This window comes from Dermochelys coriacea, chromosome 1, assembly GCF_009764565.3.
Source record: "Dermochelys coriacea isolate rDerCor1 chromosome 1, rDerCor1.pri.v4, whole genome shotgun sequence".
NCBI lineage: Eukaryota > Metazoa > Chordata > Testudines > Dermochelyidae > Dermochelys > Dermochelys coriacea.
The window spans coordinates 348683476-348754186 of NC_050068.2; the positions used below are offsets into that span (position 1 = coordinate 348683476).

General features: G+C 48.1%; 2 protein-coding genes across 5 annotated transcripts in view; one reads left to right on the top strand and one right to left on the bottom strand.

Moving 5' to 3' along the window:
* The first annotated feature begins 348 nt into the window (after window positions 1-348).
* LOC119855620 (putative cation exchanger C521.04c) lies at window positions 349-40218 on the top strand. 2 transcript variants are annotated; one of them, XM_043499424.1, is made up of 21 exons: window positions 381-435; window positions 481-544; window positions 3391-3546; window positions 5880-6007; window positions 12171-12279; window positions 18084-18200; window positions 19869-19930; window positions 20463-20621; window positions 21259-21444; window positions 22160-22262; window positions 22830-22971; window positions 24086-24269; window positions 24549-24648; window positions 25710-25828; window positions 33453-33490; window positions 34580-34692; window positions 35273-35421; window positions 36615-36709; window positions 37620-37698; window positions 38442-38550; window positions 39198-40218. In XM_043499424.1, the coding sequence occupies exons 2-21, from the start codon at window positions 487-489 to the stop codon at window positions 39269-39271; spliced, it is 2280 nt and encodes a 759-aa protein (XP_043355359.1). In that variant the 5' UTR covers window positions 381-435; window positions 481-486; the 3' UTR covers window positions 39272-40218. The 2 variants fall into 2 exon arrangements, with proteins under 2 accessions (XP_038257932.1, XP_043355359.1); XM_038402004.2 differs by having other exon boundaries at window positions 349-544.
* A 3844-nt stretch (window positions 40219-44062) lies between these two features.
* Window positions 44063-70711, bottom strand: part of KLHDC10 (kelch domain containing 10) — a 38166-nt gene continuing 11517 nt past the window's right edge. The window contains exons 2-10 of one of the 3 annotated variants that reach the window (XM_038402014.1): window positions 64190-64279; window positions 61167-61388; window positions 60386-60540; window positions 57318-57466; window positions 56543-56627; window positions 54624-54690; window positions 53898-53945; window positions 52051-52190; window positions 44063-50028 (exon numbers count right to left, since the gene is read on the bottom strand). In XM_038402014.1, coding sequence (XP_038257942.1) covers window positions 49819-50028; window positions 52051-52190; window positions 53898-53945; window positions 54624-54690; window positions 56543-56627; window positions 57318-57466; window positions 60386-60540; window positions 61167-61388; window positions 64190-64279 — 1166 coding nt within the window. In that variant the 3' untranslated portion in view covers window positions 44063-49818. The remainder of the gene's footprint in view (window positions 50029-52050; window positions 52191-53897; window positions 53946-54623; window positions 54691-56542; window positions 56628-57317; window positions 57467-60385; window positions 60541-61166; window positions 61389-64189; window positions 64280-70711) is intronic. The other 2 variants (XM_038402023.1, XM_043499436.1) reach the window with 2 other exon arrangements.

Sequence of the window (70711 nt, forward strand, 5' to 3'; positions counted from 1 at the left end):
CTCATGATTTTCCAAGGCCCCAGGATTGGCAACGGCCCTGGGTTCTTCAAGGAACGCGCTCCTGGGGGAGGTGCGAGATGCATGCACAACTGGGCGCCGTGAATGCACCCTGGGGGAGGGGCAGGGTGCAGGCACCCCTAGCAGCTCCGCGCACCCGGCGCGGGGTGCAGAGTACATGGACCCCTAGCAGCTCCGCGCACCCGGCGCGGGGTGCAGAGTACATGGACCCCTTGCAGCTCCGCGCACCCGGCGCGGGGTGCAGGGTCCACACATCCCTAGGACACCCCAGCGGGCCGTGCTGGGTGCATACCTTCCCCGCTCTCGCCGGAGGCGGGGGGGGGTGGTGCCAGGCGCATGCTCCGCGCCGTCCTTTAAATCCCCCCCCCCCCCCCGTTGCAGGCCCGGCTGCTGCAGCACGTGCTGATCCCCGGGGGACCTGCCGCTGCCGCCGCCGCCGTCGCTGCTGCCGCTGCCGCCGGCGCTGCCATGTCCCACGAGTCGGACCCCGGCCGCCGCCGCCGGCGCTACACGCACGACACCTTCGGTGAGCGGCCGGGGGGCGTGCGCTGCTGCCGGGCTGGGGGCTGGTTTGCAAGCCGCGGGGTGCTCCCGTCGCCGCTGCACCGGCGGCTCGCTGGGCCCCTAGCGGCTGCCCCGTGCGGGGCTCCCCAGAGGGCCCGTGGCGGCCGCTGTCTGGTGCCGCGAGTGAGGCCGCCCTGGAGGGGGAAGAGTCCGGCTCCCGCTGGCCGCAGCTGCTTCCTTGGCCCCTGCCTCGTGCCGAAAGCCCGGGCAGCAGCCGCCTGTTCCCGGCACCACCCCTCGCCTGGGTGCGCGAAAACCGGGGGCTGCTGCCGCCCCGGCCCAAGGGGCTCTGGGGCCAAGCCAGACTAAGGCTTGGCTCCCGCGATGCCGCCCAGAACCTCTCCTGGGCAGAGCAAGGCGGAAACCTGCTGGCTCCAGCGCCCAAAATAATTCTCCAGCTGGCTTCTGTTGGCGGGCCAGCCTCTGTAATGTACAAATGAAGCCCTGCGCCACAGAAAAGTTAGGGATGTTGGATTAACTCGGGTCCCCAATTTACTGAGCAGCTGAGGCTTTAGAAACTTTGGCGCCGAATAACAACTTCTGAAACCCAGTGACACTCTCTCTGAGGTGCGGGTGCCCCTGCGGATGCTAGTGCAGCGTCCTGCTCGTGTGGGAGACCGTGAACTGAGGCCGTGTTTGTGCATGGGGTGTATAAGCCTTCCTGGGATGTCAAACGTGGGCTAACAGAGAGCGTATCTTGCTGTGTGTTTCGGCGAAACCTGTTCGCTTCTGGTAGCACCCGACCGTGTGCTAGGTGCAAGGGCTGGGCCTAGTCCAGGGAAGCTCAGTCTGTGGGCAGTCTGCAGAGTGTCACGCTTGGGGAACAACAAACAATTTGGGTGTGCTGCTTGCTGTGAATCTAGTGTAAGCAGAACGGAGTCTGTAAGACAAATTTAAATCTCCTCCAGGTAGGAGACGTGAGGATGAGCGCGGAAGTATTGTCAACCCCAAGCAGCCAACGATCATGGCATTGGCTTAAGAATCGTGAAATTTTAAAAATATTTTGTAGTTATTCAATTACCTTCTGGTTCTTTTCTTCCCCTCCCCTTCCCCTTCCAGTCTCTAGGGTGCACAAGCTCCAAATTTACAAGCTTTTCTCTGCAACCATAAGGACTAGAAACTTGAATGAAAACTGATATTTTCATGCAATAGCATGATTCTAGTAGCTGGGTCTTTAAGGAAAAAAATCTAAAACTGGTGAGACTGGCAATAACGTGGTGAGAGTTGGCAACACTGGTGAAAAATAAACTAGACTCCTAAAATTCTTTCAGTTCCATTATCTAACCCATTCACAAGTAACCTTTAAATGTATGGCTTTATCTTGGAAGTGCCCCTTCTTTGTCTGTCTAAGCTGCCCTATTGTATTAGTGCCTGAAAGAATTGGTTATAAAGCATGAATAGCTGTGACTCAGAAGACCAGATGTGTAGTCAGATTTTATTATGCTGGTGCCTCTGCCTTCAGCCTGTCTTAGTAGGATGGGTCAGCGTTGTACAATATAGTGCTAGGCACTGCAAAGGGCAGTCAAACAATATTTCTGTGTGTAGGGGTATTCTGGGGACCCATGGCAGGTTTAGACAATGCCAACTTTGAGGTCCCATTTTTTGTACCTAAAGGTAGGTAGATGGGGTACATGCTGGAAACTAGTTTGAATATCTGCCCTTTGACACCCCTGGAAACTGACCTTACCTAGCATCTCTTGCCAACAAATAGGGTGGGGGAAGGGGAGGAGGATTGATCCCCTAAACATAAAGGGGAAACTGAAATGATTTGAAAGCCATACGCTGTTGGAGGTGATCAATGGGTTAAACCAGCTCCAGGCTCTGTCTCTGAAGCCCCAGGGACCTTATCTGTCAGTCAAACTGGTGCAACCTTGACAATATAATTGATTAGTTTGGTGACTATCATGTGAAGCCACCTCCAAACCAGCCCTGTGAGCTGTGTTTTGTTATCCTAGCTGTCATCTGATTCACAGTGGGACTCTGTTGGGTGAGTGTGTAACTTTGACTGGAATTTTTGGGTTGCTTGATCTGTCCTCTGCTCTGGTGGTAGCAAGAGTAGAATTTTTCCATCCCGCCCTGAAACAGATCTATCTAGGCCAAATCTGCCAACGTCAGAAGGAAAACAAGGGGGCTTTATAACGTCTGCAGGGAGGGGTGGAATCTGGGCCCCCTTTCCTTGCCCAAAGGTAACCTTCAGATTACCCCGTCTAGAGACGCCAACCCACCATTGCCTCTAACCCAGCAGGAGGTAGACCTTCCATGTAACAAAAATACTGCCTCTCACTTGTTTCCCTCCTTGATGCATCTACTGGCTGCTGTGTAAGTCTACAGAGCTATAAAAATGGGGTGCCTTCCCCAAGCATGACCTAAGCAAGAAGGTGGGGAGGGATAGCTCAGTGGTTTGAGCACTGGCCTGCTAAACCCAGGGTTGTGAGTTCAATCCTTGAGGGGGCCATTTCTGGGGCAAAAATGAGGGATGGGTCCTGCTTTGAGCAGGAGGTTTGGACTAGATGACCTCCTGAGGTCCCTTCCAACCCTGAAAGTTTATGAGCCGGACAGAATGCAGCAGGTGACGCTCATTGGAAAAAGTCCTCCAGTGTTTGTTGCCTGAGTTTCCTCTGTTGTCTCTTCTGATTTGGCCTTTCTTCCCCTCGATCCATGCTTTCTCACCTTCAGCATTTCTCTCCCCCACCCTGCCTGTTCCTAATAATGACAGTCTGGCATCCATAATGGCTCCCGCTTAGAAGCACTGCACCCCGATGGCGACTGGCTCCTTCGCTCACTCTCCCTTTACCGTATCCTTTTCAGATTTCCCCAAGGAATTTGAGCACCGGGTCGACCCCCATCGGCGAGGGTCGCTGTGTGACCGGCACTGTGCTGCCATTAACAACACCCATGGAGACCTTGGGGACGTGCATTCGGGATCCCATCAGCACAGCATAATGACGCCCAGGATACTGCCAGGTAAGCAGAGCTGAAAGGGTCTCCTGGAGTGGTGCTGGGGTTACTGCACAGAGTTGGCCCCTGGGGCAATGGGAAAGGGTTCTAGATGGCACCTTTCTCATTCAGTCCTTCTTGAGAGGATGAGGTGGCTGATGCTATGTATCTAAGAAATGCACTGCAACAGAAACTGTGCAGATAGCCCAGGGATTGCAAGGGGGACTCCAAGCGCAAAGGGGTCTGTGTTTGACCACCTTCTCCAGCTCGGGGGTGTCACACCAGGACCCTGTGGCGCTCACCTAGCACCTTTGGTTGAAGGATCTAAATGCTTGGCAAATACAAGTGATGTCTGCCTCTCATGGTGTGAGGAGAGGCAGACATCACTTGTATTTGCCAAGCATTTAGATCCTTCAACCAAAGGTGCTAGGTGAGCGCCACAGGGTCCTGGTGTGACACCCCCGAGCTGGAGAAGGTGGTCAATCTGCCTTCTCTTAGAGGAGCAGACCTGGGACTTCCAAGTGGATGGGAGAGCTGGGAACAGAGCCCAGGACCTCCTGGGTTCTAACTAATAAATGCTTGTTATATGGATGGATCCCCTGAAATCCTATTGTGGTAGATGGGTTATATTAGCATGGCGAGTATAGCTTATTTGTAATAGCAAGCACTTCAGGTTTTCTAGCATCAAAGATCTTGAAATAAAATTTCTTGTAATGTATTCCTCTACTGGCAGGCTAACCTAGCACCTACCCAGGGGAGGAGACTGATCTCTGGTTGCAAAAAAACCCCAATGCTTAAATAGTGATTTTGAAGAGAGCGAGGAAGTGATGCTGGGCCAGAGCAGACTTCAAACAAGGAGTGCTCTCATGACCTACATCTAGCTAGATAGGAGGAATAATGCTCTTGCCAAGGGACTGCTTGCGAATGCTGTAGGTAGAACACGGTGGCGTTCCCTTGACTTCAGTGAACAACAACAGGGGGAGCAGCAATGAAAGGGTTAAACAGTTCTACGTCAAAAGCAGCTATTAGAGGCACGGTCTGTGCCAAGAACGCTGGGCTGCTTTACCTCTCTTCTGCCATTCTTGTGCCCATACAGTGGGAATGCTGACCTCGTGGGGTGGGGAGGGTGTTTAGGGTATGCAATTAGCTTATCATACACCTTGGGTGCAACCCCTGCAGTTCTCTCTTGGTAACTTCCCCTGTGTGGCTTATTGAATTTGACAAATGCGTAATCAGCTCTTTGTTATTTCTCATGTCTGCTTGGTTTAGTCCTTTTCCTCTCTCTGGTCACAGCAACATCCTCACAAAATCCACAGAGAACGACTAGGCTGTCTTGTCCCTTCTCGTGTGCTCCTGAGGCTGGATGGAAGGACTGGTTATGAATCATTTCTATTGTGTGTTTTCCAAAGCACTTGTGCCTTTGGGAACATGGCTGTGTTGAACTGTTTGCCATGGGGGTCCTCAAACGTCACCATAGCAGGGAACTGCCTGCCCAATGAGAGATGGGGCTCAGGGACCTCCTCTCCTGTTAGTTGCCGTGGCAAATCTAGCAATTCATAGGAAAAATAATGCAGGGAAAGTGCTTTATGGGACCAAATTGGGGGGGTGGGGGGGCCTGGAAAATCTCCATCCAAGAATATTAAAGGAACTGGCACATTAAATTGCAAGGTTATGGGCCTACCACAGGAGAGGGTGTGTGAGTTTCTGTGGCCTGTACTGAGCAGGTGAGACTAGATGATCATGATGCTCCTTTCTGGCCTTAAAATCTATGAGGGATGGATCTTTTAGCATCTCTTATCCAATTTAGCTCCTGGAGCCAGCACCTTGTGAGCAGCCAGCTCTCCATGCACACCCAGCAAGCGCTTCGGATTTTGTGATGTGCAGCAGGCCCCAGCTTGGAGAACCACTGGTTTGGAAGAACAGTGGTGGGTGGCTTGAGTGTCTCCCGTTCATGGGGTCTGGCTGGTCATATGGCACTGCTTCTACTCCCTGATTGAGACGTGTGGGTTAGAATCACCCACCCAAATACCTATCAGCTGTCTGCTCAGGGTGAATAACTAATAATTTGACCTTACAAATAGCAGCAAACTGATGCTGGCACATGCTTCTTGCTGAGACTTGCAAATGTATTTTTGTCTCAGTGTTTTGTGTTTGTACAGCATCTAGTAGAATGGGGTCCTGGCCATGGCTCCAAAGGGGCTATGGTAATACAAATAAATAATATTGTACCAGCTCTGAGCAGCCCTACAGGCCAGACATGCAGGATCCTTACAGGGCAGCCCTATAGCTGGCCGTGGGGTTCTGGCTGGGGGTGCTGTGTGTCTAAATCTTGGGTTTCTCCTCGCTGGTCTCTTGCGCAGTGATCTCAACACCTGCCTGCTGCCAGCACCTCTCCGACGAGGTGCAAATTTGTGACGGCTGCCTGGTGAAAACCACCATCACTGCAGAAAACGAGGTGGAAGCCAACAAACTCTCCAACAACTACAAGGTTTGTTCTGTGTTCTTCCCCCACCTTTCTCTCTTTGGGGTCATGCATCGGTGGCTGAAAGCCCAGAATCTCTGAGTGCTGCAACCTGTCTGCTGGCACATATGCTCTCAAGCTAGGGTGCTTCAGAAAGTGCCTCTCTGTTCTCCGCTGTGGCTACTGGGCTCTTTCCTTCGCACAGGGCAGTTGTTCGGATTCTCTACAGAAGTGTGGGCACTGCACAGTCCGGGACACGGTGTCAGTTGCTTCTGTGAGGAGCCTAGTCTGTAAAAACCCACTCCTGCAACGGGGGTCTAGCACTGGGGTGATGGGGTCGGTTATCTTACTCTAGTGTCTGAGAGGAAGGGTGGCTCAGTGGTTAGAGTACTAACCTAGGTCTTGAGACTGGTATCCATTCCCTGCTCTGCTACAGACTTCTTGTGACATTGGGAAGTCACTTAACCTTTGTGCCTTAGTTTCCCATCTGCTGGAATTATTATTTGAAATTAATATGGGAAATCACCAAGCACAATTTAACCATAAATTCCTTTATTAAATCCAAAGGTCAGATGGTTGTTTTAAACCTGCTACCTATTAATTTCATTTTGGTGGCCCCTTGTCCTTGTATTATGAGAAGGAGTAAATAACACGTCCTTATTTACTTTCTTTATACCACTCGTGATTTTATAGACCTCGATCATATCCCACCTTAGTCGCCTCTTTCCAAGATGAAAAGTCCCACTCTTCTTAATCTCTCCTCATATGGAAGCCGTTCTTTGCCCTTTTCTGAACCTTTTCCAATTCCAATGTATATCTTTTGAGAAAGGGCAACCACATCTGCACGCAGTATTCAAGATGTGGGTGTACCATGGATTTATATAGAGGCAATACGTTTTCTGTCGTCTTATCTATCCCTTTCTTGATTCCCAGCATTCTGTTTGCTTTTTTGACTGCCGCTGCACGTTGAGTGACGTTGGGCAAGTCACCCTAACTATTATTAAAAGCCTAATTATTAAGCAGCTTACTACATCCAGATAGTAACAAAACATATTTATAAGCACTTGATCATGATATTTACAAACGGGCTAAACCCAGGGATGTTCCGCCCCATATTGGTTGGCTCCAGCGTGGTCAGGCAGGTATTAGCAATGAACCCTTTGAGTTTACTTTTTGTATATCCTTTAACAAACAAGTGATGTCATTGCCAATGACTGACTTCAGCTAAAAACCAACCTGAGACGTTCACCCTGGTTTCCAGTCTTAATCCAGATAAGATTTACAACCTCCTCTTTCCTCCCCTCCTTCTTGCTGTCCACCAGTTTTCCCATTGCACCTGGATTCACATCGGCTTCACCACTGGTGTGTGGGTTGGGGGAGGGCCAAGTTGGTTCATTTTAAGACTGATCCTCTTGATTTGATTTAAAATCGTTTGCAGTTAACCCTGTTGCTCAGAGGCCTTCTTTGTAGAAACATCCCCTTATCTTATTAGTTATTCTTTGAACCAGACATCCACCCTACCTCATTCCTTCTGGCTTTATAACGATTTCCAAAGCCTTCCTGCTACTTGCTAGTCAGGGCCTTTCTTTACAACATGCACGTTTCCTTAACCAAACTCAAGTTAACTTTAATTCTCTAATCTTAAACTTTTCATACACATCTGTAAAATGAGGGTTAACAGCACTATTTGATCAGGGTGTTCTGATGGTTCTAAAATTCCACTCCTCTTACACTCATGCTGCTGATCTGAGCGTAACTCCTAGAGGCCCCGTCTGGCCAATCTGAGGCTGAAAACTGGCCTCCTGCCTAAATCTCTCTTCTAAATGTTTCTTATACTGTTAGCGGCAGTGACCTGCATGTTGGGCTACTGCTTTGCTAAATACCTTTTCTGACTCGCATCAGCTGCGCCTCTCCCGTAGATCATGTGTTGCTATTATTATTTATGCAGGGTATCACGGCAACACAGATTTAACCATATTTTCTCTGTTTAAATCCAAAGGCCGAAAGGTACAATTGTTCTAAACGTGCCTAACTAATAAGCAATTCACTACATCCAAACAGCAACAGAAGTATTTGCCCAAGATACTTACAAATGGGCTAAACCCAGGGGTGCTTAGACACCTTTGACTCCCACTTGGTCAGGCAGATATTAGCAATGAACCCTTTTTAAGAGTTTACTTTTCTGTACCTGTTAACGAACAAGTGATATCATTGCCAAGTAGTGGGCCTTAGCTAAAGCAAGATGAAGGCATTTCTCATTTAGCCAATTGACTGAACCAGGTACCCAATTAACCATGTCTTAGTTCTGTTACCTTAGCCTGAACCTTAAATAAGAGAACTGGTTTTTCTAAGGGTCACTACAAGTGTAACGCATCTCTTCTGTCTCATGACCTCATCCATTTTGGTCACGTTTTGGGCCTGTTGCTTATGCCAATATTCCACCTCAATTTAAAACCATAGTTCACCCACATCTAACATGGGCCTATATTCCTACATTGTGGCTGGCACATAGGGCCTATCAAAAGCCACATGCGGCACAAGTCACCTTGTACGTGGAAACTGAAGTTGGACGCATGTTCTCCTCTTCAGCCATGGGTTGGACAAGTCAGTCAGCCCAGGTGCTGCACACGACAGTAGCTTCTCCAGATAGTCGGTAACTAAATTCACTTGTCTAGATCAAGGTTTTAGCTGCCCCAGGCTAATGGACAGGAGGAGTGTGCTACCTGAGAGAAGACCTTGGGGAGCAAAGATGCGCCCAGCTCCACAAAGGGCTTGCTTCCGAGGGAGCACTCATCTAACCAGGCTGGTGCCTGGCGGTGAAGGGGAAACCCTCATACCCTGTGGGAAGCCAAAGGGGTGAGGCAGAGGACAACCGGCCAAAGGAAGAGTTTATTGTCCTGCTCTGACCTCCACCCCATAGTCATCTTTGCTTATAGACTAAGAGCAAAGAAGGCCACAAGGTGAGCAAGAATCAAGGTGAGCAAAAGCAAGGACCTTCGATGCAGGGATGTGTATGACCAGTCACCACTCTGTCTGAGCATCCTGGAGAGTGTGGACTCTGGGAGGAACTCTGGGGTCTTGAGGATGCAAAGGTGATCTCCTTCACAGTGGTGGGTTTGGGGACCACTCTCTTCCTTCCCAGGCTCGACAGCAATGGTGCTTTGCCTTCCTGGGTGCAGAGAAAAAGCCGCCCCATTGACCAATAAAATACAAAAACCACCCTGTATCTGAATCTGGGAATGGCTCAACTCCTCCCAGCCCTGCACTGATCACACAGTTCTCCCCCTGGGAGAGAGAACAAACCACACGGGACACACTAGTCCTGTTCAGTGCCATGATGGTAGCTGCTTGGATGTTGTGTGGGGTTGTACGAACCAATGTAGAATAGAACAGAAAGGTAGATGCCCTAGGTGTGGCTAAAGTGGGGACTGTCCTTTCCCCTTCCATCCCCCACATCATTGATGAATGAAGTAGCTCTGATCAGAGCCTTAACTTTGTGCAAATTGCCCTTCCATTGGGGGAAGCCGTGATCTCGTAATAGCACCTTCTGACTTGCGTTAAATTGCAGAACTGGCGAGTCATGCACCTGAAAACCAACCATTGTTTGTTCTGTAAAACTGTAATTTTCTCACTCCCTTTCGCTCGTTATTCTGGATTAATTTCAGTTGAACATAATCTGGAAGACCTCAGCAAAGTACCCCTAACCTCTGAGCCCTGCATGGGTCTGGGGCTGCTTCCGCACTGAATGGGTATGGTTCATCTGGGGTGGTAGCTAGCTGGGAATGACAAATAGGCTTTTCATCAAAATCACTCTGCGGCATGCTCCACAGCAGCCAGTCACCAGCTCCAGACGGGATGAGAACAGATCAACACAAGGGCACTCTGAGGGTTTGTTCTGGCAGTCTGAACTTCGGATAGGTGACGAGGTGCTCTCCTCAGTCCTCTGATGCTGGTGGTGCCAAAGTGTTACAGAAATGAGCTGGCTTCTGAGACGCCGTCCCCTCACACGGTTCTGTCTCGCTTCGTACAGAAGCTTTGTTCATAAAACAATAAATGGGGCATGCTTAGGGCAGGTCTGCAATTGCTACAAGGCAGCATTTTATATCCGTGAAGACGCTACTACACCAATGGGAGAACCTCTCCCGTTGACGTAGGTCCTCCACCCCTTCTTTTTCCCCCCTGCCCCTGAGAGCTGGTAGCTATGTCAATGGGAGACGCTCTCCCAGCGCCACAACGCGGGCTACACCAAGTGTTACGCTGGTATAACTCTGTCGCTCCAGGGTGTGGATTTTTCACACCCCTGAATGATGGAGTTATGCTTATGTATGTTGGTCATGTAGACCCAGCCTTACACCATCCATTACTTCCCCCATTAGCATATGTTGGCTACAAGCACATTATTAGATGGCCGTAAGCAATGCAATGCAATGCCCAGTTTCCGTTGGGTTTATAAAGTCTGACCCAAAGCTAAGGACCTGGAGGCAACTGCATGTCACTTGTAGTCAGTTGGTTACTGGGGAGCAAAAACTACTGAAGATCCCGGGTGTTCTAACTTGCCTTCGTCCCCCTTTTAGCTGAGGGGGTCAAGGTCTTGTGTCCTGATTACTTCCACGGTCTTGCGTCTAGTTACTTCCACATCTACAGCTGGAAGGGGGTTGGGGTGCATGAAGTTTAGGAGTGGGAAATGCATGTAACCTGTGTCTAATACCAGAGGCTGGGAGAGAGCACCAGTGTTACTTGTGTGAGGTTCTTTTCTGACCCCATTACCTTAGTGCTTGAGCACCTCACTGCATAGCTTATCCTCACAGTGCCGCAGGAGGTAGGGCAGGACTCTTGTCCCCACCACTCAGATGAGAACTGAGGTATAGAGTAAAGGTCGTGCCCAAGGTCACGCAGGGCCTCTGTGGCGAAGCAGGGAATTAAACCCAGGTCTCAAGTCCTAGGCTTGAGCTCTAGCCACTAGGCCATCCTTCTGCTGTGCTGTGGGAAACTTCAGAATTCCCTCCAATTCTCGCTGCCTTCACTTACCAAAACACAGTACAGGTAACTCGGGCCATGGAGTTCAAATTGGAACTGATCAAACGTTCTGTAGGGGAAAATCCTTCACACCTACCATGCCCTTCTCCAGGGAATTCTGGGATTTGGGGATGGATTTTTACCACCCCCCCCCCTCTTGTCACAGGAAGGCAAAATGCCTTTTGGTACATCTACACTCCAAAGAAAACCCCGGCACCAAGTCTGAGCCTGACTCAATTGACTTGGGCTCTGAGACCCTCTCCCCTCACCTGGAACGTCTGCACTGTTTGCTGTCCCACAGCCCCACAAGTCTGAGTCAGTTGACCCAGGCTCTTGAGACTTGGTGCCGCTGGCTTGTCTTTGCAGCGTAGGCCTACCCTGTCTGTCCTCGTTAGCGAGGACTAACTGGGTCAGGTATTCACTGTTGATGATGATGTGTGTTAACCACACACAGGATCTTTCATTGCCTTTCTCATCTGGGCTGGGCAGTGAAGAAGTTGACTGAGATTTCTGGGGTGCTATCGGGTGTGGGCAGAGGGGAGTTGTCTCTACTATGTTGGTGGCTAGTCTCTCAGTCTGCTAGTCCCAGACAACTGTATCCTGATGTTTGGTTGCCCTTGTGGAAATGAGACCCCAGTCAGAAGTCCCTCACCAGCTCTGTCTCCTGGTCTCTGGAGTTAGCCTGGCATACCGGCTCCCTGCTCAGTCCGAGTAGCGCCAGCTTTGCCTTCTCCCCCTCCCCCCGCATGCTCCTGTACGATCGAACTACTGTCTCCGGTTTCTCTAAACCTCCTGTGAATTAGGAACCGCAATCCTAGTGTGCGGAAGCCACTGCCTCCTGCCCTCCGCCCCCCTCAGTGTATCTGCCCATAGCCCGTTTGTTCTGGTTGCTGTGTAATAGGGAGTTTCACTGTCATGTGACTGTACACATCCGGTGTGTACTGGGCTTGGCCGGGGGCTGATCATACACAATAACATGGTCTCGGGGGGGGGGGGGAATGACCTCCTCCCAACCAATGAGCATCTTCTAAAATTCCCTATTGGTAGCTTTCTTGTGAAACAACCTGCAGCACTTCTGACTAGCTGGAAGGAGTGGAACATGCTCTCTGGACAGCAGCACCGGACAGGTGCAGTCGCCTGGGGTCCGACTTGTTTGTCTCTCTCTGCTTCCCAGTTTGGCTTTAAGAAATGGAAGAGCCACGTGACAGCCAGGCCCTGGGAAGACCGGTCGGAAATCGTGAAAGAGCTCTACTCAGATCTGAACGTTGTGAAAAGCCCCACAGGTAGGAAATGATGCCCTGCCCGAACTCCCCCTTTCCGGTAAGGGCAGCTCTCAATTCCCCTCTCCCCCCGGCAGCTAGCTGTCCTGAGAGTTCTGTTTTGATCATATTTATCTGCAAGGCCAGTGAGGGGCGTCTGAAATCCATCAACCCTCCAACTTGTCAGCACGTCTGGAAGGTGATTGTCGCAAACTCCTACGGACTGACCCAGCCCTCATGTTTAAAGTGCCACCGAGTGGGGGCCGCCGCTTCCAAATCCAGGCCTCTGTGCGTACCTTCCTTAAGACCACCTCCCGCCAAAGGGAAGCACTCGATTGCCTTCTGCTGAGGGCAGTGGTGGCCATGCTGTCGGCATTCATAATGTAACATACACCAGGCCTGCCCACAAGACCAGCAGCAGGGTGACGGGCAGCCCTGCAAATACAGACTAACAGGGCTGCTACTCTGAAACCTGCCCTGTAACTGACCAACTCTCCCTCTCTGTTGAAGGAGGATGGTGTCCTGGGCCCCCAAAGGAAATGGTTCATGTCTGTGGCTCTTGTAGCAAGCAGAAATGGCACCTCTAAGGACCTATGGACATCAGCAGAATGTTTGTACTCAACATGGTGGGATTTCTTCCCCCCACATTCTTCTCTGCGTTGTATGAGCCATTAGTTGGCTGATTAATGTGCCGTATTCCCATTACTTACGTGACTGCTTCCCTGAATGGACAATGTAACTTTAGGGGAATGTTTGCCCACATCTTGGAAATAGAGGGCATGCTGCCCACTGGGCTTGGAGCATCCCTTTAAAGGCTGGGAGCTAGGGCTTGAGCTGTCTGCATCTGGCTCTGAGCTGAGCAGTGTAGGTCAGATCCTGGGTCATATGTATCCCATATGTAGCTTGGAGTAACAAAGCAAGAGCTTTTTCACTTCAGTTAACAGTGGGGAGTGTGTGAGCGAGCGATCGATCATCGGCTCACGTCCGTGACCTAAGTCCCTGCTGGTGGTTAAGAACATAACATAAGAATGGCCACACTGGGTCAGACCAATGGTGCATCGAGCCCAGCATCCTGTTATCTGACAGTGGCCAGTGCCAGATGCTTCAGAGGGAATAAACAGAATTGATCAAGTGATCTATCCCTTGTCATCCAGTCCCAGAATCTGGCAGAGAGAGGTTTGGGGACACCCAGAGCAAGGGGTTGCATCCTGACCATCTTGCTAAAAGCCATTGATGAACCTGTCCTCCAGGAACTTATCTTGTTCGTGTTTTTGTTTTTAACCCAGTTATACTTTTGGCCTTCACAACGTCCTCTGGCAACAAGTTCCACAGGTTAACTGTGCATTTTGTGGAGAAGTACTTCCTTGTGTTTGGTTTTTAAAGCTGCTGCCTATTAATTTCATTGGGTGATCCCTGGTTCTTGTGTTAAACAAAGGGGTAAATAACACTTCCTTATTTGCTTTCTCCACCTCATTCATGATTTTATAGACCTCCCTCATCTCCAGCTTGAAAGAGAGAGGACTAAGGAAACAGTCCCAGGCTCTTTAATCTCTCTCCTCATATGGAAGCTGTTCCACACCCCTGGTCATTTTTTGTTGCCCTTCTCTGTACCTTTTCCATTTCTAATACAGCTTTTTTTGAGATGTGGTGACCGGAACTGCACACAATCTTCAAGGTGTGGGCAAAGCATGGATTTATATAGAGGCATTCTGATATTTTCTGTCTTATCTATCCCTTTCCTAGTGGTTCCTAACATGGTTAGCTTTTTTTTTTTTTTTTTTTTTTTTTTTGACTGCCACTGCACATTGAGTGGGTGTTTTCAGAGAACTATCCACAAGGACTCTAAAATTTTTCTTGAGTAGTCACAGCTAATTTAGACCCCTTTTCATCTGTATAGTTGGGATTGTTTTCCAATGTTCATTACTTTGCATTTATCAACAGTGAATTTCATCTGCCATTTTGTCGCCCAGGTTTGTGAGATCCCTTTGTAACTCTTTGCAGTCTGCTTTGGACATTACTATCCTGAGTAACTTTGTATCCTCTGCAAACTTTGCCACCTCACTGTTTTATCCCTTTTTCTAGACCACTTATGGATGTCGAACGACACTGGTCCCAGTAGATCCCTGGGGGACCCTATTATTTACACCTCTCCATTCCTTTAGTTATAAGTTGGGGACGCATCAATTAGAAGTAACGGAAGAGAAGGACCTTGGAGTATTGGTTGATCATAGGATGACTATGAGCTGCCAATGTGATATGGCTGTGAAAAAAGCTAATGCGGTTTTGGGATGCATCAGGAGAGCCATTTCCAGTAGGGATAAGGAGGCTTTAGTACCGTTATACAAGGCACTGGTGAGACCTCACCTAGAATACTGTGTGCAGTTCTGGTCTCCCATGTTTAAAAAGGATGAATTCAAACTGGAGCAAGTACAGAGAAGGGCTACTAGGATGATCCGAGGAATGGAAAACTTGTCTTATGAAAGGAGACTTAAGGAGCTTGGCTTGTTTAGCCTAACTAAAAGAAGGTTGAGGGGAGATCTGATTGCTCTCTATAAATATATCAGAGGGATAAATATAGGAGAGGGAGAGGAATTATTTAAGCTCAGCACCAATGTGGACACAAGAACAAATGGGTATAAACTGGCCACCAGGAAGTTTAGACTTGAAATCAGACGAAGGTTTTTAACCATCAGAGGAGTGAAGTTTTGGAATAACCTTCCAAGGGAAGCGGGGGCAAAAGATCTATCTGGTTTTAAGATTCTACTCGATAAGTTTATGGAGGAGATGGTATGATGGGATAATGGGATTTTGGTAAGTAATTGATCTTTAAATATTCAGGGTAAATAGGCCAAATCCCCTGAGATGGGATATTAGATGGATGGGATCTGATTTACTATAGAAAATTCTTTCCTGGGTATCTGGCTGGTGAATCTTGCCCATGTGCTCAGGGTTTGGCTGATTGCCATGTTTGGGGTCGGGAGGGAGTTTTCCTCCAGGGCAGATTGGAGAGGCCCTGGAGGTTTTTTTTTTTGCCTTCCTCTGTAGCATGGGGCATGGTTGACTGGAGGGAGGCTTCTCTGCTCCTTGAAGTTTTGAACCATGATTTGAGGACTTCAATAGCTCAGACATGGGTGAGGTTTTTCATAGGAGTGGTGGGTGACATTCTGTGGCCTGCGCTGTGCAGGAGGTCGGACTAGATGATCAGAGTGGTCCCTTCTGACCTTAGTATCTATGAAAACTGACTATTTATTCCTACCCTTTGTTTCCTGTCTTTTTAACCAGTTATTGATCCATGAGAGGACCTTCCCTCTTATCCCATGACAGCTTACTTTGCTTAAGAGCTTTCTGCTGAGGGAACTTGTGAAAGGCTTTCAAAAAGTCCAAGTACACTATATCCATTGGATCACACTTGTGCACATGTTTGGACCCGCCACCCCGCCCAAGAATTCTAATAGATTGGTGAGGCATGATTTCCCTTTACGAAAGCCATGTTGACTCTTCCACAATAAATTGTGTTCATCGATATGTCTGATTAATTCTGTTCTTTACAATAGTTTCAGCCAGTTTGCCTGGTACCGAAGTTAGGCTTACCGACCTGTAACTGCCTGGATCGCCTCTGGAGCCTTTTTAAAAATTGGTGTTATATTAGCTGTCATCCCGTCATCTGGTATAGAGGCAGATTTAAGTGATAGGTTTCATACCACAGTTAGTAGTTCTGCAATTTCATATTGGAGTTCCTTCTGAACTCTTGGGTGAATCCCATCTGGTCCTGGTGACTTCTTATTATTTAATTTATCAATTTGTTCCAAGACCACTCTGAGGAACTGTCCCAGATTGAAGTGATCAATAGATTTGTCGCCTTAAAAAGAATGGCTCAGGCGTGGGAATCTTCCTCCCATCCTCTGCAGTGAAGACTGATGCAGATAATTAATTTAGCTTCTCTGCAATGACCTGGTCTTCCTTGAGTGCTCCTTTAGCAGTTCCGTTGTCTGGTGGCCCTGTGATTGTCTGGCAGGCTTCCTGCTTCTGAGGTAATTTTTGCTGTTAGTTTGAGTCTTTTGCGAGTTGCTCTTCAATTTGTTTTTTTACATGCCTAATTATACTTTGACTTGCTAGAATTTGTGATCCTTTCTATTTTCCACAGTAGGGTTTGACTTCCAGTTTTTTAAAGGATGTCTTTTTGCCTCTAACTGCTTCTTTTACTCTGTTGAGCCATGGTGGCGTTTCTTGGTCCTCTGACCTTCTTTTTTTTTTTTTTTTTAATTGGGATATACTTTTAATTTGATCCTTTCTCGTGGTGTTTTTTAAAAAGCGTCCATGTAGCTTGCAGGCATTTCCTTCTGGTGACTCTTCTTTTTAACTTCCATGTAACCAGCTTCATCACTCATGTGGTTCCGTTTCTGAAGTCAAACAATGAGCTGGGAGTGACCCTGGTCTCAGTCCCTCTCCTGGTGAATAAGAGTCCCCCAAACTGGTGCAACTTGGCAGTCTCCTCAGAGAAGCCAAGAACGGAATGGGCAGATGGCCACCTCTCCTGTCCTAGCGGAGTTTTCTCTGGGCCAGGGTTGAATACAGTGGCAGGGATTTTGGGGGAGTTGGTGTTGCTACCCATACTGTACCTTGGGGCTCAGAAGAACTCCCTGGGTGCTTACTAGCCTGGGGCTCAGCTCCTTAGCCAGAGAAGAATACAAAAATGGTAAGAGGGCAGCAGAAAGCTGCAGAAATAGAAGTCGCCATCCAGGAGAAACCCCTCTTTCTTCCCCACAAAAGGTCCCCAGCTACAGAGAAAGAGGGGTGCTATTGGTGCATCCTAATCGGGGGGCTTTTTCCCCCTCATTGCCTGTGGCTATCAGGAGTCTGAAGTACAAAGCCTGCCTGCTTTCAACTTGTGGAACTCATTGTCAGGAGATGTTGTGAAGGCCAAAACTGTAACAGGGTTCAAAAAATTTGATAAGTTCCTGGAGGATAGGTGCAGCAATGGCTATTAGCCATGATGGTCAGGGATGGAACCCCATGCTCTGAGTGTCCCTAGCCTCTGTTTGCCAGAAGCTGGGAGTGGATGACAGAAGATGGATCACTCGATGGCCTGTTCTTTTCATTTTCTCTGAAGCACTATCAGAAGACAGGATATTGGGCTAGATGCACCATTGGTCTGATCCAGGATGGCCGCTCTTATGCTGGAAGAGAGCTCTTCCTCTCATCCCAGCTATTCTAACTTCCCCTCTCAGCCTTGGGGTGGGGGGAAATTCTCGTTACTCGTTAACAGCTCCAGCCACTGTCTGTCTCCCACCTCTTCTCAGTAGCAGAGTGAAAACAACAGAACCCTTCCACGGCTCCTTTAAGGGTTCTGGAATAGCAGCAGTCAAATTGACCAGAGTCCAGTTAGTGTCCTTCTGCTGTTTGGGCAAAGCTGAGCAGCAGCAGAGGTACCAGAGAAGTCTGTCCGCAGACTCAGGAAAACTGCACTGCATCCCATCACAGTTGCAAGCTTTTAGCTTTGCAGATATAAGAGCTGAAACATCTAAAAGGGAGTGCTTAAATTCTGCAGAGTAGGGGCTTAGCCACCTCATCCACCCTGCAGTGTTCCTCATTTGTTTGTGGGCAGTGAGTGATTGGATTCCCAAGCCCCGCTGTACACATTTAGCGGATAAGCAGGACTTCAATCTCTAGGGCTACTAATCCAGCTCCTTTCACCAGGACAAAATTCTGGGTATGAGACTTGATGACTCCCAGACCAACTGGGCCAGCCCTCAGATGGGCTCCTCGGAGCTTATATCTTAGATTCTCCACAGGTCACTCCATCAATCCTTATATCTTCTCTTTACCAGGTTCCACAGTCACATGTGGGAACATCCTCTACCTGCTGCTGTTTGGATGGTGGCTGTCCCTCCTCTATCTCCTGGTTTCTGCCCTGATGTTCCTCACAATACTGGGAGCTCCATACGGTGCGTTCTGCAGAGACTCTTGAACTGTGACGTGTATGTCGTAGGCCTAGTAGCCAGGGCCCGTTGCGCACTGGATACACACAGTGCGATCCCTGCCAGTAATCTGTGCTAGCTGTTTTATTTCTTAGACCCAACTCAGTTCTCATGGAACACTGGGTTACAATAAACCACGTGTTACATTAATAACATGTTGCCGTCGTGCTTAGGAGCCCTGGTCATGGACCCTGATGTCCTAGCTGCTGTAGAAACCCAACAAAAATTGAATTCTTCCCACCCCTTAGAGCATTAGATCACATCTGTGGGAGGAAAACAGGAGCAATGCAAGGTGTTGGGAGGCAATATAAGACATCCAATAACTTAGATTCCAGGTGATTGAGAATTTGCAGTCTTTTAGTAATTAACCATGGGGACAGATTTATTGGGGATGTGGTAAATTCTCCATCACTTAGTCTTTAACTCATTACTGAGTGTCTTGCTAAAAGAGACACTCTAATTCAACCACAAGTTCCTGGGGTTGATGCAGGAATTATTGGATAAAATCTGGTCTGGGTTGTGCAGCAGGTCAGACTAGCTGAGCAAATGGTCTGCCGGCTGACCTGAACCTTGTATTGGTGAAAGATTTCTTATGTTAAGGTATGCAGCTGCCTCTGATTCTTCAGGCAGTGTGCACAACTTCCAAGATTCATCCCCCTCAAATGGATAAATAGGCAGCAAAAGAACTTGCTGTGAAACTCTTACATAAAACATCCAGGGGACAAATCTCACTACCCTGCTGCAGTGAGACCACTCTCCCCAAAAGCCTGCTTCCCAAACCTGCCTCCAGACCCCTATAAACCATTCATGGAAGTGTGAGAAGTTGTATGTCACCACTTGAATGCAAGGGCTCCTGAGCTCTACTCCCAGAGCTGTGATCACACTCCGCTTGTGGCATGAAGTCAAATCACTAAACCCTGCTCATCTTCTCCCTCTGTAAAATGGTATTTCCTCTCTTCTGAGGTGACTAGGTTTAATTGGGCGCTGTGTGGATGAAAAGGCCAAGGGCCATCATCCACTGGGACTTCACTTCCTGTTCTCCAGGGCCCCAGAAAGGATTAGGCAGCCTAGTACAACAAGAGAGGGTGGTAGACGGGATGGGATGGCCTTCCTGGGTAATTCTTTGTTTCCGTTGGATGCATGATCTCCTCTTCCCTTCCTGGTGGAAAGTAGGACCCCCAACCAAAAGGCTGTTGGTGGCCCTGGGTCAGAAGCCCCAGGGTGAACTGTTGGGGGAAGGAGTCAGCGTCTCCTTACCAATGACCAGAGAACAGAAAGATGCTCTGCCTCCATTCTAGCTCTGCGGCTTCTGCAGGCAGTTTGCTTCTGGTGCAAGAGTCCTGTCTCCTGGACCCTGTCGGTCTTGCCTCACCTCTCCCCAGAAACACCTAGGCTAAACTGCAGGAGCGCTTCATAACAAGCCGTGAGCTTCCTTCCACCCAGCACTCATCATGGTGGTGAGGGCAGGTCACCTTCCCTTCCACCTAGGCAAGGCCCATCCCCCTCCCCCCCCCCCCCCCCCCCCGGACAGCCTCAGTAATCCTCCTCTGGCTCAGAGGGAGTGTCTTGCTGGCCAAGGGGAAATATGCCAGGGAGCCTGGTCCCAGCTGACTGCTGTCTCCTTTCTCCCCACAGGGAAGCTGTGCTGGGAACTCGCTGGGTATTTTCTCTGGCCATTTGGAAAAGTGATTCAGAAGGTAGAGGGGAGCAGCGGGGTGGAAAATGAGCGACCTGCTTCCTTGCTGTGCCAGGATTCGTGCCCAGTTCTGAACTGGGGATCCCTAGCCAAGTGGCTGACAAAACTGCATGAGCATAGACTCTTCCCTGCCCCCTCCCTCCCTCTCCAGGGGGAAGCTGGCTTGCTTGCCCTGTACATCCTGGCCAGAAAAGGAGCCATGTTAGCTAATGCAGCTCGGGGCATCTGTTAATGTGGTAGCAATGATAGCATGCTCCACAGCAGAAGGTACAGTTCTCTGCCTCTAACGCAGGGCCCTGACCCAGTGTGGAGCAGCAATCAAATGACCTGCAGAGAACAAATGTAAAATTGGCAAAGGGAGCTGGAGCAGGCCCTGAGCCTCAGCCTCCAGTACCACCTCTGTGGGAGTGAAAGCTGCTTTATTCATGGCTGAATCATCTCTGCCCCCTGGTTTCCTTTGATGTCCCCTCCAATACTCTCCCCCACCCCCAAATCTCTGCCCCTCTCTGAAGACCTGCTCTCCTGTCTCCTAGACCAGAACGTACTCTCGAAAGTGCAGCATCAAGTTCAACAAATGTGAAGTCATCTCGGAGGTGAACAAAGCGAAGGAGAGCACCCCCCTCCTCATCCGCCATGAACTGGTGCCCGGCACTCCACAGGAGCCCGGCAGCCGGGCCGACGCCACGCACTGGGTAAGGCCCCTTGGCTGTGTCTCCTGGGGAGGAGGGAGGAGTCGGAGATGCTCCATCCTGAGCTGCTCCCTGTGCTGTTGGCATGGACAGCTCAGGGGATGGGCTGCTACAGCCTGGCACACACCAGCTCAGCTGTCACTTCAAGTTGTAAGGCCTCTCCCAGCTATCGGCCCAGTAGGTGCCTGCATCTGACTCCCGCAGCAGAGAGGCCAGAAGGAGCTGGGTTCCCATTCCTCTTCTAAATGCGCCACCCCCGGATGGGAGTTAGACATGGAGCTTCCTGCTCTGGATCAGCTGTGGCTTGGCTCACGCTGCTGGGTCTGTATCGGTGCAGCCCTCTGGCACTCTGAATACCCACTCGGAATGGGAAAGACCCAGCAGGGAAACTTCTCTGGCTTCTGAATCCCTGCCCCCGATACTCCCCGGGCCAAGAGATGGAGAAACAGGATCCCAGTAGGTCTCCTCCAGTTGTACGGTCCCTATAACCAAAGCATGGGCGTAATGGTCTGTGCTGATGTCCCAGCAGATCTGAGTAACGGCTGGAGGAGTCCCAAAGGCTCCTAATTGGAAGTGCCTTCCCTTGGCTTGGCATTGCCCATGGCCACTCACACAGCCCTTGCTTTGCTCTTCCCACCAGCGGCGTGTGAACACGTATATCTGGCTCTTGCTGGGCTACCCAGTCCTTGCACTTGCCCATGGCCTGGTCTGCTTCATCGCCTGGCTCTTTGTGTTCATCATCCCCGTTGCCAAGATGAACGCTCGGACCGTCACCAAAGTCCTGCTCCTGCCCCCGGAGCACGTGCACGTCCAGAGGATGAGGAAGGTTGGTTCCGCAGTGACTGGAACGTGTTTCCAGCTTTCCCCTTGGGAGGGGGGTGCCTGTCATCTAGAGAGAGTGGCCCGTTACTTGCTAACCTTTCCCATCCCTTTATGGGGCGGCGGTGTTTGGACTGGGAAGATTTTGGAGAGACTGCTTTCCTCACCCCAGCACCATCTGCATGGGAGGAGAGTTCATCTTGGCTCAGTGCCATGCTTCCCAATCTCCTGGACATAGGAGCAGGCCGAGCAGCTGCAGAAGGGCTGGGCGGGTTGGCTGCTTCTCATGCAGAGCTAGGCTGACCAGGTGGGGAAGCAGCCAGCAGAGCGACCAGGAGGATGGTTGGCTTCAAGCCACCCACAATATCCCCTTCCTGGCACCAGTGCAGGTGAGCACAGGGCTAAGTCGGTCGATGTGACTAGCACAGGGCTCCAGACCAGCCTGCTCCAGAGCTCTGGCTGGCACAGTGGAGCGACTCTGATAAGACCCTCATTAAAGGTACCTCCATCCCACAAAGGAGGGCAGGGGAGAGGCTCCTGAGCCCAGGGAATCCTTGGGCATTTCCCTTTGTCCAAACAATCCTCCCCTTCTTGGGGGACGCCAGGAAATGGGAAGTTTTAGGCAACCTCAGCTGGAGACGTCTCTCCCAGCACTGCCGAGAATAGTGAGGTTTGCTGCGAATTAGAAGCCTCCCTAACGCCTGGGCTCTCTGACCCTGCAGACAGAGGTGCCGCTGGAGGCTGAAGTGGTTCTGTGCTGCTACCGGGCCGTTAATGCCTATTACTACAAATACGCCGTGGACGGGATCAACGTCTTCGCCGTCAGTATCCTTCAGACAGACGCCTGGCTCTGGGGCCAGCATTGGGGAAACGCCGGTGTTGCTGGGTAGTGCATGTCGGGCAGCCCAGGGCTCCCCTGGGGCGGAGAAGGGATATGGAGGCACTGAACATACAGGAACCTCCTGCAGAGGTGTGAGTGCAGCCTCTCGGCTGCCTGGTGTTCTCTGCAGATCCCTGATCCGCTCAAGGCAATCCTTCAGCTGGCTCAGAGCAGCTGGCATGGCTAGTACAGGGTAGGGGGAGGAGGAGGCTGGCAGAGGTGCGAGCGGCGTACCATGTGCTCAGCAGACGCTTGCGCGCTCTGACCATGAGGCATGGCCAGGTAGTAGGGGGAAAGTGAGCATTGGCTTTGTGGCTGAGGATCAAGCCTGGGAGCTGGGAGATCTCGGTTCAATCCATATACATGGACTCCCCTGCTCAGGTTATTTAATCTCTGCAAAACCTGCCTCCTGGGACATGGAGGCTAAGCACATCCCCAGGCGAGGCGCTCTGGTACTCGTAACGGGAGCCACAACGTTGCCTGGAAGTGCCCCTTGACTGGCCGCAACGCAGACCTGCTGCCGCTCGTGATTGTGTCGCTGGTTCTGGGCTACGTCGACAGCCACAACCATTTCACCAGCTCTGCCGTGAAGTTCACCCTCTCGCTGCTCTCCATCATGCCCCTCTCGTACTACATCGGCATGGCCATTGCCAGGTGAGGCCGCGCCTTCTCCCAGGTCCGGCAGGGGGCTGGGGTTCAGAACAAACCCTTGTGTTAATTCCCAGCCCCGTTCCAAAGCCGCGTCATGACGTCTCGCCGGTGAGCGGCGTAACAGGGCGCAACGTGACTCTCGTCCCCTCCCATCTCACCCCCTCCTTGCCAGGAGTCCTGGCTGCTGCTTGGGCAGATCATTCCTGCGATAGGCGGTTGTGCAATCCAGCATGAACTTCCTGTGGGATTCTTGGACTCCTGGTGGAGTGTTCCTATGCATAGCTGGCTCGTCACCCTGTATCCAGGCACCGCCCCTGCTGTCTCTGGGGTGAAATATGCAGGCCCCCCCCACACACACACACTCTGGCGGATTAGCCACTGGGCCAATGAGGACTGGGCCTGGGGGCCCTGGAAAAATGGGCACCCTGTGCCCAGACCCTCTCTAGTTGGGGTGCAGGGGCTTGTCACATTCCACCCCACTGCCCAGCACTCCAGCTAGGCAGAGCGGGGCAAGCCCCAGCTGGAGCGCTGGGACTGCAGGCGGAATGGGAGGGGAAGGGCCCCCACTTGCCCTGGCCCAGGGCCCCTAACACCCTAATCTGCCCCTGCTCCTACACTAACCCTGCAGGCCATCCTAGAAAGGGAGGCCACATGCAGTGTCCACGACGGGAAGGCTTGCCTAGATGACACTAAGCCGTGTGTGAGGCAGCACAGCCAGTAGCTCAGGGCCCCCTAGCACTGGGCTGAGGCATTGACTCCAAGCGTTGCCCACAGAAGGGACCCCATTTCCAGCAGCTCTTGGCAGATCCTCGGGTTTCCACTTCAGTGCTGCTCAGTTTAGCTTGAGTGCAACACAAAGGGGCGTAACTGCAGCCCTGCTGGTGGACAGGTTTGGTGGATAGAGGAGGACTGCATCCTTCCTTAAAAAAAATCATCAGTCTTGCCCTAAAAAAAGACCGTTTGGGAGGGCTGGAAGCCATGTGGCTCCAACATAGAAGGTTGCACCAGTAGCCTGAATTCTGCTGTTCATGTTGAATGATCCATCCACCTGTCTCCACCCAGGGTCTGTTTCGAGCCTCCCTCTGCTAACTAACCCCCCTGCCTTCGTGTGACTTAGTATTTCAGCTCAGAGTAACTTCGCGGTGGGGGCTGTGGTGAACGCCTCCTTTGGCTCCATCATAGAGCTGACCTTCTACATCACAGCGCTGATCAAGGGCTCCCGGGAAGGGAACAAGTGTTACGAGGAGATTGTGAAGTCGGCCCTGACAGGGACCCTGCTGGGCTGTGTCCTCCTCGTGCCGGTGAGTCTGGCTGGAGGCTCGTGGCCTGGAGCTGTGCTCCAGGCTCCGCTGTCGATCCGGGCCCCGGGAGCGGGCAGCTTCTGGTAGTTCTGCCTCTTTGTTCTAACGCGCTCCATTCAGACTCGCCCCAGCCGACCTCTTTCCTCTTCGAAGCCGCTTCTCGTGCGCCACGCAACTGAATGGGGGGGCAGGGTTACTTTGCTATCTGCGCTGCAATGAAGTGCACTCCAGGAGAGGTGGCTCAGGGGTGATAACGGAGTGTCCCCTGTTCCTTTCAAGGGCTTGTGCATGGTGATTGGAGGCATCCGCCACCAGGAGCAGAGGTTTAACAGCAGATCGGCAGGTGTCAGCTCTGCCCTGCTCTTCCTCTCCGTGGGAGGTAAGCAAGAAATTGGCCAAGCGCTAAAGCCCTGGGTCCAGGAATGAGACCGCAATGCACAGTCTCCTAACCTGAATGTATTGGCTGCATCCACTGACCATGCTGTTGTGCAGGGCTTGTCTGTTACAGTCTGTCCCCGTCTTCCGATCTTGAGGCCTCTCCAGTGAAGCCTAGCTCCCCTGCAGGGCTTCAGCCTTGGGGGATACATGTACCCTGTGCACATCCCCTGGGGGCTATGACCTTGTTTCAGGCTGGATTTTTGCGGAGTTCCATCTCTGCTCTAGCCCTTCGATTGGCAGCGCCTATTGAAATCTGGGACAGTGTCTGGAGTTACACACTGCTTACAAAATGCTGTGGCCCATCATTGCAGAGAGGTTCCCACAGTTCCGGGGAGCTGGGTGGGACATCCTCCTGTGCATAATGCAGCTCCTAGAGCTAGAGGTGGGGTGCCCCTGAGCAGGATGTATTGCCTCTTACCTCCCCTGGGTACTGGACACCTGGACTCCTAGGGGCGTTGCTTCCATCAGGCTGGCTGGCATAAAATGGGTTTGGCTCTGCCTAAGTCCTGGGAGCGGGCAGGCATCCACATCAGAGTGGCCATGCAGTCAGGATGTGTTGCTTTTTATCAAAAAGCCAGGGATTGAATAGACACAAACTCTACTCCTGTGCAGAGAGTGGGGCCCATGGGTATTGGTCAGAGCACGCTGGCAGGGCAGTGTGGGGGAAGCATGTACTGTTCCTTGAACAGAGGACGTGTGTTCTTGGGCTCCCTGGTGGGTTGGGAACAGCCTATTAAAGGGGCCATTAGGGAATAAAAGTCCATCTCCTAGATGGGAATTCCTCTTAGCCAGCTGCTGGAGGGGAGAATCAGCACTTATTTGGCCCACAGCAAAGTGGGACTCTGTGCTCTGTGGCCAAAGTCTTGATCAACTTCCCAGTGGAAGCGTGATGTCTCTCTTGGACCCTTTTCCTCTTGCCCTGGGCCTTGTCACCAGTGTTTGCTGAAGGTGTGGTGTGAAACCCCTGGATCCATTCCAACCTCCTTTTCTCTCCCTTGACAGGTGTGTTTGCTCCAACGCTGTTCTCCAAAGTCTATGGGAGGCTGGTCTGTGGTGAATGCCAGAACATTACCCAGAGTCCAGCAGGACACTACCTCTGCCAGAACTGCCACTTTGACTTGGTAGGTGGAAACCTGGGCACCTAAGTTAGTGTATTAGCTCCTGTATGGGGCCTGTTGACCTGCAGATACCTCTGCCCAGCCATGCAGGGGATTTACTGTCTGATCACTGGCCTCTTCAAGCTTGCAGTGCCCATGGCTGCCTAGCAGTGCCTCTCTCCTTGATGGGGGCAGGGTGTGTCCAGCAAGGGCCAGACTTCTCTGCTAATCAGTGAATCCTCCAGGTGAGATTAGTGGCTGCTGCAACATGGGTGTTCTTCCTGCATCACAGGGGCTTCCAGGTTGGGTTGGGAACAGGAAGGACCCAGTCAGGGGTAAGGTGTCCTCTGCTAGACTGGGACATTCTGTGATGCCTGGTGTACAGGATGTTCTGAATTCAAGTAACTAGCAAAACTTGCGCTCATGATCAGTAGGCAGCTGCTCAAGAAGAAAAGGGCTTTGCTTTTCTGGACAGCACAAATGCTGTACAAAACTACTGGTCCTGTACACTAAAATGCAGCCACCTCTGGGGTGGAGGCATCCCTGAGATCTGCATATTTACAGCCAACTCCTTGGGGTGCATTGGTGGTCACCCCGACAGACTTTCCTATGCTTGGTGGTAACTAACCACTGAGGACTGAGCTGCATGTGGAGGGTTTTCTGTGCGCGCCTTCAGGACTCGCACTCTGGTGTGCCAGCCAGAGTTACAGAGCAGGTTGGTCCAATTCTTAGCTTCTGGGAGTTGGCATTCCTAATTCCTCGCTTGCATCCTGCACCTGGCCTGGCTTGAGGCTGCTGAGGAGAGAAGAGACTGAGATCACATGGAATGGGGAGGTCTCTTATTAATCTGATCACTTTTCTCTCCACTGCACGCACCCAGACTCCTTGCTTCCTCTTCCACTAGGCATATGGGGAGCTAAAAGTCTTCTGTAAGACTCTGAAGTCACTGTGAGGTTCCAGATCAGTCTCTCCAGCCTGCCCTGCTAACTTAGGGGAGAACAGTCCTTTTGATAACTGCAAACTCAACCCAGCTTGACTCTCTGATCGCGTGCTATTGCCGTCTTGTGCCCAATCTTCAGAAAGAGGGTCTGAAGACCACAAGAGTTCCTCAGGTTTCTGTGCAGCCCCATGGTCTTCAGCAGGGTTGTATGGGAACAACTGACCGGAACAGAACTAAACTCTGCTGCACAAGGAGCAGACTCTAGTTAGCCATCCCTTGGCTGTACTCGCGCTGCGGGCCTTCCAGGGGCTCATGTCTGAGCAGGTGTGGTGTGACTGGATACCCACTGGGCACAGCTCTGAGCAGGAGGTGCTGTTCGAGTGGCTTGGCACGTTCCCACTTACGGGTACTGCACGCCTTGTAGCAGGACCCTTGTCCAGCCATGGCAGCTAGAGCTCTCGCGCCCGCCTCTCCCCTCAGCATCCCTGGTGTACGGAGGACAATATAGGGGGTGCCTGCAGGGATGGAGATTCATCTGCAGTTCCCTGCTTCAGGAAGCCCTCGGCTCTAGGCCTCTCTGCATCCATTCGGACTCCGGCTCCAAGGTCTAAACGTTCAGCCTCTACTTCCAGCCGGCTGAAGGGTTCCAAGAAGCCACAGCCCCTGTCTGGGCCGGACTCAGTTCTGCAGCCCTCGGTCAAGCCCCAAGGCATCGTCTGAGGCCTGGGTGGTTGGCTCCCACCGGTCCGGTTCCGGAAGACGTGTTGAGGACCAGTTCAGCGGCCCTGGCTGGTGCTGTACCTCATGCCTCACAGCAGACCAACCCCGACGCAGCCCCTGCGGCTGCAGGACCAGGGTCTCTTCCAGTTGCCTGGAAGACTGATGTAAGCAGTGCCTCTGAATTAGGGCCATCAGCACAGTCGCTGCAGCATCATCTACGCTGCTTTTTCCTCAGTCTCGGAAGCAAGACCGCCAGCATGAGTTCTGATCCATGGGAACCAGAACTGCTAGCAGATCCATCCGTGTGGTGTCCTTATATTTATTTAAAAAAAAAAAAAAAAAAAAAGGCCACAACCGTTCTGGAGCTGAAACTTGTTCCACCTCCAGCTTCAGTAACTAGAGAGGAGCTCACATGGGTCGTCGGATCCAATGGTGGCCAAACTATTGGATTTGCGGTCGTTTCCGGTTCCAGACAGTTTTGTCTCTCTCTGCTCGGGTGCATGCCTTGGATCCTGGTGCAAGGCGCACAGCTCCTAAAAGGAGGCATGTCTCCTTGGTTCCAGGATTGTCATCTTCATCACTTCCAAGGAAGAAGAGACCAGATCCCGCTGGCTCTTTCCGGGACCTTTCTCATTCCTCCTCTTAGGCTTCCTACGGGGCCTCAGCAAAGAGCAGAATCCCCATTCCTTCCTCTGCATCGGTTACTATCCTTGGTATGCTTTCTTGGGTCCAGACCTGGACCCTCTCCAGGAGGAGTATAGAGGAAGAACTGACCTGCAGTGAGATTCCGACCACCCTTTTCGTCTGCCCCCTATTGGCATGTTCCTGACAATAGTAGGGGAGACCTGGCAGTCCTGGGGCCTTAGTGAGGGACCACTTCAGGTCCTCTCCAATTTATCCTCTGCATGGATGGAGAGGAAACACTTCATCTGCAAAGAATCTTAAAGCCCAGGGATCCTCTGATCCTGCTTCCCCAGTTCCACTGATACTACAGTGAGACCTGGGACTCTCTGTCTGAGGAGGATGAAGAGAGAGCTGCTCTCTTTGGACAGGAGCTTTTAGGACCTGATCGTGAGGTTGTACCTATCACTCGATCAATGCAGGGGTGGCATCAGCTTTTCTCCTTCTGGGGATGCTGTGCATTTCTGTGACTTGGGGCATCCCATGGTGTCCACTCGAATCTCCCTGCAGTACTGGAGGAAGAGACTTCTCAGTATCTTACATCCTTAGAGCCACTGCGAAGAGTAGGGTATCGCTGCCCATCCTGGATGAGTTGTGAGGGCTGGCCACTGCTGCGGGGGCCACTGACAACCCATCTCTAATGAACTATACCAGATTTCTTCTGAAGGGAATCTTCCTTCCATACTGGCTTTGTGCCGAATTCATTGGTGGTGGCTGCTGCCAGCAACAGGGGATCTGGACAGCTACACTCCACCCCAGTGGGGGAAGGGGGAGAAAGATGTCCTCCCCCTTCTCCCTCGGTGTTAGGGTGGAAAATTATCTGGCAGTCCTGGCCCATAACCAATTTGATCTATGGGGGACAGAGCGGGGAGTGTTGCTTTTTCTCCAGGCCTTGCCTGATTGCCAGACAGTCAGTAGATGCCATCTTATTGAAGGGTCAGAATGTAGCTAGACACTCCCTCAGGGCTTCCTTCAGTGCTTTGGACTCTGTCGGAGAGTTGGCATCAGGTGTGGGCATCAGGATCATGCGTTGCTTTGATCCTCCATCCTAGCTATGGATGCTCAAAGTCAGCTGGGAGAGCGTAGTCTTGGAGTGGAGGGTCTCTTCCTTGAAAAGACCATTGGCAAAACTAAAGGAGACGAGATCAAAAACTCAATCTTTGGGGGTCGATGCCATCTACTCAAAGGAGGCCCTCCAGTCCTCTTGCCAGTACCGGAGGCAGCATTACCCCAACCTTCAGTCATCCAGTCACACATCAACAAGGTGCAGCCTCACAGAGCCATTCTGGAAAGAGGCCTTTCAAACAATGTTCCAAATCTAAACCGCCTGCATCCTCATCCCAGACAAGTCCATCCTCCGTTTTGGTGAGACCTTTGAGAGTCCAGAATCAACCAGCCAGCACTCTCTTCTACCCTTTCCTTTGGAGGCAGGCTAGTCCACTTCATCAACACATGGAAGCAGGTTATATCAGACCAACAGGTCTTGGAGATCATAGAAAAGGGCTATGCCATACAACTGGAAAGACTGCCTCCTACCCATCCCTCTCCAGGGACCTCTTTCACAAGGCAATCCTTCTCAGGCATGGAGACGTTGCTTCTGGTAGGAGTTGTCAAGGAGGTTCTCACTTACTAGAGAAGGGGTCAAGGTTTTTACTCCGGGTTATCTTTCTGGTCCTAGACAAATTTTCTAGGACCTAGACAAATTGGAAGATTGGGCCAAAAGAAATCTAATGAGGTTCAATAAGGATAAGTGCAGGGTCCTGCACTTAGGATGGAAGAATCCAATGCACCGCTACAGACTAGGGACCGAATGGCTCGGCAGCAGTTCTGCGGAAAAGGACCTAGGGGTGACAGTGGACGAGAAGCTGGATATGAGTCAGCAGTGTGCCCTTGTTGCCAAGAAGGCCAATGGCATTTTGGGATGTATAAGTAGGGGCATAGCGAGCAGATCGAGGGACGTGATCGTTCCCCTCTATTCGACACTGGTGAGGCCTCATCTGGAGTACTGTGTCCAGTTTTGGGCCCCACACTACAAGAAGGATGTGGATAAATTGGAAAGAGTACAGCGAAGGGCAACAAAAATGATTAGGGGTCTAGAGCACATGACTTACGAGGAGAGGCTGAGGGAGCTGGGATTGTTTAGTCTGCAGAAGAGAAGAATGAGGGGGGATTTGATAGCTGCTTTCAACTACCTGAAAGGGGGTTTCAAAGAGGATGGCTCTAGACTGTTCTCAATGGTAGCAGATGACAGAACGAGGAGTAATGGTCTCAAGTTGCAATGGGGGAGGTTTAGATTGGATATTAGGAAAAACTTTTTCACTAAGAGGGTGGTGAAACACTGGAATGCGTTACCTAGGGAGGTGGTAGAATCTCCTTCCTTAGAGGTTTTTAAGGTCAGGCTTGACAAAGCCCTGGCTAGGATGATTTAACTGGGACTTGGTCCTGCTTTGAGCAGGGGGTTGGACTAGATGACCTTCTGGGGTCCCTTCCAACCCTGATATTCTATGATTCTATGGTGCAAAAGGAAGAGATTTGGCCATTTGGGCCGATTCCCAACTTTAAGAGCATCTGGAAGCTTTTGGTTCCGTTTGCTGACTGGCCTCCATAATCCCTTCACTGCTAGTCCCGGATTGGCTTGTGACCCTGTCTACAGGATGCGTATTTCCAATCATGATTTGACAAAGCTATTGGAAGTGTGTTCCATTTGTGGTGGCTGGACACCATTCCAGTACAGGGTGCTCTCATTTGGCCTTTCCACAGCACCTAGGGTATTGGCAAAATGCCTGTCTGTGGTGGTAGCCATCTGAGGAATCGGGGTATTTTTGTTTTATCCTTACCTGGACAGTTGACTATCGATTTTTGGCTGCTGTGCACCCATTGAGCCACATAATCACCATAAGCAGTTCTGTTTCTTTAGACGTAAGATTTTTCCTCAACCTCCCAAAGACTATCCTCTGTCTTACACACAGGATTTCTTTACGGGTGCCATACTGGACTCTGTAGAAGGGAGAGCTTTTCTGAGGACAGACTGTTTCATTCTGAAAAATGTCTATCAAAGATTCAAAGTTGCCCTACACGGAGCATAAAGTTCTTCCTGGGTCTCATGGGGGTTTAGGGCAGCCACTACCTACAGGACTCCATTTGACTGTCTGAGAATGAGACCTATTCATTCAGCACTTGATGTCCCAGACCTCAGATCAGGTCGGAAGAGTCTTCAGTGGATCACCATGCCTTGGAATGTCGTGGTCTTGCTAGACTGGTGGCCATCCAGGACAAACGCACTCAAGGGTGTGCAGTTCCGTTCTCTGGATCCACCCCAGACGTTGACCATAGATGCAGCTGGAGTTGGGGGACAGGGGGGCACTTAACAATTTGGGGGTCCTGGTCGTCTTGAAAGAAAGTTGCATATCGGAATACTGGAACTAAGAGCGGTTCATCTGGCTCAGTGTTCTTCATCTGCAAGGGAAGGCTGTGCAGGCAGTATTGGGCGTTACATTGGCAGTGCTATCTCGGCAAGCAGGGGTTGCTCATTCCACCCCCTTGTGCGCAGAGGTGTTTCTGCCTCAACATTTGTCCTGTAGCCCTACATCTGGCTGGGGAGAACAAATGCAGAGTGCTTCAGAGACCTTATCTTCCAGGTGTTGTGGACCTGTTCTCAGCAAGATTCAACAGTGTCGTCATTTGTTCCAGACCAGGCAGGGACATCTCTCTGTCAGATGCTCTCCTGCTGCACTGGAAGAGGTGTCTGATGTATGCCTTTCCTCTGCTTCCCTTGATGCAGAAGATAAGTCAGGACATGGTCAGGATGATACTCCTTGCACTGGTTTGGCCTCCTCGGCAGTAGTTTACCAATCTCCTTCAGCTATCTGACAGTCTTGCTGCACCTCCCTCAGTCTCCTGTCCCAAGAAGGGAGCAGGATTTTTCACCTGGACCTGCAATCTGCACTGGTGTTCATCTGTGCAGGTCATACTAGTTAACGCTAAAAAATGGTCCACCAGAAATTGCTGCAATCTACAGTGGTCCAGATTTCAGGCCTGGGTGCAGAGGAAGTCTGATTCTCCTAGATCTGTCTTCATTTCTTGTGTTCTGGAATGCTTAATGTATTTTGAAAAGAGAAAATTGGGGTTGCATGTTTCATAATTTAAAGGTCCATTTGGCAGCTAACTCCATGTATCCTACTTAGTTGACTGTAGATGGCTGTTTTTGTTCATGTTTTGGTTAAAAAGTTTTGAGATTTATATCAAATGTGTATTGTTCTGTTAGAGACCCTGCCCTTTTGAGACTTCAGTTTGGTTTTGACCACATTGATAAAATCTCTGATCAAACCATTGGCTGAGTGGTTTTTCATTATTCATTCTCCTGGTACCTTGAGATAGTTAAAATGAACTGCATGCACTCATAGCTGATCCACCTTTCACAAGGACAAAGTAATCCTTAGACCTGATCCTGTCCTTAGCAAAGGTGACATCAGATTTCTTCCCCCTCCGATTAAATCAGTCCATTTTATTTCACTTCCACTGCCCACAACCAAGCCCCATTCTAAGGACAATTTGTCCTCCATACATTGGATGCTAAAAGGGCTCTCGCCTGTAATTCGGACAGAACTGAGTCTTCATAAAACCTCAAGATTGTTTGTTTGTTTTTCATATGCTAAGAACAACATAGGGCGTACACTTTCTTCCCAGAGGACTGCTGAGTATTACACACTAGCAAAAATTCCTGTCCCTGCTTCAGTTGCACAGATTCCACAAGCGCTGAGGCTGCTTCCTTCACTCAGCTGAGGCAGGCACCAGTTGCTGAGATCTGCAATCTGGATTTCAATGCACGCTTCCAGCCAGCACTAGATTCTGGATTTGGCTGCTAGTGGATGCAGGGTTTGGAAAGGCACTGGTTCAGTCTTTGTTCAGCTAGGACTCTGTTTCCGTCTCCAGGTTAGTTTCAGCTGTACTGGAGTCTTTCCCATTAGTGGGGAATATGCAGAGTCATTTGAATTCCAGTTACAGGTAAAAAGAAAAGGAGTACTTGTGCCACAAGTACTCCTTTTCTTTTTGCGAATACAGACTAACACAGCTGCTACTCTGAAACCTATCAAGTTACAGGTAAGTCGCTTTCATTTCTCCTGGTCACTGCTTGGGGCTCTGCTCCAGTCTGACAAACAAACTGCTGTCCCTAGCACCTGTGAGGAGGGAGACGGGTGAGTGTGGAGATCATGGCTTCAGTGTATCATCTCATCATTCATAAATCATCCTACGCTGAGCATGTGAGACAAGAACCAACCAAACTATCCTTTGGTTCTTGTTTTTCAGATGGAGAACAATGGCACCCTGTACTACAAACATGTCCAGTAAGTGCCTCACAGTCTGTTCTGTTGCTTGGATGTAATGGGTCAGCCCTGGCCCCACTAAAGAAGTACATGGGAGCTGTGATGATCCCTAATGGGCTGCCCAAGCACCCTCCAAGCTGCGTTGCTTTCATGCTTCTCTTGGTGCCTTTCCTGGAAGGCCAAGCCAGCTTGCTCTATGGGAGCAGGGGCTGATCTGGGCTCTACCAATGGCTTAGCCATGTGGCCTCAGTCTCATCACCGTAAAATGGGCCTAATATCTGTCTCCTGTGGGGTGGGTTGGGATGACTGTCTCCAGTGTCTGGGGAACACATGCTGCTCTCTTCTTAGCTGATTTCCCCCCGCCCTAAGTCCCATCAGCCATGGACACAACAGGGCCCATTTATCTCTGCAGCACCTTTGATGCTAGAGCAGGATGACCCAGTGCAGCATGGAGATGTTAATGTAATGGCCACGTCTCCAATTCCCATCAGATAGTACACACGGGGGGGCTCTGTTCTAGGGCACTCAAATCCCATGTATCGTGGGTGAGGAAGGATTAATCCTTCCTAGATCTCCCTCCTCACTGGCTCCTACTTGGTCTGCCAGCTCCTTTGTGTGGAGCACTTGCCGCTCTGACCCTGGCTTTCTCCAGCAAGTTGCTTCAGAGGGCAGGACTCCTGGCCAGGGAGGGTGGGCTTAGCTCCCCCTGGGGGCCACTTGTGTGAGATGAGGTACATCTCTCCCCCCTGCCTCCCCCCCAAAGCTGCTGCTGCATCCCCTTGGGTGCCTGCGAAAGCAAGGCTGGGCACCCAGAGGGTTAGTGGAGAGAAGCGGGGAGGGGGCTGTAGCAGCCAGCTGGCTTTGGGTGTTGCCAGAGCCCTGAGGATTGAGCACCTTGAGCCGGGGAGCGGGGACACAGACAGTAGCACCTGTCTCACCCCCATCCCCAGTCATTGTAGAGTGACTGAAACCAGCCTGACCAAAGGCAGCAAACACCTCTTCCCTGCCCCCCTCGGGGAAGGGCCAGAGGTGAATTCCCAGGAGTTGCTGGGAGGGGGGAACCGGGGGGCGGTTCTCCTTTCAGCTCCCTGCAGCTCTGGTGTGTTGCAGGCCCCTGGTGTACACGGTGTCCCTCGTGCTTCCTGCCGCCTACCTCATCGGCCTCTTCTTCACCCTGAAGACTCACTCGCACATCTACGACATTCACATCAGCGACTGCCACAGTAAGTCCCCACCGTGGCCAGCCTAGAGCGCTGGGCTGACCTTTCCTCTGGCCCAGTACAGAAAAGACGGGAGAGCAGTAGATGGATTCTGTGCTCTCCGCTGTCCAGAGCAGGGGACTGGGAGCCAAGACTCCTGGGTCCTGTTCCTGGCCTTGCTGCTGGCTCTGTGCACAAGGTGGGGATGGGACCTGGTATCTGGAACCTGCCCTGCAGTGCCATGGAAGTGCCTGAGGAGCACAGTGGGTAGATGCAGGGGATCTAACCCCTAGACCTAGGTGGCAGACTGGAGACCACTGGGGAGCAACGCTGTATCGACCAAAGCTTGGGCAGTAACGTCTCCCCTTTCCCTGGAAGGACCAACCCAGGGGAATAACGGGACAGCTGATAGAAAAGGAGTACTTGTGGCACCTTAGAGACTAACAAATTTATTAGAGCATAAGCTTTCGTGAGCTACAGATGGTGTCAATAGGCTGCAGCAGTTGAGTGGGGATGGGTAGATGGGGGACCCTGTCACAATCACTGAGCCAAGGTCTGTGCCTAGAGGTCTGTGTCTGCTCACATGCCTCCTTGCTTTCCTCAGTGCCTGGTCACCATCACAGCGCCATGGTCCATTGGTCCCGCTGCAGGGCCCTGATCATTCTCCTGCTCTCCACCCTGTGCATGTCCGCCTGTGCTGACCTAGCCATGGAGCACATCAGCCCCATCCTCACCAACTCCACCGTGTCTCAGGTAAGGAGCCTTCGGACTGCCCAGATCCACGGGCCGGGTGCTGCAGCCACCCTGCAGGGAACTACAGCGGAGTGGAGAAGTAGCCCCGTAAAGCCTGGATTGGAATGTATGGGATAAGCCTAGAACCCAGAGCCACCCCTACACAAAGCAGGCTCTAGGGCCCGATGCCGATCTCATTATGAATGACGTTACTTTGGAATCCAGCCCGATGGCCCCAGTTAAAGGACTTGCCTGGTGCTCAGCTGATGGGCCATGTAAGCTTGTTGATGTGGTAGGTGTGGAGTTGGGGCCGCTTAGTGACTAGCAGGAAGAGCCTGGCCTAATACAGGCCTTAACCAGCAAGTTCTCTCTCTGCAGAGAGCGGGACTGTGTTGGTTTTCAAGCTCCCTTTCCTGAGGCCCCCATGAGGTTCAGTCTCTGCTCACCTGCACTGGCCTCTTGCCTGACAGGCAGGCGATCTTGGGTTGCTGACACCCAAACTTCTGAAAGGAAAGCTTCACTCAGTCACGGGAGAGTTGACCCCGTTTAGCCACGTGACTGTGTTTGAATGCGGCTAGTGCACCTAATGCTCTGTGTTGGACTTGGGAGGGCTGTTCATCATAAGAACAGCCATACTGGGTCAGACCAATGGTCCCTGGAGCCCAGTGTCCCGTCTTCTGACGGTGGCTAGTGCCAGGTGCCCCAGAGGGAATGAACAGAACAGGGAATCATTGAGTGATCCATCTTCTGGCAGTCAGGGGCTTAGGACAGTGGCTCTCAACCAGAGGTACGTGTACTCCTGGGGGTACAGCAACTCCTCTAGATCAGTGTTTCTCAATCTGTGGGGTCACAACCCCCAGGCGAGTCAAGGGACAGGTTTGGGGGGAGTTGCAGGGGGTGGCAAGCAGGGCAGTTGCCTGGGGCCCCACACCACAGAGGGCCCCCATGCTAAGTTACATGCTTCAGTCCCAGGCAGTGGGGCTCTGGCTTCTGCCATGGGTGGTGGGGCAACAGTCGCCTGGAAAGGTGGAGAACCACTGGCTTAGGATATCCAGAGCCTGGGGTTGTATCCCTGCCCATCTTGGCTAGTAGCCATGGAAAATGGGTCCATCAATGGATTATCTAATTCTCTTCAACCCTGGCATGGCTGTGGCGAAGCTGAGCAGTTCGTTAGCTCTGTGATGACTCTCTCTCTCTCTTGCTCTCCTTGGCAGTATTTCATTGGGGTGACTGTGCTGGCTATGGTGCCAGAGCTTCCTGAGATAGTCAATGGAATCCAGTTTGCCCTGCAGAACAACCTAAGCTTGAGGTGAGTGAGTCCCTGGAACCCTGCAGGGCTTCTGCAATAGCTGGCACGAGTTGCCAGAGGCTAGTCCAAGCCTGTGGCTTCACATAGAGCAAATGGATAGATGCTAAACTCATCACCATGTTCCCTAGTAGAAAATCCCTTTAATGCGCCGTTGAGAGGCTGGGACATGTGCCTAACGCTATAGTTCACCCAGAGGGATGCTCCAAGATGAGCTACCCCTGGCTGGAGTTGACCATGGGGACCAATTAATCTGATGCACCAAGCCACTTCGCTGTTCAAGCCAGCAGTGGATTTCCATGTGGAAGTGTCGGTAGTTCTCCACTTCTCGCTGTAATAAAGGACTTGGCTTCCAAGGATGGTATCTAGGGGGAAGAACCATCTGCTCCTTGTCTCAGATTATTTAAGCAGAGAGAGTCCAGTCTTCCTAGAGCCTTAAATGTCTAAAACGGCCCATTACAAACTCCAGGGTGAAGTATTTCCGATTTCAGTGCCTCTCTAATAGCAGGGAGGGGGAGAAGGGCCAGGCTGAGGTATGTTCCAGACCCCAGGGGTGTTTCTTGGTGCACTGCATCTCATACTGGTCCCTTGGTGGGAAGGTGGTGCTGAGCATACCAGAGTCCGTAGGGCAGGATTGACCTGGCCTGCAGCCCATGTTGGAAACGGATCCCAAATAATCCTCTTTTTTTCCCTAATGAAATCGAACATGCCCCTCCTGCATGGCTGAGGGGTACACAGCGCTGCCCCTTCCTGAAAGCTGGGTCCCCTCAAACGTGTGACCGGTGCTACTGCGTGCAGGAAAAGAGTGCCCTATAATGAAATGGGGCCTCGTATTCCCCGCGGGTGCTCTAGATGCTGTGTTAGAAGCCTCGAGTGCAGGTTAATTTATGGTGTGTCTGCTCCTCCTTCCTAGTATTGAGATTGGGAGCTGTATTGCTGTCCAGGTCTGCATGCTTCAGATACCCATCCTGGTGCTCTTCACAATCTTCTACGTAAGTAATGGAGCTGGAGCCAGAATTCGTGGTTGCTACGGTTTTCTCCACTCTGCTTGTGGACACTGGGGCTTTGGGGAAGGAGGAAGCACCCGTGGTTGCAGGGGTTCATGACTGTTGCACACCTAAGAATGTCACTCAAATAGGAACATCGTGAGGGTGCTGGCGAAAGGTACTGGAGAAATGGTGCCACTGAGCTCCGCTATCCTTAGAGCAGGAATGGTGGAGGCAGCTGCAAGGCAGGGTTCCCCGCACCAGCATCTCTGATTTTTTGGAGAGCCAGTCTCTATTCCCCAGGTTCCCAAGCAGTGGGCTGACTGCACAGTCAAATTAATAACTCCCTCACTGTCTCAAACATGCTCATTAGATTTTTAAGGGGGAGCAGATGGGACAGGTGAGATTATTGCTAATGTGTGTGAACCAGAGTGACGAAAACCAGTCCTCCCGCTGTCCCACAGGGATTGGGAACGTGGCAGGTTAATGCACTTTTATCCTGATCACTGACTTGAAAATACTAAGCTTCTTGTGACTGTTTTTGCACTGTGTGCACTTGTTTGTCACACTGCTGCAGGTAGAGTATATTGCAGTGGGTGGAAAACAGTCTTTCAAGAGTCTCTGGGTAAGGAATTGGGACTGTCTAAATGGGCAGAACAAACTTTCTGAATTTCTTTTGACTGTCCATGCAGGGCATAACCATGGCTGACTTGCCAAGGGTTTAAAAACTGTTCTCTACCTTTCCACAGCCTACAGGATTCATACTTGTCTTCAGTGACCTCCATGTCTATTCCAGCATGTTCAGCGTGGTCCTCATGAACTACATCTTCATGGATGGCAAGTGTGACTACTTCCAAGGTAACCGTCCATGTGGGCCAGTCTTCTCCTCCCATGATGATTTTAATCCTATCCAATTCCTCCCATAGCCGCTTACAAACATTCCCACGCTTCCTGAGCAATCTCATTTAGGGATGGGGATTGACCGTGTAAAAGGGGCATCCCTGTGTCCCATGTCTCTCTGACTCCATATCTGATTGCTCTAAGGTTAAAAAGTCTGAACTGCAATCCCACCCTTGGAGCAGAGAGGCCCTTTCCTTCGTACTAATCTCCCCAGTAGAAGCTTCAGACCATCTGATCATTCATGATGTGGTGTTGGGTTCCACAGTTAACTGGCCCAGTAACTGGAACTTAAATCTGCTGCCCCAGGAGTGGATTCTTCTAACTGGTAGATAATTCAATCCCCACAGGAAGCAGCTCCAAAGAATGTTTTGTCATAACATGCTGTTACTTGGCACGCAAATGTTGGCTTAAATTGTCCCTTAACTTGGAGATAGTGTAGTTTCACGTCCTGGGGCACTTGTCCCTGTGTGAACTTCCAGATTCTGTCCTGAGCAGACTGGCAGCTGCTCCATCTAGTACAAAATCCACCTTCCCAAATCTTGTTCACTGAGTGTGTGATTCCAGCCCTCTAATTCCTAACCATGGCGGTTCTCACTCCCCCCCAGGTACAGTGCTGGTGATGGTCTACTTCATCCTCCTAGCTGTGTATTTCTTTGCTCCTTCCCCTGCTGGCTGCTGAGGCCTGACTCCATGGACCTTGTGTTCTTCTCTTGGGAGAAGACTTCCTCCTCCCTCCCCCCCAGGGCAGCTTCTGTTAACAAATGTTGAGTGTTTCTCAGGGACTCGGCTGGTCTGGTTTTACTCTAAAACCATTAGTTGCATGAAGCTAAAGAACCTGCCACTGGAATTTGTTTTTCCTTCAACAGCTGTTTTAAAAGATGGGATTGAATTGGGAATTGCTAAACACTGAAAAAAGGGTGGGGGTGTTAGTCTGGTCACGCCTTCTTAACCCAAGAAGAAGCCTTAATGCCAGAATGCTTCCTTGTGTACCAAAGTGCAGCTCAGTCTGGGATTGTGGCTAGAGGGAAATCTGTGGCAAAGGCTTTTGAGGAACAGAAGAGTCCTCTTTTGACTGGCTTTAGATTCTGAAGGATGTGCTGTTCTCTTGCTGCTGGGAAAGTGTTGCCCTCTCCAAGGTGCTGTCTTGAAACAGACCTATCCTGGGAGGACAGGAAAGGACTCTTTTTTTCAGAATGCTACTGCTTGTCATGCACATGGCAGCCTCTAACACTGCCCTGTAGAAATAACACGGGTGGGTTTTGTTGTAACTTGAAATGAACCCTGCTGCTTCCCCCCCCCCCCAACTGTTCTGATTAAAGCAGTTTTTGTACAAGCTGGGTGTGGTCCTGTATCTAAAGGAGCAAACAAGGGTCTCTGCAGGCAGCCATATGCAGGGATGTGGGGGGATTGTAGTTGACTGACCTATCTGGTTTCCTCACACCACTAACTTACTCAGGGACAATATAGGTTTTTAGGCCTGATGATCAGTCTCCATGTAGCATGACCCATGTGAGGTTGCAGAAGCCAACTGTTAAGAGACCCTTTCCTTGGAGTAAATATCCCGCCATCACTCAGGGCCTCTGTCCTCTCTCTGCTTGGAGTCTGTCTTCTGCCTCTGTTAGTACAGAGCAGAAGGCAGAATGGTCTAGAAAAGATGCTTCTGTCAGGTGAGTTCTTGTTAAACTTTGGTGCTAGAGCCAATTGGCCAAGCTGCTGCTCCCTAGTCTGGGCTTCTCAGTGGGAAGCCATTTCTTAAATCTCCCTCCCTGCTCTAGAGCGGTGGTTATAGCTTGTGCCCCAGCAGCACTACTGCTTAGGCAGAGCTGTCTTGCATTAGCACTAAATCTGGGTGCTAGGGGTGTAAATAAGCCAGCTGCAGGTGTAGCACTCAGCTTTTTAGTATCTTTTCTTAGGTTTTAAGAGCATGGTTGATATGAGTTGCTCCTTTTTTATATTTCAAAACCACGTGTGCCACAGCTTAAATCAGACAACCCTGACTTCCACTGTGCTTAAAGACCGGGCGGGGGGGGGGAATTCTATCCCTACCTCTGCCACAGTGTTCCTGTAGGATGCTAGACACTGAACAGGAGCAGCTGGGGCTAGACTTCCACGTACCCTGAGCGTTCAGGGCAAGTAAAGCTGGGCTTTGGCCATACTGCACTAAATATGCTGCAATGTCAGGCTCTAGGTGTCTGCAGGGGGGTGCCTGTAGTTAATGGACCCTTGACAATTTTGGCCTTCATGTGTCTGGTCTTATTTCGCTAGCTTTAACATGTGGCTAATACTACCTCCCTGGGCTAAGGCGGAGTTAATGTTGGAAGCATTGACAGTGGTGTCAGAATGCTATAGCAATGTCAGTAAGGAAATTTAGTCAGTGCAGTAAATAAGTCCTGGGACCACTCACTGCATGAGGACAAAGAAGTACTCCAGAGGGTGAGGCTCTAGCCCAGAACAATCCATGCCTGGGCACTTGGGGGCTGAGCTAAGCACAGGTACCCAAAGCTTCCTTCTCTGGGTACCTGACTTTATATCCTAAACTGCGACTTAAAAGAATATTTCCCAACTGGGTTCCCCTGGAATACCTGAAAAATTCAGATTGCCCTTCTCTCTCTCTCTCTCTCTCTCTCTTCCCCCTCCTCCACAATCATCAACACTAGTAGCGGAAAGGTTAGTAAGTGTGGAAGGGTTAGTAACAGGAGCAGGCTCACTTCCTATGGATTAGCCACAAGAAGGTGATGGTGGTTTGACAGTAAGGTGGAGACTTTGATGTTCTATAAGGAGTGATCCAATTACTACAGGAGGCTTGGGCCTCTAGCTCTCTTCCTTCTGCTACTGCCTCCCTGTTGTGTGGCCCCTTTAAGAAGAGAACTGGAAGTACAGGCCAGCAAATAACCACTCTACCTCCTCTCAGCTGTTGCCTTAAAAAAAAAAAACAACCAGGGCGTGGATTTAGTGTTTCACTTAATGTGAGTTCTGGACTTGACTGAGAATGAGCAAGGTAACACTTGGGGCAAATATCTCCCACCCACAAACCAACAGAGGCTTTGCCTTCACTCTTCCAAAGCTGTTAGCAAGTCTCTTGTTCTCTAAGAGAACAAGTATCTGCTAAGAAACCGCATCTCCATCCCAAGGCCTCCTTTCTTCAGGGGCCAAGGACTTTTGTTAAAGACCCTATAGAGAGGGAGCCAGGGGATCATTCAGTGGCATTAACAGCTGCTGGAGCCAGCAGTTTCCTAGTACAACCTCCAGAACTAAGTTTGGTTACAATAAAGCAGATTCCCTGCTTCTGCAGTGATGGGTAGATCCATAAAGTTCATGTCAAATGGTGTCTCTTCCATTGCTGCTCTGGGCAGGGGGGTTAAAGAACCAAGGCACCCCTGCAGCTGTCAGGCTTGCAGGCATTTTGATTGACAAATGATCATTAGTGGTAAGAACTGTAACTGCAGCTTGGGCAGCAGTATTGGGGGAGTGCCCTGGAGGGCTCCCTGCATGAGTGGAACTGGACTTGCAGCAATTTCATTCCAAGTTGGACTGGTGCAGTGTCCCAGCACAGGCTACAAGTATGGAGTAAGTGCGTGCACAGAAGTGCTGGCAAGGCTTGTGGACTAATGCACCAGTACATGCATGGAAATCTAGGGTCAGCTAGTTTAATGTTTGATGAGACTCGGGAAGCAAGATAACTGCATTAGCTACTCAAGCAAATGCTTCAGTGACACCATCACTATTATAAGACTGGAAGGGACCTCAGGAGGCCATCTAGTCCAGTCCCCTGCACTCATGGTAGGACTATTCTCTCAACCAGCCCTGACAGGTGTTTGTCTAACCTGCTCTTAAAAATCTCCAATGATAGAAATTCCACAACCTCTGTAGGCAATTTATCCCAGTACTTAACCACCCTGACAGTTAGTTAGGAAGTTTTTCCTAATGTCCAACCTGAACCCCACTTGCTGGAATTTAAGCCCATTGCTTCTTGTCCTATCCTCAGAGGTTAAGAACAACTTGTTCTTCCTCCTTGTAACAACCTTTTATGTACTTACGTCTCCTCCATCTTCTCTTCTGCTGCCTAAACAAACCAAATTTTTCAATCTTCCCTCTAGACCTTTAATCATTTTTGTTGCTCTTCCCTGAACTTCCTCTAATTTGTCCACATCTTTCCTGAAGTGTGGCACCCAGCACTGGACACAATACTCCAGCCGAGGCCTTATCAGCAGAGTAGAGTGGAAAAAATACTTGTCTTACAACTCTCCTGCTAATGCAGCTCAATGTTTGCTTTTTTTTGCAAGTGTTACAGTGTTGTCTCATTTAGCTTGTGATCCACCATGATCACATCCCCTCCACATCCTTCCTAAGCAGTTATTTCCCATTTTGTATATGTGCAATGGGTGGTTCTTTCCTAAGTAGAGTACTTTGCATTTGTCCTTATTGAATTTCATCCTGTTTACTTCAGAGTATTTCTCCAGTTTGCCCAGATCATTTTGAATTTTAATCTGATCCTCCAAATCACTTGCAACCCCTTCCAGCTTGATATTGTCTACAGACTTTATACATGTACTCCCTATGCTGTTATCTAAATCATTAATGAAGATATTGAACAGAACCGGACCCAGAACTGATCCCTGCAGGACCCCATTCATTATGCCCTTCCATCATGACTGTGTATCACTAATAACTACTCTCTGGGAACAAGAGTTCTGCCCCTAGTAGCTTCTAGATCTCAGCAAGGGTGAAGTATGGGCTCAGGCCTTGGATTTAAAGACAAGAACTCCACTCCCAATTCTGCTTTGACACAGGTTACTCCTCTGCCAGATAGGGACAATACCTACTTCACAGGAGCATTCAGAGGGTTGGTTGCAAGGGACAGTGAAAGTAGACATGCTATTAATGCAACAGCCCTGAAAGATTTTTTTTTAAAGGATACTTATTAGCAGATGCAGATACTAGCATGGAAAACAATGGGATGGAGCAAGAATGCATCAGGACTGATTGCTGAGCTTCAAACTAGAAGCAACTTTCAACAACGCAGAATTATTTATAATCTTGCAACACTAGCTTCTGTGCTAAATCCATATTGGATGCTAGCAGCATACTTAATAAAAGGGTGATACCAGGAGGGTTGGGGCCACTATGGACAGGCAGTGAGGTCTCATATTAGGCTTTCAACCAAAGTAAGAAGCCAAACTTTGAGGTATAGGAAGTAGCTTTCAGATCTACCTTTTAAGTAACACACTTTAACCCTACTCCTAAGAGCTGTCTGCTTAGAGCCCGAGATGAAAAAAAGTGCTATAAAGCACATAAAGTCCCTCAGTAAGAAAGGGGTTTAGAATCTACCCCTTCTCCCTCAACACAGCAAGGACATGTCCCTGGCTGTGAAGCAGTTGAGTTGAACACTGCACACTTTGCCATTTGTGTTGGCTCTGTCTCTACCATGGCCAACACAAGAGGAAAAGGAGAGGTTAAGGGACACAGCATGTGATTTGGAGAGAGGTTTTTTTATTGGATCTTTAAAAAAAACAAAATTGCAAAACACTGACAAGGTCCATAAATACAGGCAAGTACATCTCTTGGTCAGCCCTTTGCCCTCGCACAGCTTCACACCACAGGATGGTGACAGAAGGGGTGACCACCCGTTGCTGCATGCATATCAGACTCCCACATTAAACACATGAACAGGACTGGGGGGTACTGACAATGTCAGGCAAACGCAGAGACTGGCCAAATGCTCCCTGGCTGGAAAGACGGTACTAGTTCATTCCTCAACACCAAAGAAAGAAACTGCACTTACACAGCTGACTTTTCCCCCGTTCATCCCCTACAGTTAGGGTAGCTTCACATTGGACTTTGCATCCATTCCGAAGAGCACAAGAACATTGCCCTTGGGTCTACTAGTGTCTAGAACTGGCTGCCGATGGCACTTGATTAAAGGGGGACAGGGATGGGGGGGGGAGATAATGCAGAGGAGGATTAAAAAGCATCAGATTTGATTAAAAAAAATCACAGCAACAGTTCCCCCATCACCCACCATGTTAAAGTGGCAATAAATGGAGAAAAGCCAGAGCAAGGGAAGCATGCAATTGAGTTAGTGTTGTGGGATGAGAACTCAAGACATTTTATAGCAACAGATCTATGGCCAGCACACTCTGTAAACATGGGAGGAGCAGCACGACTCCTGCATCCTCCATTGTTCTAGGCCTGGACTATCTGACACAGCAACGAAGAGCGTTTGGTGTTGTGTAGCAGTCCCCTCATAGCTGAATACACATTGGCCCCGTGCTCTGGTACTAGACTGTTTCTGCTCAGAGAAGCAAGTAGAGGCAGAGCCTGCTTGGAGCAGGACAATAAGTGCTAGTCAGCCTGGCACCAAGGGAACCACTTACAGGATTTGAAACAACACACTTGGAATCTAAAAAGATAATGAGAGATGCTGTCACATCAGTATTTCCCCAGGAGACCTCCATTCCGAGTAGCTGTAACACAGAGTCACAGCAGTGCTCTGAGAAAGTCTTTGGCATAGGGTCACATGATGAGGACTTGGAAGGGTTATTTTAGTTACACAGGAGACTAAACCCTGCAGTCATTACTCATTCCTTTTTGCCAGAGGAAAAGCCAAGGACTTCAACACTGGACCTGTTTTACACAATAGGGGCTTGCTTCAGAGGGGCGGAGCCCTAACTCCCACTCAAGCCAGTAGCTGGGGGAACTCTGCATCATGGGCGGGGGACGGAAGGAAGAGAGAAACAGGATGCAACACTTAAAATCCTGTTTCTTTAAGCAGTGGCAAAACCCAGGAGTTAGTGGGTTATTCACACCTAACATGTAGAAACAGTACCAACCAACTGAAGTTTACTGGAGACTGAATTAACTAGTCCATCTGCCCTGACTGGCCTGCCAGCATTACGTAGCTCCTGAAACTAGCCCACCTCCCTGGGAAGAGCAAGAGCAGTGCTTGGAATCTGTTCTTTACAGAGATGTGACAGGAATGTATCCTCCCTTTGTACAGTGCCACTACCCCTTTATCAGGCCCTGCTCCGGCTGTTCACAGCGTTTGGTACCAGGCTATTTTCTAATGTGACAAAGTTCATATTGCTTAGAGACAATGACTGCTTTTATTACTCAAATCCTCCAGCTGTACCAGAAAAGCTGCAAACAATCATGAAGCTCAGTGGGGAACTGCATGGCTTTAATGAGGCACGATTGAAAAAGCAAAACAGGCTTTTGGGGGGGGGGGGGGGGGGGGGGGGGAAGAGTTCCAGAGTCTGTGTTTGTCCCAGAACAGGATCACCTGTTTCAGGCAGCACAGTGAAGCTGTCAATTACCACAGGGGAACCGAAGCCTGGCATTTTCACTGTCCAGGGAACAACTACTGACCTGTGATTATAAAACACTAGACTTCTATTTAAGCCTGTGCAGACACACTTCACTGACTCGGTTGGTTGGTAAAGCTTTGCTTTGCTGTTCGCTTTTAAACGCTTAAGCCAATACACAAAACTGCTCCAAACATCTCACCCACCAGGGCTGCAAATAAGGCTTGGAAGTTGGGAAGAGATCCTGTTTTATTGACAGTTGTAAGGAAAAGGAGGGTTTCTCCTGACAATCAGGAGAACCAAACAAAGGAAGTTAGCAGCAATAGGAGGGAAAGGAAAATGTAGCTGAAGCTGTTTAATATAAAATAATGTTTCAACCACACTTATTTTACTATACAGGAACAGTTTCTCTGCAGGATGCAGCTAGTTTTGGAGTACTTCAGGTCCTTTTTTTTTTAAAAAAAAAAAAAAAAAATAAAGACTATTTTTCCTCCAAAGATCAAGATTATAACTAGCCTAAAGACATTCATATCAGTCAGAAGTTCAGTGTCCAGAATGATTTTTTTGTAATACAAAAATCAGAAACCAATATCTTTTCTGCCCAAGAATCCCCTTTGCTCAAAACTGCAGAATTTATTAGGCAGATTAAATGGCTCATCTTAACCCTTTCCCCTCACATACAAGTACTATTTTTATGGTTGGAAACCCCCCAGCAATACTGGGTATTTCTAGTCACATTTCAAGCTCACTGGAAAGTACAGTGCTAATAAAGAATACAAGTCTCCAATTTCTGCAACTCAGATGAGACTACAGTTCTCAAGTGGAGAATCATTGTTGCTCCACTTTATTTTGAGGAATCAGAAGGAGATGCAGGGAGACCATCAAAGAATTAACAGATCAGACTATTGGTCTATGATGGAGAGGATGAAATGGGCTCATTACTCAGGGCTTGGTCCTTGATGTTCTTAGCATGATCCAACTCCCACAGAAGTCACTGGGAGAGGGGGAATGCGCAGCTGTAGCCCTAGGTGTAGTGTAGAAGAGGTAAGTGAACATGCCGCCAAGTTTCAAGGTGCAGTAGGGACCTATATTTTAGCTTCACCAAAACGCTACATACCACACGCAGTCTGGTTGCCTTGACCATATTGCGCTGAGAGATCTGCAGTAAAAGTAAGAATCTGCAGTAGTGAAAGTAGATTACAAAGACTGCCAGAGGCAGGGGTGGACTTGGGTTGTCTTCAGTGCTGCTTTAAGTCAGGAACAGCATCAGCAAGGCAAATCACATCACAGACAGGCTTAGGAAGGCCAATGTAAAGCAGAGCCCATGAGGCCATGTGAGCTGACAAGAGCATCTAGAGCAGGAGCGTGCGTGTATATAGATTCACTACATTCCTCTTAATGCTGCCTTTGGAATTGCTAGAGGAGTGGAAGAGCACTCGGGCTAAAAAGCGCCGGGGACTTGGGAAGAAAGAGCCAGCACTTGTGCTGTGTCGCCATTCGAACATGATGCTCTTGGCCAAAAACGGGAGATCCTAAGGCTTGGTATAGATGCGAGATCTTTGCAAGAGAAGATGGGAACTGCCAGAATTAGGCCAAAGGGAAAGTCTCAGGTGGATGGAAGCATCGAGTCGGGCTTCCAGAGAGCGTTCTGTAAGTGGGGTTAGGAGAAGAGCTTCAGACATCTTGGTGAGCTCTCACACACTGCAACCTTGGTCACTGAAAAGGGACTAGAAGCCCAAGAACTGAGCACTCACCAGCTCAACATCTTAGGCACTATTACTACAAACAGCCACCTGCACATAGAACCTGCATAGCTAGATACCGATGGGTTATCTGGCTATTGGTCCCCAACATCCAGCTCCATTGGGAGCTCTCAGTTCAGACAGCAGCATGCAGCTATGCCAGTGGATGGAAGCGTCAGCTGCTGTCGCTCAGACTAGTACCCGGAGAGAGGACAGAAAGTGAAGTGAAATGCTGTTGCGTGCCCTCCACACACAAAACACACACTTTCTGCCCATAGGGATCGTCCTCTGATGAGACTAGAACAAACTTGGGAGACTGAGATGCCAACATGCTGGCCATCAAGTGATGCTAGCACTCTCCCACCCGGGTATAAGGAGAAACCACATGGGGGTCTTAAGCAGGTCTCTGCATGGATATCAGCCATCCTGCAGGCTCAGAAGACATCTAGCTTCTCCTTGCAGCTGAGAGCATCCTGCTAAACTGCACTGAAGGGGGCCTGAGGCAGCATGGTTAACAGCATTAAAAGCACAGAGCAAACAAACAGGATTTGAATTACAAGGCACTGAAAGACGTTTATTTGAAAAGCTGCCACATCCCTTATTTCGCTGAGGCCATGAAAGGAAGAAGCTAAATTATGGTAAAATACTAACCCAAATGATAGGGCAGGGGAATCTGCAAAAGAAACTTAGGGAACCTTACAACACAACAGATATTAGGTAGTTACTGAGCTGGGAGCACAAAGTAGCCGCAGAGACTCATCAGCCTTCAGATCCATTTTGTGGGGTTTGCTATTGGGATTTATTGAACACTACTGCGATCTCTTAAAAGAAAAGAGAACCTCTAAAATTGGCATTAGACATTAGAGGGAGAGAGTTATTTGGAAAAACTACTAAAAAAGGCACTTAACAAAAATGGTCTTTGAAATACAATTGTTTTGTTCAAACCCAACGTCTCAGCCTAGTTCAGCTGCTCCACATTTGATGGCCTGTTCTGTACATTCTCTCGAGCTGGTTTCACAGTGACATGGAGCACGAAGAGAAGGAGACACAGGAAATCGACATTTCTTCCTTTCCCGCTTTTGTAGAAAGGCGAACAGCATTCACAGCAAGGCAAGAGACAATACTGAAAAAATGAGCTCTTAATTTTGCAACTCCCCAGAAGCAACTGTCCACAGAAGTTTAAAAAAAAAGCCACACACAAGAAATAAAACAAAGCATTGGACAGGCAAGTCAGAGAAAATTCCAATGCCTGAGAGAAAAAACAAACAGGCTACCAAGTTATGTTTAGGTAACTAATGTTGAGTTGGCACAGATGGACTAGACCCTGAATACAGAGGGCATGACATACTTAAGGTTAAAGACAGTTTTAAAATTGATATAGTAAGTTTCCTCAGTTCGCGTTTTCAGAGTGCAACATGGGCAGAAAGGGGAAGATGCAGCATAACACACTGCCCCTTCCCACCACCTGTTTAGAGAAAACTACACAGTAGTCCATAAGCAGTGATTTTTAACCACCCTTCCAGGCAGACGTTTCAATATGAAAAAGGTGAGAAACAATTACACTGTTGCTTAAAACCACGCCACCCTGCACCAAAATTTTAAACAGTGCTGGCAATCTTCGTTTGCTGCTCCCACGTGCTAGCCTTCTCCCAGAACTCAAAGACAATGATCACATGCCCACAACACACATGCAAGTCTTCAGGCAGCGAATGCTATACAGAGGCAGAGCCAATTTGGGCATTCAGAGGATGGATGCTGCTGTGAGCAAAGGGGAATTGGACTGTTCATTCAGCACGTGGTTGAATTGGTGCAGTTAGCATCTCCTACTCAGTTAAATGCATCTTTAGAAACAATAAGTTAAACACCATATGTAAGCAGGAGCTGCCACAATTTCTAAGCCCCTTCCCTGCATTTATTAGGCTACAGCCATGTGCTAACAGCAGGTTGTTGGCTGTACGTTATGAACAAGTTCTGAACAGCGTCTTCGTTCCTGATGTATTTAGAGAGATCCATAAATAAAAAGCTGATTTCCATAAACACCAAATAAACATTCACAGAAAGGCTGTATTTGCTGAGTAAGGCGCTGAGAGCAGGGTCCTCCCGTCTCCTTAGCAGCAGCATCCATAAAGGGCGGGGGTGTCTCTTTAGTGTTTGTAGGGCAGAGTGAGAACAGCGAGGAGTTCTCATTTCAGTCGCTCAATGAGTCCCTGAGTGAGGCCAAGGTGCAAAAGCTGCGATCTGGAGAGAGTTGCTAGATGAGGGAAGAATCCCAACAGCTTCTCCCATGACAGTTCCAGAAGGCTGGGGACTACTAGCCACATCTTAAATAAGGAGCCAGTCCGTTTGTTTTCGTGGATGTTGACCACACCTCCATGGACGTACATGCAGCCAGCCTGGGTGGAAACAGGACAAGAGGGAAGTTACTCATGGTCACACAAAGAACTAAGCTCACTACTCACTGTGTGTGGGGCTACACTTCTGAAGCTCATGTGCTTCTCAGAAGAACCCTGCCATCCACATCTGGAGAGAACAAGCAGCAATGGGCTTACTCTGCAGCACGGGAGATTTAGGAAAAACATGTCGACTATCAGGGTAGTTAAGCACTGGAGGTTGTGGGATTCCCATCATTGGAGGTTTTTAAGAACAGGTTGGACAAACACCTGTCAGGGATGGTCTAGGCATAGTTGATCCCACTTCAGTGTGAGAGGATGGACTAGCTGACTTCTTGCGGGCTGCTTCAGCCCTACATTTCTATTTGATCTTTAGAACCAAGGAGTCATTCTGATTTCAAGAAAAGTTAGGTACTGTGCTACTGATGAGTCAGCAGAGGGAGCACAACTTATGTTCTAGGGATGGTGTGGACACCAATGTTGCTGATCTCAAAATGTGATGTAATTTTGAGGGCCATTAGAAGAGAGAGCTTGTCAGACTATGTCTAGGGGAACCTATTCCTGCAACCATTATTCCCAGATGTCCCACTAAAGTCACGCAGATTTGTGTCTAAGGGACCTAATGACCAGGCCTACAAAGCATAGGACAAAGGTAAACTTAGAGAGACAAGGTGGGTGAGGTAATATCTTTTATTGTACCAACCTCTATTGGTAAGAGACAAGCTAGAAAGGTAATGCCTGTAAGAGAATCTTACAAATATGATAACGTATTAATACCACCAGAAGTCCTGAGAGTGTCCCTTTAAGACTGTATCACAGTGAGTCATTTAAAGGATATCAAATCATCCTTATGCAATAGCTAGTTAGAAATGGATCCTACAGCTGATTCATGATTTCTAATTCCTGGATTGTCCAACAGGTTTGGAGGTTGCTTTCTGATGCTTGTCCTCTCAAGACACTTATACACCTGCTCACCTTCAACTCCCTGCAGTCCCTCAGGGGGCCAAAGGCCACAGCAGTAGGTTGGTTTTTATAGACTAGGCAATTGATGTTCAGAGAAGAATCATTACTTTGGGCTAACGCAGTTTGAAGACTAGAACAGCATCCCTGCTTTCTGGAAGCACAGCATGTGGTGTGCCGTGGGAGCCAGAGAGCACCCTGCTGGGTACACAGTCAGAATGACAGGGAATTCCTGTTCTAAAGGCAGGAACTCATCTCTCGCCTTATTTCAGAGTAGCAGCCGTGTTAGTCTGTATTCGCAAAAAGAAAAGGAGTACTTGTGGCACCTTAGAGACTAACAAATTTATTAGAGCATAAGCTTTCGTGAGCTACAGCTCACTTCATCGGATGCATTTGGTGGAAAAAACAGAGGAGAGATTTATATACACACACACAGAGAACATGAAACAATGGGTTTATCATACACACTGTAAGGAGAGTGATCATCTCTCGCCTTAGTCTCCCCTGTATGCTGGATTTTGTTTAAGCCCACTGAATATGTTCCTCTTTACTGATGCCAGTGGCTCCATGCCATACATTGTAAAGCTAGACTCCTGTCAAGGCTAGAGCCTGGCTGCGGACTGACTTGACTGCAGTCTAGAAGTACCTACATGGGAAACACATATTGGATAGCGGGCTCTTCAAATTGAGCGGAGAAAGGCCTAACATGAGCCAATAGCTGGAAGATGAAGCTAGACCAATTCAGAGTGGAAATAAAAGGTGTACATTTTTAACAGTGAGGATAACCAACCATTGGAACAATTTACCAGGGGTCGTGATGGATTCTCCATCACTGGCTATTTTTAAATCAAGATGGGATATCTTTCTAAAAGCTTTGCTCTAGGAGTTTTATTGGGAAAGTTCTCTGGCCTGCATTATACAGGAGGTCAGACTAGATGATCACAATGGTCCCGTCTGGCCTTGGAATCTATATTCCAGACCCACACGAGTGTCCAAACAGGCAAGTGCATGAATTAAGCTGTATCTAACAAGACACACGGGGAAAGACAGACCACAGCCACTTACTGGTGTGACAGCAGCACAGTGAAAATAAACGGGTTCAGGCATGACAGCTGGGAGTTTCACCCACTGGAAAGTTCGAAGATTTAGCTTCCAGATGTCTCCCAATATCACTTCTCCATTATATCCCCCACAGACAAACACATCTATAGAAAAAGGGACAACAACCGCACAATGCTTAAAGACCAATCTAGCATGATGATCAGCCATGGCCAATTAATTTAAGCGTTACAGCACGCGCGCGCACACGCACTCTCTCTCTCTCTCTCTCTCTCTCTCTCTATAACTGAAACCAGCGACTGGTCCTCTAGAACAGCTCTAGAAAGAATGTCCACTTTACAATCAATGTGAGCTCTGAAGAACTTCTCAGAACGATCATGGTAGGGACCAGAGCTAACACAGATTGTGTGGACATCTCCCCTCCCATTCACTTATGCACATATCACCTCCCAGCCCATGTGCGCCCACATCAGCCAGATGGCAATTACAGCAGTTGCTTACGTGGTGAGGTACAAGATAGAATCGCCCCTGCCTGAGAAGTGAGTACAGCACCCACGCTCAAGAGTTGCTGCTTTAAAAAAAAAAAAAAAGTCTTAAAATCAACCTGAGACTAGGTTAATTGTGGTGTGGTTTGATTAGGCTCCCATTTCTTTTAACATGTAAGCCTCAGTTGAAAGACTTGGAAGTTGAGGGTCACTATTTTGACTTTAATTTCTTCAGAAGTTGCACGTGAGTAATTACTTAACCAGCTTGCATAGCTGCTGCTGCTGAACTAGAAGTGCAGAAGTGTTACATGGACTGTTGGGGCTACAGAGGAGATCTCAACTTTGTCAGAAGCAATTCACAAGGCTGTTCATGGCTGTAGGCCAACGCTCATCATGGAGCGAGTATGGATCTCATATGCTTGCCCTCCCCCCTCTCCAAGGCTACATTGCAATCTCTGCAATGGAGCAAAGTAAGATTTCTAGCGAGATCACCTGGAGGGGGTGGAGAGAAGAGAGCAGAAACCTCCACCAACACAGGCGAAGAAAGCTCAATGCGTTTTCTTTGCTAGCTTATATAATGGCCTCTCATTTGTTACTGCATGACCGGTTCCAGGCTGAACTCTGATACTGTCTTTTAATCTAATCTGCACACAGCTTTATAGGCCATCATGAAAAGGCCCCTGTGCCTAATAAACCCCAAAATGATTCTACCTCTAAAGAACTCCATTTCAAAGTTCTGACTCCACCTCTTTTCTTGGGGCAGAGAGGTTAATGACAGATTGGAGGAAGTGTGGATCATGTTATCAGCTATGTTGTAAAGTGCTGTATATTGAGGCTGTAATACACTCAAAGACAAACCACCACCTAAAATGGTAGTTTATATGCTGCATATAATTAGAGCTCTGGACTCTTCAGAATCATGTGTAATAAATGAAGTATGTTATATTCCAGAAATTAAAATGACCGGGAGTAGTAAGAGACACTCCTTAAGCTCCAACCAGCTGGCTCCACTGAGCACAAGGAGTAACTAAACTCTCTTGTGAACATTATGTGTATTAGCACCTCCTGCTGGTGGCACTTCACTGACACCGAAAGTTAAGGTTTTTGGTAAACTGTAGAGTCTCTGGTGCTGGTCCCACGAGTGCTGTGTCCTCAGTCCCACAGAAGATGGGAAGTATTTTGCTGGATTGGGCCCTTTATTACACACCCACCCACCCCTGAATGTTGCTTTTCTTTGGGTCTTCTGTAGGATCTGAGACAGCATTTCCCATATTACAGAGATGAGACCATCCCATTTCTTACCACTGCTGGGGCAAGTTCTCTTGAAGTGTACATGAGGCATCGAAACAGATCAATTGCTATTCTTACCATTTTTTATTTGTACACAACTGTGGCATCTTCTGGCTGCTGGGAAACCTGCAAAAAGAGCATGGTCATGAATATCAAACTGAGAAATCTAAATGCCACTGAACAGCTCAGTGCTGGGTCTTACAGATATAAGCCAGTTCCTTTATCTGGGGGAGAAAAAAAAATCTGATTTAAGATCCCCACCACATGGCTGCCACGTTCATGATCTCCAAATTCTCCACTTTTCAGATTTCAGCAATAGGCCACAAGGGCCAATGTGATTAATGTGAGTCTAATCCACTTTCCAGGGGCAGGAGAGAACATCTCACAGCCCCCCACCTCGAGCTCTGATCTCTGGATCACTATAAAAGGACAGGAGTCAGAGCTCTGTAAGCTAGGATGATCCCTACTGCTAAAGGGGCCGGGAGACTCTGGAAGTGGGTGGGGGGGGTGACTTTTCTGGGAGGAGCGTGGAAATGACAAGCCAGCCTCTGTCTCCGGGGAGGGCTTGACCATTACAACTCTACCAGTTTGCGACAAGGTTAAAACTGCTAAAAAAGACTTCAGACCGCTTCGTTCCAACTGCTGGAGTAATGAAGTGAGTGGAGTTAGGTAGAGCAGACTTGTTCGTACACAGCAGCGTTACAAAAGGCTTTGAATTTCCGAGTGCCATCTGCTACTAGGAGGCAATCTTCCCTGCTGTCCATTTTACATAAAAGAGAAAGAGGTCTGCAATCCCAGACTTACCTATTTTCTCATGAGGTCTCGTTGCAATTTCCTCCCATGTGTTTGTTTCAAGGTTGTATGCATGGATCTTAAGGAGGACAAAGGTGACACATTAGCTCATATGGTCAGGATAAAATTAATAGGGAGAGGCAGCTACTGGCACGAGACCCAATACTGGTCTGTTGCTCAGAGTAGCAGCCGTGTTAGTCTGTATTCGCAAAAAGAAAAGGAGTACTTGTGGCACCTTAGAGACTAACAAATTTATTAGAGCATAAGCTTTCGTGAGCTACAGCTCACTTCATCGGATGCATTTGGTGGAAAAAACAGAGGAGAGATTTATATACACACACACACACAGAGAACATGAAACAATGGGTTTATCATACACACTGTAAGGAGAGTGATCACTTAAGATAAGCCGTCTGGTGCTGAGCATCCTTCAGTCCCACTGAACACAGACAGAAACAATTGAGGGTACGCAATATGTTAGAGCATCAGGAAACTATCTTCAGCTGCCATACGCAGTGCCAAGAATGGTTTACCTATGTCAACCACTCTAAATAATTTTCACCCTGGTTTTGACACAAAAAGATCACAAAACAGTGCCCACAATAAAACCCAGGCAGAAAAGTATCTGTCAAACTTGTGTGTTGTGACCGTCTGTAATAATTAAATCTAGTTGGGGGGCGGGGGGAGAAGAGAATAAAGTTCCACAGTTGAAGGCAAGAAGTGCAGAATTTAACTATATCAGTCCTACATTTCTGTTATTTAAGATAATCATTTCCCCCTCTCCCCACTCCCAGCAGTAGTTAGTTGCATCAAGATATACTTATCTAGGAAGAAAGATACGAAGCGCAAAGAACAGGGAGATGAGGACAAATCATTTGAACTGTGACAAATAAGAAGTTTTTGAAAATGTAGCATCATTTAGAGTCCTCTCCCTGTCCATCGAGTGTCTTGGCATCTAAAACCTATTTGCTCCACAAAAAGAGGAAGTGAAGACAAAGTATTTACCATTAGAAATTGAGCACAAGTCGGGGTTGGAAGAGTATAGGAGAGAGTCAGACACGCACACCTGAATCCCAATATCATTCCATTCCTTTTAATGAATCAGTGCCTCCTTATTTTGGCACATATGGTACATCTGGAAAGATGCTCTAGCAGACCATCATTTTCCTTTAACCACATTAAGTTGATCCTTCTCAACAGAACTACAAGTTACTTTGGGAAATTGCTGTGGTTGTTGAGAATCTACCAAATGACTTCTTAATTTGGGATTCAACACAACAAATTGGTAGTACACTCATTCCTTCACAATTCAATATTTTAATCACGCCAACATATATACTCCTGAGGGAATCCGCCACCAAAAAAAGAAAAAAGTCTGCAAATTTTATTTGTCAATAAATAAATGTGGAGGCTCCATCATGACAGTGGAGAGCACAGGCAAACGGCTGCATAGAGGTGGGAGATCACCCTGCAGTCCCTCCACCTCCCAGGACATGGACTTGGCAGTGAGGATGCAACTGATCCTGACGCAGCGCAAGTACCAGGCCTGTTCTCGGGGCATCCCCCGCAGTGATTTTCGTCTCTGCTGGCTACCTGAAACAATGTGCTTATGCTGCTGGGGAGGGGCGCATGACCACCCTGGTGGCCTCCCTTTGCTTCCCCATCAGAAAGTCATTTATCCGCAGGGAAGCAAAGAAATCTGCATGGGACATGAATTCTGCGCATGCATAGCTGCATTGAATTTTCCTAGAGTACACTTATAACAGGCTCTTCTCCCTTCTTCTGGTTATCCCTATCCCTTATCACCTTCCTTAGTGTCAAACTAGAATGGCATGATGGGGATGAAGAGAGAGTGTTGATTGTGCCCTGCTCCGTCTCAAACTCTCCACTGCCAAATGCCTAGGTCTTTTCATTTATTTTGATCTCTTTACCTTATCCAAGGAATAAGCGGTCCAGGAAGTTCCACCTCCCAAGATATAAATCCTCTGCCCATCATGTGCAATTTCATGTCTGTACCTGAGGGTGCAAAGCCAGGTCTATTTAGCATCACAAGAAGTTAATAACTCCCTTGCAGTCCAGCACTAAAAGCTATTCTAAACATGACTAGCTTGAGTGGCTTAGGCTGATACAGCCTACCTCTGTTGTCCTAAAGCAGTCTCCAGTGGCAGGAGTTTTACTTGGGTGCTTTGGGATCTTTCACGAGCAACCCAGGCAGCAAACCCAAACCCTGAGAGAAGTAAGGTATCGTTGCAACTGTCCTGCATAAAACTAGCTTGCTCTTCTTCTGATCTCTGACATCACATTACAGGATCAGACGACAGATGGGTCACATACAGCTTCCTTCCCTCCCCCACGCTTCACTAAGCGGCCAGCACAGAGCGCTGCAACTGTTCTTTGTTGCACAGTCTAGTTTTAGTGTCAAGACTGAGGTGTTTGCCACTTCCTTCATGGGATCCATACACCAGAAGTGCAAGTCTTCAGACACATACGACTATTGGTAATAAACATGTCCATTAGCTCTTTCAATTTCTCCCACTTCAGACAAGTTACAGTGTGTTCCCTAGTCACAGAGCCCTCTTGAGATAATGCATTTGCCATTAGAGCAGAGCGCAGTTTTTCATATCAAGTCTATCAAATTTCCTTTCAAAATACGCATCTTGGAACAAACGAAAGCTCGCAAGGAATATAAAAACGTCAGCGTCTCACCTCTCCTCTGGCATGTCACAGTGCATGTTGTTTGGTTTCAGTTGTATCCATTCCCTAGTGTTAAGGTCTAATTTATGTAGATCTGTGCTATAAATGTAACCCGTTGTTCCTCCAAAAACATACAGGGATCCATTAATGATAGCCATAGCCTGGAAGATAAGGAAAGAAAGAAGACAGGTCTATTAGAAGTGACGTGTTAGTTCAGTGAGTGAAGGAAGGGGAGATTTCCTGTGCTTCGTGACCCATGTATATGCTAGAAAACTGGCCCTTTATCACTTACAAAACCACATTTCCAGAAGTGATGCAGCAGAGGAGGTGAACAGGCAGCCAGGACCTGCTCAACAGGGCCTAATGGAGTCACTGTAGAGGTGGACAGGTAGCTACTTCCCAGAAAATGGGGACAGGAGAAAAGCAGGTGGGGGTGGCTTCCACACAGGGAAATGAGTGCGCCTTCATGGAGAAAAAGCCATATCGAAGCCCATAAACCAGCATGTCGCTTGCTCAGTACTGGTCAGTCAATGCAGAACGGGGGTTAATGACATCATTCGCATGAACAGACCCAACAAAGGGAAGGAGAGAAGTTGGTTTAGAACAAGGCTTTTCATTTTAGAGTAACGCTGAGGCCCTCCAGACTGGTCCCTCAGCAGCAGTTAATCACCAACATACTGAGCCCTACCCAGAGGGGCTTATATTTTAAATAGGCAACCCCCTACTGCACTGTTCCATCTTGAAGTGCACTGTAGGGTGAGGTTATCGTATGCAGGCTTTATAGCAGGAGGGAGTTTGAAGGGGACTTGAAAGGAGAGGGGCACCTGAAGCATGGGGCTAATGGAGTTCTGAGCCTATGGAACAGCATGGGAGAAGGCAAAGATGAGCGATGGGGAGCATGAGACAGGATTCCTGGCAGAGTGGTAAGAAATGAGAGTAGCAAAGTAATATGGAGCAGTGCCCTGAAGGGGAAGAAGAGAGTCAAAGAACCACAAGATTGGTGCTACGGCCCCAGCTTTGGAACAGTCTCTAGGCAGAGCCTAGAGTGTGCTAGACCTCTAGGGGTCTCACGCTTGCTCCAGAGCTTCACTGCCTCCTTAGACTGGACAGCAGGGCCATCAGCAGCCCTGCTGCACAGTGGGAGCTCTGTTTAGTGAGTCCAACTGAGGCAGACCCCTAAGGGAGACTTGCACAATCGTAGGGAGCAAAGAACCTCTTCCATCAGCATTTGCAGTGAGACTAAGCTGGCATTGTAACACCAAAGAGTTCATTAGTCGATGGGAACATGGCATAGGAAGTCACTGGGTAGCACAGAGAAAAGCAAGTATAGCACAGTCCATCTGACCTCTTTGTCCCAGTTCAGGTGTGCGTCCCCAGAAGCCCTCAGCAGCCAACCCTTAACCACCCCCTAGCGTCTTCCCAGTCCTTTGGTCTCCACCTGAGCCAACACTGCTTGGCTTCCTTCAGAGAGGTGGGCCATCTAAGGTGGTTGGTTGCTAGGTATCAAAGTCCTGATGATAGATTTGCCAGTCTTCTCAAATACTCCACTGATATGGGACCTAAGCTCCAGACAGCTAGAAGCCATTCCAACCTGTGTCTCTGAGCCTCTACAGAGAGCAAACAACGCTTTCCACCCCCAGGCAACCCTGCAGCGCATTGGGGAAACTGAGGCACATACCGGCTTCAGAAAAAATATTACAGAACATTCCCAGTGTCACATCGAGAAGCTTAAATTTGATATGAGAGGCAAAATGAAGTAAGTGGAAGGATTCAAAGGGGAAAGCGACAGTCTGAATAGCAAGCAAGGCGCTGAGAACTGCTGAATTCTGAATGTTTAAAAAAAAAAAAGATGGATCAGTGCACTGGGGCTGTTTGAATGTTCAAGTCCAACCACAGTTAACCCTGTGAGTCGGTACGGGGCTGACCAACAACCAGAATGGTGAGCGTTTTATCACATACATATAGTTAGCACTTATCAGTGACAAGGATGAAAACCCTGGGCATGGAAAACAGCACATGCAAGATAGCAGTCGAGGCAGCCTTGACAATTCAAGCGCGTTTTAAAATGTCCATCCATGTACAGCGTTGGGCAAAGGTGGGGTCAGAAGGAGGTGGCAGACATGATCCCAGGCCATAGCAGAGATGTGGACACTTCTCTGGCACACAGGCAGTATTTTGCAGCTCAGCGAGTGCCGAACTGGGGACGGCTAATATGCTTTATACATCCCTCACTTGGGGAAAGTACCTAGATGCAAGTGGAGATGATATCTGCTGTGTGCGCGCATATGGGAATAGGTTGTGCTCATCCATACCAGCTTATTTAACCCAAGATTTATCACGAGTGGTACCATAAGAGTGGTTTACAAATAAGAATATTAGATGCATGAGAGAGACTTTTTTATCTGACGTGGTTTGTGAGCATAAAATCTTCTGAAGTTCCCACACCACAGAAACAGACAAAAAACAGCCACAGAAGCTCCCTTCCATTGGTTGACTTTGATGCACTAACACTGCATTGGCCAATCCACTTCCATTCAAAACTTCCAAGCATCAATTCCTATTCTTTACCACCGACAAGCCCCTGACCTTATACTTTTGATCTTTGACAAAGTCTAAGGGCTGGTCAGCACTGGGAACTTACATTGGCCTAGCTTTGTCGTTCGGGGAGGGGGGGTGGATTTTTTACACCTGAGACACCTAACTATGCCAACCTAACCCCCGGTGTAGACAGCAAGGTCGACGAAAGAATTCTTCTGTCCACCTCACACCGTCTCCTCTTGGGGAGATGGATTACTATGGCAACGGGTGAACCCCTCCTGCCGCTGTAGAGTGTGTCTACCTTGAAGCGCTGCAACAGTGCTTTAAGTGTAGACACACCCTTCGAATGACAACAGGCCTGGCCACAAGCAGAGGGGAAGGGGAAGGCACTAGACAAAGAACCACTGAATGTCCAATGAACAGGCAGCTTAGCACATGCATATCTTCTAAGCGAAGTGGGGCAGAGTTGCACCCCATCCACTTGGAACATTAAAAGGCTATTTAATAAGTGTTGCCTTTTGCACCTAGGTTTCACATGGTACCTGTCCATATATTCGATTGGGTTTCTTCCCTCGGCAGCTGAGCAGGGCCCATCGCTTGTACTTCACATTGCAGACGTGGACGTCGTTCCCGTTGCTCTCCCCAAATGGGATCCCGGTGCCGCCAAATACCAACAGGTTGTTCCCATGCAACACAACTAGGAAAAAGGAGCACAGGTTTAGGTCACACGCCGCTCTGGGAGAATGGAAAGGAACTGCGCTATTATTGTCTCCGTTGAGAGGACGAAGAGCTAAAGTTTCAGGCATGCGCTTAGGGAAGTCAGAATACTCTGCATTCAGTGCTCGTCACCTGAAGATCTTGGAGTGCTGCAGAGGAGAAAGGTAAGGAGACACAGGCTAAATGCCTGCATGCTATGGTGACAGGGGCCTACATTTTCAAGGGCAGCTAGTGATTTGGGAGGTCAATTTTTGGATGCCTTAAGAACGGGCTGATTTTCAGCAAGCGCTGGGTACTTGTCCTCTGAAAGTCAGGCCCTGTCAAATTGTCTCAAGTGGGCACCCAGAATCACTACTCATTTTAGATTTACGGCAGGCACTTTAAAAACGCTGATTAGGAAGCAGGTGGGTGAGGTGAAAGAGGGAGACAGTAAGTGACCTGCCCACAGACACACAGCATGTCCGTGGGAGTCAAAACAGAGCACAGCTCTCTCACTTCTCTCTTGTGCTCTAGTTACACGTTGTCTTTACACAGATGGATCTGCAAAGCACTAGGGCATTCCACTAGAACAGATTTCACATTCAGCAACTGGATTCTTGGACTCACGTGACATGGATGCTAGTTCTCTAGGCATATAGCCCTCGGTGCCCATTTGGTGCCATGCGCCTGTAGCAAAATTATATCGCCAAAGTTCCCTGAAGAGAGGGTAATCTTCATTCTCTGGCCCGCCAGACTCATCGTAGTCCGGGTTATACCCTCCGAACACGTACAGGTTGGCGTTATCTGCTACACAACGATGGCCACTCCTTGCTGGTGGGGCTCGGTGGCCTGGAGCAGGAGGAAGTTATTTTTACTAAGCATATACAGAAGGGAGAAAGCAAGGTCAGCAAGATTTGGGGAGCCAAGGAAGGAAGGAGTTAGGTTTGCATGTTTTGGGGGACGCTGCAGTGGATGAAATTTCAGCTTCCAACTGGAACAGCTAGAGTTAAACGGCAATTTATTATTTTTTGTGTGCGCGTGCATGTGCTAAGAGTTGATATTTCCATTATGAGAAGATCCACCTCTCTGCAAAGGTCTTCTCTCAACACCTTGTCTTCAAGGGCCTGCATGTTACATCTCATCCTAGACTACCCTACTCGTCCAATCGGACCTTGCCTATTCAGATGCTCTGTTATACACAGACATCCTCCATGATTTTTCAAACCCTTCCTCAGAGCTCCCTTTTTCGGATTTCATTCCGGACACGGTCCCAAAGGTTTATATTAAAATGTTGAGAAGGAACAGTGAACACATCATGATTTAGCCACACTTCTTCCTTAATTCCTACACTATGCTTTATCGTTGGCTCCTGTGGGGCTGTGTTTCAGGCAGGGACTTGTCGCTTGTGTGTGTGTGTGTGTGTGTGTGTGTGTGTGTGTGTGTGTGTGTGTGTGTGTGAAGCACCTCACACATCTAGGGGACGGAGTTAAACTAAGCTTCAGAAGAGTACAGTAACAATCCCCTGGAAGACCAACACAAAGGCCTTAATAATACTGCCTGGAGCACAGTAGGGAACCCAAGAGAACACAGGCTACAGGAAAGGGTAGGCAATTGACACGTACCTCCCCAAAATGGAAGACCTTCGCATGCCTGCTCCTTCCCTAGAGCATAAGGTAAAAAGGGCAGGGCGTGGGCAAATCCAAGACGACACCACATACTGAAGATCATGCTGGTGCCAAATAAAATGTGGATCTCCATGCTCTGCGTAGGCCTCATTCTTACTAGTAGGCAGCAGCAACAACTTTGCCATCACGCAACAGAGCCGTCATTAACGCAGGCTCAGATTCACTCTCCTGTGCTCCCCCCTTTGCCCTTGTGCACCACTCCACACTCACACAGAAGGGAATCCCAGCACAGGACAACACGTGAATCCCTCTTAGATTAGGGGCTAAAATGTGGGGGTGAGGAAGGAGAGTGCTAAACAAAACAAGTTCAGTAGCAGAGACAGCAGCAATTTTAAATCTTCCTGATAGATTAAAGACCACAGGATAACACTTGGGACAGCCACATTTTTACTGGAGAGTGACACTAGAAATCTTCACTGCCCATGGACAAGCGATCAGAAAATAATGCTCAGCTTGTTTTAGTTCAATACACATGGTGAATCAGGCCTAGTCTTGTAGCTATGACCAGACAGGATGCTTCCTCTTCATGACCTGGAGCCACGGACGACGTAGCTAAAATAGCCAGTTGTGTTTCTCTAACTCCACCATTTTGCTGAAATGCCCACTGGTAAGCATCACTGTCCGCTGCTTTCAAAACATCCCCAGAGCCATCCATTGCAAGGAAAGTTAACTGCAGGAAGTCTCTCCCTAGGAGCCCCTCTTCCACCAACATTCTGGATAAGCAAAGGTAGAAAGAGTTCAGTATAAAAGGGCTGTTACCCAGGGAAAGGCCTTTTAATTGCATTTCTAACTCAGTGGACCAATTTATTCCAGCAGTCAGATCTTCTGGAGCTGAACATACAAGAACTACACCCATATAAGAGTGAAGTCCCAGCTTGCTGACACTAGTATAGGCAGTGAAGATAGTATCACCTATAACTCAGATTGCCTGACACTTTCCTTTATAAATAACCAAAATCAGGGTCTGATAATTTAGCCCTTCGAGTGAATTTCCCATGCCAGGTGTTTGTCTCTGGCTTTCTATATATAAGTTTCGGCTAGAACAGTTCAGCTGTTTCCAAGAAAGAGAGTAGGGGAAAATACAGTGTTTGGGCCTTTAAAAAAAAAAAAAAATTCTTCCAGCCATCACTGAGAAGCTGTAGCACCACATACTTTTGGCACAAAGGGGATGACATTTGGCAGGAAGGTCACCCTGGGTCAAGGATGTGCCTTTTTCCGTGCCTGTGAGAATTTGCCCAAATCTGACCAGTTAAACTGAAAAAACTTCAGTTCACACATACTCAGAGTCAGAGTTTAGCAGCTACATTCACCAGACATTCTTTATTGAGGATGCTCCATCTCTGGGCTTCCTAGCAGCTCCTAGGAATTAGGCAATTTTGGGACTTAATCTCTGTTTCCCACATGCAAATGGGAATGTCACCATGTAATCTCACAAGAGCGTCATGAAGATAACTTCATCACTGTTTATGAAACACAGATCCTATGGGGAGATCGCCACAGAGATGCCCAAGAGGAAATGATTAATTTTGTATTCAGTGCAGGTTTTGGATAGTGTACAGTAAATGAGACCAGGGGCCTCATACTGAATGTGGAGAGTAAAGAGAAACATTGAATAACTGCCCCATTTGCTGATGAAGCCAAGGTCCTAAGGCACATGTAGCAGGTCTCATGACGACTGGACCTACTGTATTTCAATTATCAGTTTTCTACACAGGATAGAGGTCACATACAAGGTGATTTGGCAAGAGTTCAAAAGTGCTCGTTTTGAAGATACAATTCACAAAATTCCCCATTTTAGAAAGTCAGATCAGCAAGCAACATACTGATATGAACCAAGCACACCTTTAAACACCTGTGCTTATACACACCCAAACCACAAGCACTCCTTAAGCAGCATTTGGAAAGTGCAGAATTTAGAAGAGGTTCCCATCACCCACACAGTGATCTGTGATCAGCGCCACCCACCTGCTCTGAAAGACCTCTTACGGACCTTTAGGATGGGACGAGATCGAGGGAAACGTCTAATTAGGACCAATCGTATTTTCTTCTTAGAGCCTGTTACCACAATTACCAGCAATGAGTCAGATACATACACTCAGCAATAATAGTAGCAGCAGCAAGTTAAGAATCACGAAAATTATAAAGCATTATCACTAAAGATGGTGTAAACTATCAGTCCAGAAAGGTTAAAAGGTTTTATCACCCAAAAGACGCAGATGTGCTTAAACTGGTTCCAAGTCTGCCAGATTAAGGTACAACTATTGTGTAGTGTACACTTGTTCGGATAGGTTTCGGAATAGCAGCCGTGTTAGTCTGTATCCGCAAAAAGAAAGGAGGATTTGTGGCACTTCAGAGACTAACAAATTTATTTGAGCATAAGCTTTTGTGAGCTCACGAAAGCTTATGCTCAAATAAATTTGTTAGTCTCTGAAGTGCCACAAATCCTCCTTTCTTTTTAATTGTTCTGGTCAAATTCAGTAATCTGTAGTGGAGTGCTGCCACCTTGTGACTAAAACTCATCAGCTGTTTTATGCTGTTTCTAGGATTCAAACTGCTCTTCATAGCAGTCATCACTCACCAAAGCCAATGAGCAGCAAGTGGGGGATAAAATCCAATGAACTGGTGAAAAATCTTGTCATTAGCTATATCTGTGGCACAGGTGTGCATTACATTGATGAGAGAGATCCCTATGATACTATTCTGAATCATAAAAAGAAAAGGAGTACTTGCAGCACGAAAGCTTATGCTCAAATAAATTTGCTAGTCTCTAAGGTGCCACAAGTCCTCCTTTTCTTTTTGCAAATACAGACCAACATGGCTGCTACTCTGTATTCTGAATCATGTTTTTCAGTTATCTGCATTAATCACTCTCTTTACCAGAGAGAAATCACCAGAAATGGACTAGATTAGTGGAAAGTAGTATAAGCCTGACACATTCAATAACTACAAAAAGAAAAGGAGGATTTGTGGCACCTTAGAGACTAACAAACTTAAATTTAAATAAAATTTAACAAATGTGTTAGTCTCTAAGGTGCCACAAGTCCTCCTTTTCTTTTTGCGAATACAGACTAACACGGCTGCTACTCTGAAACCTGTCAATAACTACAGTTATTGGAACACATCTCAAGTTCACCAGCCCCAGTTGTCTTTCCAATGTGTTCATGAATTTGGCAGCATTACGGAAATTAACACAAGGTGTGACAGTTTGTTAAAAGATCCATTTGTATCCCTACAGCAAATCATTGGAATGGTTTGATGCAGTTATGTATTTTTAACACACCCTATGTTACAGGGCCAACAGAATTAGTGTGTGACGCTAATCCAAGCCAACTGGTTAAATTTGGATTAGTCAACTAATAGGTTTAGCGATGTGATCTCAGCACTGGGGTGAGAATTACTCAAAGAAAAAGTGGGTTTGATCCATGCTTTATCATCCGATGATAACAGTCAAGCCAAATTCATTCAAATTCTGTTGATACAGACATGGCTCCCATTTTAACCATCTGTCAAATCTCTTCCAGGTATTGAGACCCAAGCTTGAGTATAACAGAACAAATGTGACCAACTTCCCTTTTCAATTCCCCCTCACTATTAACATTTTATTCTGCATTGCAATTCCAGAAGCACGAAACCTTGTCAGCAAAGGAAGCATTTACAGTAACTGAAATGCTTTGCAGAGCTGAGTAACATATACTAACGTGTGTTAAACAAAGCAAGAGGTTTTTGCATGCGACAGTGTTAAGTTGAAAATTGCATACAGGCTGCATTTTGGCCATCATTACCATGAAAGACAATTGCCTACTAGGACTGGCCTCCTATACAATACTGCTGTCCTTGTTCAATAAAATTTTATTAGCCAATGAAGAAACTATACCAAATGTTAGTGCACAAACAAGAGTTACTTGATACATGTGTTAAGACAGTAACCAAAAGGCTATTGGCCTCAAATCTACATTAATTTATTGAATTAAGATTATCTGATACTTTAAAGGTGATCTGCAAAGGAAAAACTGAAACATTGATCCTTTTTTGGTTTGCTTATAATGAATACAGTTTAACAGGAGTTTTTTGATTCATTTGTTTAATGTCAGAAGCATCTTCTCTTCTTTGTTCATTTTTTTGCTGGAGGTTTCTTTAGAGGACAAAGAACTGGAAGGTCCAGGGCATGGAATCTTTTCAACAAAAAAACTTGTCTTTCAACTGCTTGTCAGGCATTGAATTAAATTGGTTTTAGAGCTTGAATAAATATCACTTCCCCTTTACTTCCTTGGTATTTTTGATAACATAATTCTACCATCTCTCCATTTGTCCATAGAGTCTTCCAGGGAAAAGAAGATAAACCACCTGTATTAGTATGTAAAAGACAAGCAGAAAAGAAATTTTTTTAAAAATCTCAAACTTTTGAATATCAAAGCAAACATGAAAAAAAGCAAACATTCTTTCCAGTTCACCTTTAAAGTTAGTAAGGTAAAACTCACTAATCCATAATAAAGCTCCAGATTAACTACAGATCAACCAGGAAGTTTTCAAAGGAGTGCTTAGATACAAATAGATTGGAGTCCAAATTCCATCCTTGGTTAGGCATACGAAGAACCCAATGGAGTTAATGGGAATTCTGCATAAATAAGCAACAGCAGGATTGGATCCACATATCTGTATGAGTCATTCCAAGATCTCTCTCATAAAGAAATTAAAAACAGAGAGGTTTATTTGCCAAGATAAACAGAAAAAGACATCAGAAGCCAACATTACCATCCAAATAGGTTCTTGCCAGTTCAGAACCAACAGTTCAATTTCAGACTATACAGCTACTTCTTAAACTTTTCATTTGCATCTTTAAAACACCCTGACACTTATCCCTCGTACACACTGCTAATCTGGGTACCAATGCATTCCCATTCTTATTACCCCTCACCCATACCCTCTCCATTGTGGACAGCATCTACCTGGTTGCTTTGTCTTTTGAAGGAGTTAGAAAGCTCTTTAGGGCAGAGCACTGCCTTTTAGTATTTTGATGGAGTCCACTGCAATGGGGACCTCAATTCAGACTGGTTCCTCCATGTACTCTAGTAATATAACTACCACCCCACCAGCTGACAATAACTGAATCTTGGACTAGCACCACTTCACTATCTCCTTTACTTCTTTTAGCAAATCCTGTTAGAGCAGTAGTCTGGAAGCTAAAGTACAGGATTGCCACTCTATGCAAACAGGTAATGCTTGGGGAACCCAGAGCCCTTCTTACTTTGCTTAGAAGTACGCTTCAAGTATATGTGAAGCCAAAGGCTTTGGAGAGAAGAATGTTCCCCGTCTGGGCTCCTTAGGCAACCAATCCTTCATAATGTACTAGCCCTTTCTACTCTCAGATGTCTGGGAAAAGGTGGCATGATATTACAATATAATGGGTTATAAAAGACAGGGCATAGCCATGCTATGCAGAACAAACCGACTCATACCCTCTAATAAACACCATTTCTGCTAAGCCTTAGATCAATTTGCAGCCAAGTACGAGAGAGACGAAAACTCCAGTACGAGACATCGGATATAAAGTTTCCACAAGTACTCCTTTTCTTTTTGCGAATACAGACTAACACGGCTGCTACTCTGAAACCAGTTTTTACCCTGTCACCTGCATTATGCAAGGAGTATATGAAGCATATTGCTAGTTTCAATGCAATGAATATCAGAAAAGGAAGTGATTGAAATTTATGCACTAAAGGGAAAAAAGTGATTTACACAAAATGGCTTCAAAGTACAAAGTTCTGAACAGCAGAGCTGACTGTCAGTTCTGCTTTCCCAGTTTTAAGGCTCCAAAGCTAATTTGGTTGACATAAAACCAAGCAAGGCATCAGGAACTTTCAGAGGAGGAGAAGAATCCAGGCAAACAGCATGACATTTGAGGTATGGCCACGTGGCAGTATTTCAAAGGGTTCTAAGTTAGGACTAATCAAGTCACTTTTCCATGACGTGACTGCATTCTAAAGTCAACTGGATTTTTTTCCCTACCCATATTTTAACTGCGCTGTATAATTTTTCTCATATATAATTGAACTGCAAGGCACAAAGAAAAGCAACTCAACCACTGAATACCGGCAGCAAAAATGTACAGTAAGAGGGACCTCAGGCAGAGCAGCAAGACGACAAGTTTAGCCGACAAAGGACTTTGCCTTCCATTTTATTATCTTTTTTATCTGAGGAAAGAAACGTTGGCATCCTGCCACTGGCCAGACATATACAATAGAGTAGTAACTGCCCCATAAGCTAACAATCTCTCCCCTAGTTAGGATTTACAAAGAGGTACTATATGGCGTTTGCCTAGTATCCCTTAACTCTTCCATTAGGATTTCCATTTTCAAAAGAGAGGCCACTTTAATCTTGTTTTTGAGACCAAGTGCCGGAAATCCAGTCAGTGTCCCTTTAACAGGACTGAGTTGTTAAAGCAGAGCTTAACTGAAACACAACAATAATTAATCAACTCATCAAATTAAACTTTACCTAGTGAGTGAAAGGGGCCTAAACCATCAATTTCTGCAGAATTTAAGTTTTTTTGTTCTTAAATTGAATTACTAAGCCTAGTGCCCTAGTAGTTATCGTCACAGAGGGAACTGATGCAGTGCTGTCTTCCTAAATCTGTGGAGACCACACTCTAGCTTGCTACTGTGTTTTAGCTGTCTCAAGAAGCAAACAAGAACCTGGTCAGTTTCAGGGTTGCTATTGGGAACCCTGTGGACAGAAGTGAAACTGATCAGAATTACATCTGTTTCATCCCCTTGTTGGGAACAGCTGAGGTGCAAGTGGCTGGAGCTATTTGCAGGGGGAGAGGATACACCCCCTTCTCCCTAAAGAGGCAAGATATTGTCAACCCCACATCTAGGATGCGAGGCTTTGGATGTGGGAAAGAAATAAAGCTCTTTCTGGCAAGCTCTGTCCAGTCCAGAAACGTGACTTCTCCATCCCCAGCCAGCTACTAGCTGCAGCCAGATACAGAAGATGGAGACCCTGAGCAGGGTCCAGGGAACAGCACCTTGATAGAAGTCTCAACACACACTGTCTTCCCAGCAGCCAGAGGGAGGAGTTTCTCCGCAAGATATTACCCAAGCTTCACAGATGGACACTCTACTTGCATCTTACTGCCCTGTAGCTATCAGGTGTCTGTAAACAGAGAATGAAAAATACTCCCGATCAAGAGTCCAGGGGATTAGAAATTAGTCAACAAGCAAACTTGAATGCAGCATGGTGGAGTTTAATCCCGGGATAGGAATCAAAAATAGGCCTAAAAGTCATATAAAGGCAGCCATATTATTGCTCTAAATCATCAGGTTTTATTGGAACCTGACGTAGAACTTCCACAGGTGTCCAATTTTAAAGGAAAGCTGCACTGTGCTCAGCCAAGCAGGATCGGTGTTCACACGGTAAGAACTCCTTGTCACAGCAAATAAAACACATTTCAAGGCTTTTCAATACAGTTCTTTCTGAGCCTAGAGCTGCAGGCAGGCAGGCGAGGCTAAATCAGTTTTTAACTTGCTTTAACAACGGTTAACAATGGTTTAACCAGTCAGAACTCACAGTTGAAGCAGGATGGAGACTGGGTTAGTGTCTCTTTCATAGGTCCCTCAGAATGCCAATCACAGGTGATATTCTTTTCAGCAAGATGGCTGCCTGCAGCTTTAGGCTCAGAAATGCTAAATGCATTTTAAGCACACCTGATTAAAAAAAATGGCACGCCACAGTAAAAAGTGCTGCTTGTGTGAGCACTCTTACCAGAGGGGTGATCAAAGTGGGGGAAGTTTTCCTCTGACCATGGAAGCAAAAGTGGAGGGTTTAAGATTATTTTTGTACGTTTTATTTTCACAGGCTTAATCAAAGACGTTTCTCCTACAAATAAATCACATCAGTTTAGTTTCCAACCCCCTTCCATGTGCATTTTAGAATTTTACTTCACTCATCTTCTCTAGTTTGATACTCAGTTACTGGCCTGGAAAGGATTGTGTTACAGAAGCAATTCCTGAAATTGGAATTCTAGTTCTCAAGTTTCAACATCCCCTCCCCACAATCCACTGAGTTTATCCAGATCTGTGTGTACTTGACACAAAATGCTTGTGGTTTGCTTTGATCTATTGCATAGACAGTAGGTTTCAGACAATTCACTTGACAGTTTGTTCATTACGCCTTTGAAAGAAGCTACAGTATGTAAAAAGGAAAGAATAGGGGCAAGATATGAGTCAGTAGCAGCCTGTAAGGTCTACCTGTTACAGTTAGGGTGAGCAGACAGCCTGATATAGGTATCTGTTCCACCCCCGCCCGGAAAAAAAATGTCATGATTTTTCATACTTGCTATCTAGTCACCCTAGTTGTAGTCCCAGATGTCTTCCCCCCAGTTAAGTTGCATCAAGTTTGGCCGCAAGAATTCTCTTTCTCTACATACGCAAGACACTCCCTCTTAGGGCATGTCTTCACTGCAGTTAACTCAAGCTATTTACACTCCAG

Coding starts and splice junctions, on each gene's coding strand:
- LOC119855620 (XM_038402004.2), top strand. CDS start 487: ATGTCCCACGAGTCGGACCCCGGCCGCCGCCGCCGGCGCTACACGCAC. Junction 6,008..12,170: donor AACTCTCCAACAACTACAAG/GTTTGTTCTGTG, acceptor TCTGCTTCCCAG/TTTGGCTTTAAGAAATGGAA. Junction 22,263..22,829: donor GATCAACGTCTTCGCCGTCA/GTATCCTTCAGA, acceptor GCCGCAACGCAG/ACCTGCTGCCGCTCGTGATT.